The following is a 72,089-nucleotide window of genomic DNA, read 5'->3' as shown; positions in this document are numbered from 1 at the left end:
AGCAATGATTCCATTTTGACTGTACTTTTTTGCCTCTTTGAGATATATTCCCAGGAGTAGTTTTGCTGGGTCAAATGGGAGCTCAATTTCTAATTTTTTGAGAATCATCCATACTGTTTTCCAAAAGGGCTGAACCAGGCAGCATTCCCATCAGCAGTGAAGGAGGGTCCCTTTCTTGCCACATCTGTGCCAACACTGGTTGCTTTTGTTCTTTTGGATGTGGGCCAGTCTCTGTGGTTTGAGATGGTATCTCATTGTTTTTTTGATATGCATCTCCCTGATGATTAGGGATGTAGAGCATTTTCTCATGTGCCTTTTAGCCATTCGGTGTATCCGTTTATTTTTCTGAAAAGTATTTCCATGTTGACAATGTTAACCCTTCCGATCCATGAGCATCGGGTATGTTTCCATTTTCTTGTGTTCTCCTTTTTTTCTTGAAGTAGTATTTTCTAGTTTTCTTTGTATAAGCCCTTCACCTCTTTAATTAAACTGATTTCAATATACTCATATTTCTGAAGCAATATGTGAATGGGATTCTTTTTCTAGTATCTTTGTCTTCCAGTATTTGCATATAGGAAAGCCATGGACTTGTGGGTATTGATTTTTGTAACCTGCCACTTGGTTATACAAATCTATTATTTCTTAGGAGCTTTTTGGCAAATTCTTTGGAATTTTCTAAATGTAAGGTCATGTCAACCGCAAAAAGTGAGAACTTGACTTTTTCCTTTCCTATGTAGCAGCACTTGATATCTTTCTCTTTTTTTATTAGTAAAACACCATGCAGTATAGTTGTAGACTTACAATTTTTTTGTGCTTGGGTTTCAGTTATACGGTGATTGAGTGCCCATCCTTCCACCAGTGCCCATTTCTTGCCTCCAATGCTTCTAGTATCCCTCCCTCCCCCATTTCACCCCTGTGGCAGGGTATTACCTTTTGCTTTCTCTCTCTTTTTGGGTGCTGTGGTTTGCAAAAGAGGCACTGAATAACAATCATGTTTGTTCTGTAGTCTAATTTCAGCATGTATCTCACATACTGGGAAGATCCTCAACACGCTTTATTTGGTGTTCCCTTTTCTATCTGAGCTGCTTTTCCCCCTAGCATGTGCGGCTGGCCTCCAAGCCATGGAGTGACTCTCCTAGTACTTACTTGATATCTTTCTTGGCTAACTACTGTGGCAGGTACTTCCTGTACAATATAGAATAGAAATGGTGAAAGTGGGCAACCTTGATCTTAGGGGCAAATCCTTTAATTTTACCCCCTTGAGATTAATGCTTGCTGTGGGCTTGTGGTAGCTGGTGGATGGCATTCACTTCTGATTTTGAGTGTTCACATCTGGATTCCTCTGAGGCCACTTGCAGCTCTGCGCTCAAGCATCCAACCTGACAGTGCTTAGGGAGCCAGGTGATATCAAGATTAGAGCCCAGGTCTCCTTCTTGCAAATATTAAGCTAATTAAGCTCTCTCTCAGCCTTAGAATATACATGCATCTTTAATTCTGTGGTTGCAGCAGGGCTGATTGACAAGAGTAACTGAAAATTTCTTACCTAAAGAAAATTATATAGTTTAGATGAAAACCATAAGGATTAACACAATTGTAAAAAGAATATGACCCAAACTCTGATAAATTTTCTTTTTTTAAGTCAGTTGACTGGGACAGGAGAGATAGCACAGGACTTATAGTGCTTGCCTGCATATGAACAGCCAAGGTTCACTCCCTGGCACCACAAATAATCCTGAGTACCACCTAGTTTCTAAGCACAGAGCTAGAAATAAGCTCTGAGCAAAGTTATGAATTCCTCTCCTAAGATTTTGCACGGGGGTGAGGAAGAGGTTGAGGGGACCAAGAGACATTGCTAGAAGGATACTCACAATGTTGATGGGTGGGCACTGGAATATTATATGTTTTAAACTCTATTATTATCAGCAATGTTAATTTTTTAAAAAGTAAACATAGCTTAGCCATTTTATAATTTTCTCTTTATATATTAAAATAAATTATAACAATGTTGAATTAACTTGATGCTTGATTTTCCAGAGCACCTAAAATAAAGACATTAGGAAGTTCAGGGCAGAACAAAATGTGCGTGGCAGTATCATTGTATCACTGTCATCCCATTGTTCATTGATTTGCTGGAGCAGACACCAGTAATGTCTCTATCTGACCCACCCCTGAGATTTTAGCAGCCTCTCCTTACTAGTCCTTCCCAATGGAGCCCTATTGGAGATTCTTTCAGGGTCAGGGGAATGAGACATGTTATTGTTACTCTCTTTGGCATATCGAATATGCCACAGAGAGCTGCTTGCCAGGCTCTGTTGTGCACAGTAGGATACTCTCAGTAGCTTGCTGGGCTCTCCGAGAGGGACCGAGAATGTATAATGTGTGTGGCAGTAAGGAGCTTGAAATCTAGAAAGCAACTTCAGGCAAGAATCGCTTCCACTTGTGTAGAGAGGATGGTGGGAAAAGACTAAGCTTAAGGGACTCATGCCATCTCAGGTGGAGAACAACTTGATCCATCAATAAATATGGCAAAAAAGAATCACTTCCGCCAGCAGAGGGCTCTGTGGTCCTACAAGAGTCTTATGTTCTGTGCTGGAACTAAAGCATAGGTGCTTAGCTGGTGCCCTCGCTTAGTTCTTCCAAGACCGATCAGCATCTTCCTCCCGAAGCCTCATGTGAGCCACATCAGAAGTTACAGAACCTTGGGCTGGAGCAAGAGCACAGAGGGTGGGGTGCTTACTTTGCACACAGCTGCCCTGGGTTTGATCCCGAGCATACCAAGAATGACCCCTGAGTAAAAAGGCAGGGGTAAACCTGAGCACTGACAGGTGTGTCCCACACATCCAAGCCCTCCCCCGAAGAAAGAAGTTCAGTACTTCTTGGGATATAAAACACAAGTATGATCAAGACAGAGAACATTTAGACTTTTACCACAGAGAAGCTAGGACTGACAGGCTAGTGTGAAATTTTTTGACTAAGGAGCTCCAGCTTCCATCAGTCAGGGTACCTGCTCTCCTAGGGCATAGAGACAGAGCTTTGGAGGAATCTGTATCACAATTTGACCCCTCTGTCCTCTCTAACTCTCCTTTCCTTCTGTATAGGCCACAGGATTCTGGGTCAGGGGAGAATCCCACAGGATACCTGGACATTCTTCTCTCTTAGCCTACATTGTGGGTGAAATCCTGGCTCAAATCTCTGTGACGGTGTGTCCTTCATTTAGGACACCAAAAGCACACTGTTTATTCCTCAGTGTCAGGGCCTCTAGTCCTAACAGTCACCATTTTCTGCTCTTGGAAAAGTAGCAACACTACACCTTATTTCAGACTAGGGTTCCAGATCTTAATGACGCTGTCCCCAGGTTCTGACTCTAGATATAGAGCAAGGGCTTATTTGAATGAAGTAATTCCTCCCCCATGGAGACTTGGGAGATATTAAGAGAATTTGGTCAGCTCTTCTCTACCCACAAGAAAACTCTAAGGTTCAGAGTCTGAGGTTCCATCATGACCTGGGCTCCTCTCTTCCTCACCTTCCTCACTTCCTGCACAGGTCAGTAACTGCTTTGCACTGGCATGGGTTGCCTGTGTTCAAGTTTCTTCCATTCTTCCACAGACTCTTGTCCACTCTCCTCATAGAACTGAGATCACGGTCTAACCCTCTTTTCTCACCTCCTGACAGTGTCTGTGGCCCAAGAAGGACTCACTCAAAACCCAACAGTCACTCATTCCCCTGGACAGAAAGCCACACTCACCTGCACTGGAAACAATAACAATGTTGGGTATGAAGGAGCAGTTTGGGTACAGCAACATTCATACAAGGCTCCCACCACGGTGATGTCCAGGACCAACAGCCGTCCCTCCGGAATCTCTGATAGATTCTCAGGTTCCAGGTCAGGCAGTGTGGCCACCCTAATCATCTCTAGTCTCAGACCTGAGGACGATGCTGATTATTACTGCGCAGCATGGGATGGAAGCCTTGGTGGTCACACTGTGATCCAGAGCAGTAGGGAAGTGAGACACAAACCCAACAGCTTCCCTGGTGTCAGCAGCTCATGGGGAACATGCAAAACAGACTCAACTGAGCAAAGGGTACTGATAAGGGCTTGTTTCGATTGAAATAATTACATATATGCTTCAAGGATATTAAAAGTAACATGAGTGAAAATGACTGACTGCTAACATATGTTATATAAGTATATTTTAACATCATTGTAAATATATAAAATTAAGTGGATATTCTAATGAATTATTTAATAAAAATTTAATTTTTAATTTCAAAAATAACTATGTTATTGGATATTTCTTTTCTGTTCTATTTGGGTTCACCAACTCATATGGTCCACCTTTTTTTTCACCAGACCTACCAGAAACCAGTTTCCCCCTTGTTCTTTCCTTCTCAGGGACCTCAACGTCTGATGGAGAGATATTTCTCCTCTGCCAGGAAAAGCACCTGACTCAAGTTTAGATTCAACTTTCACATCACAATTCTGGTCAGTTTCTTTTACTCCCACGACTGTGCCCACCCTGAGGAGCACAGCAGTTAGTGTCACCAGGGGTATGCATTGTTGTTCTCCTTCTTGTCCCCCTCACATGTCACATACATTGTCTGAAAAAGCAGTTGGGTTGGGGTTGGGGTTCTAGAGTCACAGTGGAGAGAGAACATTTGAAAAATATAAGTTCTATAGAAATGAAAGTTGCTAAAAAATCACTGATTCCAGGTGGTCCTGAAACAGTACTTTTTCTCCTCTTCATGCCAGAAACATGAGAATGTGTTGGGTGTGTGCTAAGGATATTGCAGAGTCTGAAAAATATGAGGTTCCGTAGTCAATAGAAGTGAATGTGGTATCCTCAAAGATATCAGTGGGACCTCCTAACTGGTAAATTACTCAGTCGGTTGAGAGCAGTGTGGCAAACTGTGTTCTCTGATATGTGAACTTTCACCACCTCTGAAACTCATTATCAATTTCTTCAACTAATCAGTACTATTTAGAAAGTGACTAATAAGTCACTCTGGTAATGCTTGGGGACCTTATGGAGTATCAGGAAGCAAACCATGAATGATTGTGTGCAAGTGCCCTACCTGCTGTCTTTTCTCTCTGGCCATGGAGTCCGTATCTTAAGCTGATTCCTATGTGGATGGAAGTTGTCCAGGTCTATGAATACCGGGGCTTTCACTCTTTCAAATCAATAATTACACACTTCACCTGCTAGAAAACCTTGTTTATGCATGGCATTGAATGGAATTTCAGTGAGAAATGGAATTTCAGACATCATTTTCATAAGAGAATCCTAGTGGAAAGAAGATGAAAATGTAAATAACATGCAGTGATACAGGAAAACTGAAGAGTAAAGGGAACTGCAGATAATTTGGAGAAGACTGTTTTTTGGTTTGCATTATTAGACAAAGTAAGTGCTGAATGTTGATTGTAAATGTTCACAGTGGCATAAAATAAAGTTTTGTACATTTCATTGAATCTAATGTTGATGTTTCCTGTCAACCATTGAGTTTGAAGGTGAGCTATGAAGGAGAAAGAGTGAGTTATGGGGAATCAGGCAGTTGTGAATATTCAGTTCCACCTGCCCAGCGTACTGATGAAGTGAATTGATGAAACACACGCGTATCCTCATTGGCCAGGGTTTGTGTTGTCTGTGGGCAATCCTGCCTTTAATCTCTATTTTGTGTCTCAGTCTCAGTGGCCTCTATTTTTCCCTTTTTTGCACTCCTTGTGCCACTTACAGTGATAGATTTTCCTATTCTTTAAAGATAAGACAAATATGAATTAAATGCATGCATATATTTTATCAAAGAGCTGTGATTTACAAAGATACCGATAGTTGCATTTTAGGCATACAATATCAACACCAATCACTGCAGCAGTGTCAAATTCCCTCCACTAGTATGCCCAGATTCTCTTGCCATTACCAACACCACTTTATTACTGATTGTCAAATTGATAAGTACGTTACAAAATTTGGGGGTTTACTGCTTAGATACCATGTTTTTATTACTGTTGAAAGTGTATTTTGGTTATATGGCTCTACCCCTCACTCACATCATTGTTAAACTGAAGCTCTGCTGTCCGTTAACCCATACTTTTTATTCACCTCTTTACTGCTTGATTTCTTTCATTCTCTCTCTGCATCCTTTCAAAACACCAGGGTCAAGGATGATCTTAGTATCACTATTTTACTCCAATATATTTCCTCATTCAGTATTCTGCGTGCATTTTCCCAAATGTGACTCATGTAACCATTTCTTTAGTTCCTTGCTTGGGCTTTTCTGAGCCATCCCTTCATGGTTGTTGGTGTGTCAAAGGAAACATCATCTGTACCTAGAGATGCTGCAACAAAGAAATATGGTGCGGACTTATAACACAGTGAGACATGGTCCATGAGGGGTAGAAATATTGGGGGGACACAAGCAGAACATGTCGGAGGGAAGCTGACACTCTGGTATATTGAATATTGAATATTCAATAACCCTATCTGGTGTTGAATATTTTTAGCCTGACACCTTACCATAAGCAGTGTTATAAACCAGAGTGTCTAAAATAACTTATAAAATGCTAACTATGCCAAAGGAGGGGGAAAAAAAGCAGAATCAGCTGGTCCTCAATGTGAAGCAGACATCTCCAATTTGGGCAAAAATTTGCATGAACAGCCCCTCCTTCTTGAGAGTCCTCCTGAGATAAGAGATGCCTGTGTCAGTCCAGCCTCAGCTCTTGGTCTTTGAGGGTCTGTGTGCAGGATGGCCTGGATACCTGTACTCCTTGTGCTCCCATATCATTGCACAGGTAGGGATAGTTCCCAGAGACTCAGAGTAAGCTCACAGTCTCTGGCTCTGAGTCTCAAGCAGATGACACTGGTCTCTGTTCACACCCACATATGTCTGTGTTTGCAGGTTCCCTATCCCAACCTCTGCTGACTCTGCTGCCCTCCCTCTCTGCATCTCCTGGGACAACTGTCAGACTATCATGTACCCTGAGAAGTGGCATCAGTGTTGGGGACCGAAAGATCATCTGGTACCAGCAGAAGCCAAGAAACCCTCCCCGAGATCTCCTGAACTATCACACAGACTCAGACAAGGGCCAAGGCCTGTTACTGTTACTGTTACCTGTTACTGTGGTACGTATGGCAGCGCTTACCCTCACAGTGATCCAGCTCATGGAGAAGTGAAACAAAAACCTGCCCATTACTCTGCTCTGCACGCAGAGGACGTCTGGGGAGTATCTCCCCTCCTCCAGCACTGGTTTAAACCTACACATTTGCTCAGCTTGAGTCTCTCAAACTTTCTCAGTCCTGGTCTAGAAGCTTTAGGGTATAACTTTTCTATTCAGCAGAGATCTTTTCCCAAAACCCATCACCTAGAGACTACAGATCTGTGTTTCTATTCCATCTATTTTTTTGTAGGAGTACTGCTATTTATTCAGCCACTGATTAGCTGATTGAATTGTGCATGAACTCCACCTTACTTTTTTTCCCATTTTTTATAATTTTATTTATTGAATCACCGTGAGAGCAGTTACAAAGCTTTTGGGTCTAAGTCTCAGTCATACAATGAAACACCTGTACTTTCACCACTGCCCATTCTCCACCACCAAAAATCCCAGTATACCCCAATCCCACACCCTCCCCCTGCCTGTGGGGCAGATGATTTCTACATTACTCTCTCTCTACTTTGATCACATTCACTATTTCAACACTAGACCCACCATTATTTGAGATTTTACCCCAACACTCAGATCTGCTGAAAAGGCAACAATAGACAATTTGTGTTCTATTGCTGGTTATGAATAACATATGATGTTGTGTGGCTGCAGTAGGGCCATGTGGTTTTGAAATTCCGAAATTTTAACACTTAAATCTGGAGGGATTTCTGCCAAAAGCCACTGGGTTTAGAGATCTGCTCCTGAGTCTCTGGGATCATGGCTGTTGAGCAGCTTGATGAGGAGCCAAAGAGGCCGTTCGTGGGCGATGACTTGGGGTCTCATTGGGGTGGGGAGGACAGGCCCAGCTCCACCCCCCCATCCCGTGAGACCCAACAAGTTTCGTCACTGCGGGCCCAAGCCTGACTGTCCAATGGCCTCTGGAGGATGAGAGCCACCAAGTTGCCAAGAGGGAGCAGGCGGAGGGACAACACCCTTTCCTCCCTGGGGTGGAAAGTAACATGGGATCATGGCCATTAAGCAGCTTGATCAGGAGCCAGAGAGGCCATTCGTGGGCGTTGACTTGGGGTCTCGTTGGGGTGGGGAGGACAATCCTGGCTCCACCCTTATCCCATGAGGCCCTGTGTGTCTCGTCACTGGGGGCCCAAATGTGACTATCCAGTGGCCTCAGACGGATGGCGGTCACTGGGCTGCCAGGGGGAACAGGCCAAGGCACGAAAACTATTCCCACCTGGGTTGGCCCAGCACAGGTAACCTACTGCAGAGACCAGACGCATTTCTACCTAAAGCCACTGGGTTCTGAGATTCGTTTCTGAGTCTCTGGGATCATGTCCATTAAGCAGTTCAATCAGGAACCAAAGAGGCCCTTGCCTCCAATTATATAGCTGAGCTGGAGGTGGTTTGTGGGTGTGTTTCCCACATACCTAACTTTTGGCCATTTACTTTCTTGGTAAACTTTGCCCCAAGTTTTTTGGGTCTGGCCAAAGGCACAGCAGCAATTTTGGGGTATCTGGAAGTCTGAAGGCGCCATGAGGCTGCTCATGCACTCACCTCACAGGTACAGATTGACCTGCTAGCAGCACCATACCCCCATTCTATTCCATCTTTGAGTCTTTACCTGTGAACAGGAGGTCAGATATTGTCAAATATATATCAGAAATATGGAATGAAGTCATATGAACTCACTACAAAAGGTGGCTTGGGCCACTGTCACCCCTTAGCTGCTTTAGACATTCTGGGAACTTGCTCTTGGAATCCCAGTTTCCCAGCTGTGAGAAGGCCTCTTACTCTGTAGATGTAAATATTCAGTGTAATATTTCCCCATTAGACAACATTGTCTCCTGTGAGTCACCATAACACCCCCATTTCTAATATTCTAGCCTAGAATCTAAACAACTCAGAATTTCTATTCTAATATGAGGATACCCAGCCCCTACAATCATACTGAACTGATAGCCAAATCAATAGCTAAATATTTACCTAGTTTCCTTTTGCAAATCCACCATAAATGACAATAAAATGTATACGCTATATATCTCTAGGTGTTCATAATGTTCCTTGGTACAATGTAGATCATAAGTACTGTGCACACACTCTTTGTTTCTGCTAGTGTGGGAAGCTTTTCTCTGCCCAAGCCTACCTTGGAGTTAAATTCAGTGCAGATTCACTGCTGCACTGTTCACAATAGCCAAAATTTGGAAGAAACCCGAGTGCCCAAGAACAGATGACTGGTTAAAGAAACTTTGATACTTCTACAAAGTGGAATACTATGCAGCTGTTAGAAATGATGAAGTCATGAAATTTACATACTAGTGGTTCTACATGGAAAGTATTATTGTAAGTGTAATGAGCCAGAAAGAGAGGGACAGACATAGAATGACTGCACTCATTTGGGGAATATAAAATAACAGAATGGGAGTTGAACACCCGAGAATAGTTGAGATAAGTACAAAGAGGCCTGCTCTATGCTTGGAAGCTGGCAGCACATGTTGAGGTAAAAGGTAGCTTAGATAGAGTAGGGAAAACCAACTAAAGGGTGTTTGGAAAACTCGCTCGGTATGTGAGGTGCTTGCTGAAAGTAGACCAAAGACGATGGCCTTTCAATACCTCTATTGCAAGCTACTACTGTCTAGAGGAAAGAGAGAGCAAAAGGGAATGCCCTACCATAGAGAACGGGTGGTGTGGGAGGGATGGGGTTGGGGTTGGGAGGGTTACTGGTGTCATTGATGGTAAAGAATGGGCACTGGTAGAGGGATGGATGCTTGATCATTATATAAATGAAACCCAAGCAGGAAAGTTTGTAAGTCTAAAACTGTACCTCATGGTGTTTCACTAATAAAAAAAAATGAATGAATGAATAAATAAATAAATAAATTCAGTGCAGAAATGACTCCCATTCCTTCTACTGTAGCTCATTCACTTTATGATAATCCAGAGAATAAGTCAACATTGTTCTGCCCCATCAGTACAGTTAGGAAGTATGAAATGCAAAATGAGGTTAAAATGCAATGTAGGAAGTCTTGGGCATGATCTGTAATTCTGAGGATGAGGTTTGGCTATAGGAGGGACACATCTCTTGTGTCCACTAGGGGGCGGTGCTGTGTCAGCTTGGCTCTCGGGTTGCTCATCTGTGAGTTCTCCCCTTGCCCAGCAGATGTCACTCTTGCACTGTTTGGAGAAATCCTCCTCCCTGATCTAGTCTCTCTTTACTCAAGATGAGTCTTGACCAATTTTAAGGAGGGGCTTGTCTGGCTTCCTAAGAGGGGCAGATTTGCATGAAAACCTCCCACCCTGTGAATTAGGTGGCCCTATAAAGTCCTTGAGGACACAGGGTGGCTGCCAAGCCCTGGGCGCAAAGTGTGGGGGTGTCTCAGCATGGCCCAGACTCTGCTGCTCCTCACCTTCCTGGCCTATTGTACAGGTAGTGCCTGCTGGGAATTTTTCTGTTCAGGCGGGGAGTGGGTACTAGTGATGACCTCTCTCTCCTTCCTGGGTCAGGTCCTTCTGGGTCACTAATCTCTGTGTTCTTTTCTTTCAGGTACTTGGGCCCAGTTTGTGCTGAATCAGATTCCCTCCGTGTCTGGGTCTCCAGGGGAGAAGGTCACCATTTCTTGTACCCGCAGTAGCGGAAACATTGGATCTAGCTATGTGCACTGGTACCAGCAGCGCCCTGGGAGTGCCCCTACAAACGTGATCTATGAAGACAATCAAAGGCCCTCTGGAGTTCCCGATAGGTTTTCTGGGTTCATCGAGAGTTCCTCCAATGCTGCCTACCTGACCATCTCTGGGGTGCAGCCTGAGAATGAGGCTGACTATTTTTGTCAGTCATATTATGGTAGCAATTAATACCCAGTGCTTCAGACCCATGGGGAAATGAAACAAAAACTCCCAAGAACCCTCTGGTCCGTCAACTCAGATCTGTCAGTAACAGCTGCTCTCCACAATGTTTACTGAGAACTCTCCATAAGGTTTTGCACAGGGGTTTCCAAACCACCTTCCCATCAGCTGTGGTTAACAGCTCTCAGTTTTTCTCACGTCCCCACAAACACAAATTGTTCCAACTGTATTTGATATGTACAATTCTCACTAGTGTGAGATGATATCTCATTATCATTTTGATTTGAATTTCTCTGACTTATGACCACTTATCCATGTGCTTACTGTCTCTCTACCTTTCTTGCTTTGAGAAGTGTCTATTCATTTCCTGACACCATTTATTGATAGGGTTTTTGAAATTCTTTCTGTTGATATTTGTGTTTTATAGATCCTGTATATCAAACCACTATCTGATGTTTTGGGAGAATGCTTCAGGTCCCAAACAGAGCCGATATCACTGGGAGATCCCAGATGGGGTAGATGCTACATCCCGTCTTCTCCAGATGGAACCCTGGTGACCATAAGCCTGCAAGTGGATACCAAGACATTTTTTCCAAACTGCAGTGGAGCCGTCCCGGCTCCCAGGCAACCTCTGATTCTGGAAGTCACGCCCACAACCCGCCCCCTAGCGCCATCTTACAGCACAAAGCAACAAAGAAGAAAGCCGGCTGGAGGGCCCCACAGCTCCCAGAGAATGCTCCAGGTCCCAAACACAGCCGATATCACTGGGAGGTCCCAGATGGGGTAGGTGCTGAACTCCAGTGACCATAAGCCTGCAAGCGGGTACCAGGACATTTTTTCCAAACCGCATGGCCACATAAGCAGCCGCACAACAACTCCTTATATACAAAGTGATCAATGGAAAGTAAATCATCCAAAGTTTCCCCCTGAAAATCATACTTTTGCAAACCACAACACTTAAAAGGAGAGAGAGAACAGAGGGGAATGCCCTGCCATAGAGGCAGGGTAGGATGGGCGGATGGGGGATGGGAGGGATACTGGGATCCATGGTGGTGGGAAATGGGCACTGGTGAAGGGATGGGTATTCGAAATAAATAAATAAATAAATAAATAAAACCCTCTTTCTGATCTTTTGATTGTAAATATTTTTCCAGTTCCGTAGCTGTCTTTTAGTTTTACCCTTGTTGGTTCTGACATGCAGTTCTTTAACATTTTGTCATCCCATTTGTGAATTTTTTATTTTATTGCCTTTGCTAGTTTATCAGCTCTTTGAAGCCACCTTTCAGGCCCTAATCTTGCAGTGTTCTGTCTATATTTTCCTCAAGTCCTTCATAGTTTCTGTTCTATCTCAAAGTCTTTGATCCACTTTGAACTGACTTTTGTGTGAGGTGTACAACATTGATCCAGCTTTTGTTTCCTACATGCAGTTACCAATTTTCTCTGCACTGTTTATTAAAGAGGCTATCTTCACTTCATTTTATGGCCTCAGCACTTTTATAAAAATTAACTAACCACATATGGAGTTTTGTCATAGTATATTCGAAATTGACCCCTTGACCAGAGTGTCTGTCTTATTCCAGTACGAGTCAGGTTTGATCTGTATAGGTGTATGACGCAGTTCCAAATTTGATCATGAATTACCTCCCAAGTTTTTGCTTTTTAGTATTCTTTTGGCTAATTCGCACTCCTTTCTGATCTGATATAAACTTATTGACTTTTTGAAATCCTGTCTAAATTTGGATGGGGATTGCATTGAATCGTTATAATAGCTTAGGTGGGATAATCATTTTAATATTATTTATTGAGATAATACAATCCATGAGAATGGTATATTTTTCACTTCCTGCAGTCTCCCTCTATTTCTTTTTTATGTGACCTAAGATATCATTGTATAGATCTCCCACATCTTTTGTTACGCTGACTCCGAGAGCCTGGTTGGTTCTGGATACCATTTTAAATGGGATAAACTCCTTGATTGCTTTCTACTCTGCTTCATTCTTTGTGGAATAGAATGTGACTGATTTTGGTGTATTGATTTTGCACCCTTCCACTTTGCTTTATTGTTTCTTATTTCTAACAGTTGTTTTGTGGACTATTTATAGTTCTCTTTGTTTATAATCATGTGGTCTGCAAATAATGATAGTTTGAGTTCTCCCTTTTTTATTAGGATGTGTTTGATTTTTATTTTCTTGCCTGATTGTCATAGTCAGACTTTAATACTATGTTAACTGGAAGTGGAGAGAGTGAACATACTTGCATTGTACCCAATCTTTGAGAGAATTCTTTCAGTCTGTCACCCTTAAGTATGATACTGACTGTAGGATTGTTCTACATGGCCATTATTATCTGGAAGAAGGTTCCTTAATATGGTGTATTGCCTGAATCGATTTGTTTTTGTTGGATCATCCTTGCATGCCTGGGTGTATCCCACTTAATCAGGGTGTGTGAGTTTTCTGTTTTTGGATATGAATAACTAAGATTTTATTATGGATATTTGCATTGATATTGAACAGGGAGTTTAGTCTGAAAGTTTCTTTTCTGTGAGAATCTCTGTCTGATTTACGTGTTAGTTTAATGTTAGCTTCACGAAAGTATTAGGAGGAATTCCTGTATCTTTGTTATTTTGGAAGCGCTTAAGGAGTACATGCAGTAAATCTTTGAATTCACTGAATTCTTTGAATCACTATAGAATTCACAGGCGAACCCATCTGGACCAGGACTTTTGTTCTTGGGGAGACTGTTCGTTGGTATTTCAATACCTTACTTGTGACTGTCCTCCTTAGGGTTTCTATTTTTACCTCATTCATCTTGGGTTGATTACAAGAGTCTACGAATCTGTCCATTGGTTCTTTACTGGGGATATACTGAAGCTCTTACCCAAATACTCTCTTCTGAGACTAGTGTAAAAATTTGAAAAATTCGTTAAAAATAATTGTTATTACTCATAAAGATATTGATATGAATTGAACAGTTTTGGTCTGTTCAAATTCAATAGCAAACCACACTTTCAGGACTCATTGATCCCACACTAATGATTTCATCTGTCAATACCGATTCTGCCAATTGTAAGAGAAAATGGTCCTGTCATCGCCACCAGCTTAATGTGGGGTTAATTTTCTCACTGGTCTTTACTGCATAGAGAGTCTTCTTCTAAGGCGGCACCTTCTCTTTCCTGAAGTGAATGTTCCATACTTTGGAGCCATTGAATCACTCAATATCATCTTTAATTGTCTCACCACTCAATTGTTATTATTATTTTATCACATAGAAATCTAAAGCTCAGTATTTGCATTATCAGCCATTATAGACACTATAGACATTAGAGACTAGTTTGATCCATGTACTATATTTTCCGATGTGAGGCTACATTTTTTCTTTCATTCTTTTTTTTTTTTTAATTTTTTTTCCTTTTTGTGTCACACCTGGCGATGCACAGGAGTTACTCTTAGTTCATGCACTCAGGAATTACTCCTGGTGGTGCTCGGGGGACCTTATGGGATGCTGGGAATCGAACCTAGGTCGGCTGCGTGCAAGACAAATGCCCTACCAGCTGTGCTATATCTCCAGCCCTTTTCTTTCATTCTTATGAATCCAGTCTTCTTTTGCGTAAATCTGGGGTCTCATCCGCCGCAGCACAGTCATGTGATGAGAATTAAATATGCCCGGTAAATAAGCTGATTTTACTCCAAATAGTTGTGTGTGTGTGTTTATGATTTAAACATTAGAATCTTAACTCTGGGGAACGATGTCTTCACCGATATTTTAGAATTTCGTTAGTAAACTATTCAGAGAGAGAGAGAGAGAGAGAGACGATAGCCCTTTTGAAGCACAAAAATAATTGGTTAATCATCAAAGTTGTTAAGAGAATTCACACTTGGCTTAAGGGTGGTTTAGTGGGCATAGGATGAACACAGCACTTCAGTGACTATAAGTGATCTAAAGGAAGGATGAAGATATCAAAACAATTATGTTAGCACAGCAGTAGGGCGACTGCCTTGCACTCAGCCAGCCCGGTAGAGCCGGGTTCGATTCTTCTCGGAGAGCCTGGCAAGCTACTGAGAGTATTCAATATGCCATACACAGTAACAAGAAGTCTCACAATGGAGAGGTGACTGGGCCCGCTTGAGAAAATCGATGAACAATGGGAGGACAGTGTTATGTTTCACAAAGGAGTCTTTAATGGCCTGATTCCACTGGGAAAAACAAGCAAGTGTGACTGTATGAAGTTGAAAGGGTCTTGCTTGGCAAAAGAAGCTAGACAAATATACAAAGAAACCCAGCTGACTGGTAGAATATATTCACACATAATGCTACCGATAACACTCAAAATATATAAAGCACTCACAGATTTAAGTAATTAACAGAAAACCAACAACCACATCAAAAAGGGGAGACAAGGTGAATGAACACATCCATGAAGGAGACATAAGAGTGGCCAGTAAGCATGTGAAAAGATAGTGGTCATTTCCTTATGGAAATAAAAATCACAATGTCAATAATATACCACGTTTAGATATCTATCTATCTATCTATCTATCTTTCCATCTATCATACATCTATATATCTCAAAAAACAATTGTGAGAGGGATAAGGTGGGGTAAAACAGGATCCCTCCTTCACATTTTATGAAAGTATCACCAGGTCACCAGCTCTCACTTGACTCAGCTATCCTACTTGCGGCTATATGAATGCCCAATACAAAAAGTATTGTCTATCCTCAGGATATAAAGTGTATTATTGGAAAGGATATATACTCACCATTGTACATTGCAGCACTCCATACAATAGCTAGGAACTGGAATCCAACTAGGTATCCAATAGCAGATTAGTTAATGATAAACATTTTCTAAAGATGCACAATGGTATACTTTGAGGTTCCAAGGAATGATGGAGTCAAAAAAATCACAGAAACTTGGATGGAGCTGGAGAATATCAAGATAATGCAGTAGGTGAGAAGAAGGAGATCAAATACTTGAATCATCTCACTTCTCTTTGGTATATAACATAACATGGAAGGGATGCAAGTTACCCATGTGGGTCAAACCCTTGTCCCTACATGAATGCAGACCACTGTTGCACTGTAGCACTGTCCTCCTGTTGTTCATCTATTTGCTCGAGCGGGCCCAGTAACGCCTCCATTGTGAGACTTGTTGTTACTGTGTATGGTGTATTGAATATACCATGGGGAGCTTGCCAGGCATTGCCATGCGGGCGAGATACTCTCAGTAGCTTGCTAGGCTCTCTGAGAGAGGTGCAGGTATCTAAGCTGGGTTGCCTTGGTCTGCTGCGTGCAAGGCAAACGCCGTACCTGCTATGCTATCGCTGCAGTCCATGAATGCAGAGAAATAGGCAAAAAAGGAGAAAAACGGAGGCATGAGGTAGGGGTGCCTTTGGCACACTTGTGGTGTACAGATGTTGTCTATGTATATGTCAAAGTTTATGGAACAATATTGTAAACATGGAACCGAAACTACAATAATTAATCTTAAAAATATGCTGTTAAAGGAGGCAGGCTGGGTTAGAGAAAGAAATCTTGGGGACACTGATGGAGGGAAATCAACAGTCATTTGGGGATGGTGTTGGATCTTTGTATACCTAAATATCTAGTTTTGGCACAATTGTAAATCATAATGCTTAAATTCTCCAGTGTCGAAAACGGCATGGTGAGATTCGTGCCTTCTTGTCTCGGTCAGACCAATGATGTCGTACTTGATCATTCGCGCTTGTACCATCAGGTCCTCGATGGATGCATCTGATGCTAGCGTACGTGCATTGAAAGTACAGACGATCATTTTTGTCTTCCTTCGTTGTGGCAGCCTAGGTCGGCCTTGAGATTTTGTCGGCCTCTCCTTTCTCATCCTTCTCAGTGCTGCCATGTCGGTGAAGCCTTCAGGGTCAGGTGAATGAGACCAGTTGTAGTTACTGGTTTTGGCATACCAAATACGCAACGGATAGCTTGCCAGGCTCTTCCGTGCAGGCGGAATACTCTCGGTAGCTTGCCAGTCTTTCCGAGAGGTATAGAGGCTTTTGGGGTGACCTCTAATCCCCCTTGTAGGTGTTACCATATTTGAACCCTATCAAATATGGTACGACAATTCCAGAAGACAGGTATTTAGTGTCTTATGATGTGTCCGGAAAGCGTCCTGGAGTGTGGCGACGGCTGGGTAGTGGAAGTAGTGTCGAGAGTGGAAGTCTGCCAGTGGGGTATTTATCTGGGTAGGGTGGGTCTCCTGTGCACAATTCGATCCCTGGGTGGTTGATGGAAGCAGACAGGGCAGGGTAGGGTGGGGCTCCTGATTAGAATCCCTTTGTCACCTGTGGTGGTGGGAGCAAGCAGAGAAGCTCTGTCCCTGGGTCCGGCGAGCCTGGAGTCCAAGGTCTCAGAGAGTTCCGCTTACCTTGTTCTGTGGGTCTTCGGTTGTGCGTGGGTCTAGGCCGGAGCTGCCGCGCGGGTCCGGAAAGCGTCCTGGAGTGTGGCGACGGCTGGGTAGTGGAAGTAGTGTCACTTTTCGACACTGGAGAAGAATTGTTCCTCGGAACATGCGATAAAAGAGGTGTTGGAGGCGTTGGTGTCCTTGTCAACACAAACTTGGCCAAGAGCATTGATTCATTCGAATGCCTAAAAACCCGAATCGGACGTTTACATTTGAATAGATGTGGCTCACTGCCTGCAGTTTCTATCTTCGTTGTCTACGCACCAACATCTCATTATGATGAAAGAGAAATCGAGAAGTTCTACATGGAGCTAGAGAAGTCCTATAAAGAAGACCACACCTTCTACAAGATCATTGTGTGTGATTTTAATGCCAAGATAGGACCGAGAAGATCAGCTGAAGAACTTCACATCAGAACCCATGGCCTAGAATGGAACGAACAGGGTGAGAGACTGTCTGAGTTCATCATGTCGACCAAGACCATTCATGGTAACTCACAGTTCCAGAAGGCAGAATCTAAACGATGGACATGGGAGTCTCCCGGTGGACGATTCCACAACGAAATAGACCACATCATATTCAATCGACGGTTTTGCCTGACTGATGTCGCTGTTGTCCCAAAATTTCGAACGGGATCGGACCACCGTCTCCTTCGTGCAAAATTCTACTTCACAGAGCGGGGAGAAAGGGCTGCAAAGTTCAAAAAGAGAACTCCCAGAACGACCACCAACTGGGAACTCTTTGGTACTATTGCGGCAACATGGGAAGATGCCATTGTTGACAACATTGACGAGGAATACGATCGACTGGTTCAGCACCTCCATGAATGTGCGAGGAACGCCAAGAGAGAGATAGCCACAAAAAGTCGCCTATCTTCAAAAACTCTTGAGCTAATTCGCCAGCGTGGTTTGGCGCATGCCTCAGGCAACCGCAAGCTAACGTCCGAGCTTGCAAAGCAGTGCAGAGATGCGATCAAGGAAGACCTCAAAGAGAGAAGAGCAGAAGTACTGGTAGATGCGGCAGAAGCCGGGAAAAGTATTCGTAACGCCCGCCTGTCCTTCGCCAACTATAAGACCAAGATGACTGCCCTCCGACGTCCTGATGGATCCATCACATCCTCCAGAATGGCAATGGAGAAGATTATCCATGACTTCTACTCAAATCTCTTCGATAGCCATGTCCACTTGCCGACATACCAAATTCCACAGGATGGGTATGTCGTTCCCAACGTTCTCCCTTCCGAAATCCGACACGCCATTTCGTCAGTAAAGAAGCAAACAGCACCCGGCCCAGACAAGGTCAGACCTAAACACCTGAAGAACCTGCGGTCAGTACTCATCAATACACTGGCTCGGCTCTTCACTCGCTACCTGTCTGAATGCAAGTTTCCATCTCAATGGAAAACCAGCAGGACCGTACTACTGTTCAAGAAGGGAGACATCCATGGCATTGGCAACTATCGCCCGATCTGCCTATTGTCTGTCATCTACAAGTTGTTCACTCGAGTCATCCTGAATAGGATTGGCAGAACACTAGATGAAGGACAACCATGTGAGCAAGCAGGGTTCCGCAAAGGATTCAGCACCATCGACCATATCCACACGATAACCAAGCTCATTGAGGTTTCTCGGGAGTTCAAGATGCCACTCTGCTTAACGTTCATTGATTTAAAGAAGGCCTTTGATTCTGTTGAGACGGAAGCGGTCATTGAAGCCCTAGCCAATCAGGGCATTCAAGCCCAATACATCAGGATCCTCCGTGAGCTGTATTGCGGATTCACTACCAGGATCTCACCATTCTACAAAGAAGTGATCGTTGATGTCAAGAGAGGGGTGCGGCAGGGTGATACCATTTCACCGAAACTCTTCAGAAATGGTATTGCTGGGTCATATGAAAGCTCAATTTTTATTTTTTTAAGAAATGAAAATATTTTTTCCAAAATGTCTGGAATAGTTGGCATCCCACCAACTGTGAATTAAAATCCCTTTCTCCCCACATCCATTCCATCACAAGATGTTCTTGTTTATTGTGATGTGTGCCAGTCTTTGAGGTGTGAGATGATAGCACATTGTTGTTTTGATTTGTGTCTCCATGATGATTGATGATGTAGAGAATTTTTTCATGTGCCTTTTGGTCATTTGGATTCCTTCTTTGAGGAAGCTTTTATTCATGTCTTTCTTTTTTTTGCTTTCTGTTTCACACCCAGTAATGCACAGGGGTTACTCCTGGCTCTGCACTCAAGAATTACTCCTGGCGGTGCTTGGGGAACAATATGGGATGCTGGGAATCAAACCAGGGTCGACCATGTGTAAGGCAAATGCCCTACGCTCTGTGCTATTGCTCCAGCCCCTCTATTCATTTCTTGTTTCCATTATTGATGGTGTTGAATTTTTTTTGGTAAAGTTCTATAAGTGCCCTATATATCTTTGATATTAACCCCTTCGACATTGGTACTTGGAAAATAATTTTTCCAATTCACTCCCAACTCACTCCCAAACAGTACTTTGTTCACTGTTTTTTTTAATTGATATCATTCAGGGATATCAGGGTTAACATTCAGTTGGAGAACAGATGCTTTATGGGGTAAGGCCATGTGTTTTAACCCTGGAAAATATAAAACAAAAGGCAAACAGAAACAAAGCAAAACAGAAGAACTACATACTTCTACCTTGTTGTCTTACTTAATGTCTCTTATCCTTTCCAGCAACCACTGTAGCATCATCTAAGCAACTAAGACAACATATACTAGGCTTAAGGATGGTTCAGTGGGAACAAGAAATAGGAAGCACTTCAGCTAAGTGTAGGTAATATGAAGGAAAGATGCAGATATCAAGGGATTTGTGTTTCTTTAAGAAGTCTCCAATGGCCTGATTCCACTGTAAAACTTTAAGCATGTGTAACTCTAGGAATTTGCATGGCAAATTTAAATTTAAATTTAAAAAGCTTTTGCATGGCAAAGTTAAAATAAAATGACACACAACCGACACAACTGAATGTGAGAACATAGTCATACATAATACTTCAGATAAAGTACTAACACTCAAAATCCTTAAAGCACTCACTAAACTAGTGAACAAAACCCATTCAATGGGGAGAAGAGATAGACAAATCCACAAAGAAGATGTAAAGATGACCAAAAAACACATGAAAAAGTGCCTCTTTCCCTTAGGTAAGGAAACAGAAACAAAAATGACAATGCTGTATTAACTCAGAGCTGTAAAGTATATATGTATGTATATATACAGACATAAATGTATATATGTCTGGAAATAACAGCTATTGGTGTGATGTGCTAAAGAAGAATCCTCATTTACTGTTTCTTGGAGTGTCAGCTGGGTACAGTTTTTATGGAAAACAAAAGGGATTTTCTCTTACAATTTTGAAATTTATCAAACAAATAAGATTACCTCCCATTTGAGTCAATTTCTTGTTAGTATCTACCCCCCAAATATTAATTCTCCATCTCTAAGACATGGAAATATCCATTTGAAAGGAGATGTGAACACTATTGTTCACTGCAGCACTTATTACAAGAGCTAGGATATGGAATTAACCCAGATGTTCAATGCCAAATGAGTAAATAATAAAAGTGTGGTATACATACACAATGGCATGCTTTGTGAGCTGTATTATGGATTTACTACCAGGATCTCACCATTTTACAAAGAAGTAATCATCGATGTCAAGAGAGGGGTTAGAAGGAAGAGAGTGGATTGGAACGCCTTCAAGGGCGTCGAAGAAATAGCTAAGAGGACGAAGAACCTCCGGTTCTGGGCACATCTCTTTGATTCTACCATTCTTCCTGCATTAAAATACGCCTCAGATACCTGGGCCCTAAGCAAACAGGATGCGAACGCTATTTGGGTCTCCCAAAGAGGATTCAAAAGAGCTATGCTATGAGTATCACTTTTCATTAAAATGAGAGAAAGAATCCAGAGTTCCGACCTGCATCGACGATCAAGAATCAGGGATCCTGTCTCATTTGCCAAGGCGTCAAAAATCAGAAGGGCTGGACACATAATGAGATTTGGAGATGATCGCTGGACTAGAGCTGTTACCAACTAGATTCCACAGGACATCAAAAGACTGCGTGGCCGCCCACCTACAAGATGGTCAGACTTCTTCATCAAGATCCTGAACAATCGGTTTGAGGCTCTTCGTGTTCCTAGAATGAAGAGAGGCCATTGGGCTACACTAGCACACAACAGAGACGCATGGAGACATTACTGGCACCCACTGGAGCAAATCTGCAATGAACAGGAAGTCAAGTGATCAAGTGGCATGCTTTGCAGTTGCAAGGAATGATGAAGTCATGCAATTACCTGAAGCATAGATGGGGGTGAAGGATAGTATGTTAAGTGAATTAAATTAGAAGGAGGAGGCTTAACCTAATGATCTCACTTATCTTTGGTATATAGAAGAACGTGATACAGAGAGCAAGTTATGAAAATGTAGTTAATCCTTAGCCCTAGATTATCAGTAATGAAAATGTCAAGCAAGGAAAGAAATGGAAAGGTTGAAAAATAGGGAAAATGGGTGGAAGGGAACAGAGTCAGGGGCAGTTTCCTTGGACGCATTGGTTATATACAGGTATTGCATGTGTATACATCTAAGGCGCAGGGAACTGTGTTGTAAGCATGGGGCCCAATGCACAATAACAAGTCTTGAAAATGTGCTTGTGAAAGAAGCAGGCTGGGGTGGGTGAAGGGAAACTGGGGACATTAGTGGAGGGAAGTTGACACAGGTGTTGGGATTGATGTTGGTACATTGTATACCTGGGGACCTTATAAAATTTCTAACCAAAGTACAAATGAAAATACCACATAATCAAGCAGGCTGCTAAACTGAAAGGACAGTTGCACTCTCATGTAGACAGCCCCCTCTTCGCAATAGCTATGGCATAGAATCAGCGGAAATATATGCCTATTGATGGAACGCTAGACTCAGGGACTGAAGACAGTATAGACACAGGAGAAGGTTTCTTGGCACTGCCAGAAATAATTTCTTTTTAAAAAATTTTTATTGAATCACCATGAGATAGCTACATGCTTTCATGTTTGGGTTACAATCACACAATGATCAAACACCCATCCCTCCACCAGTGCACATTCCCCACCACCAATATTCCCAGTATACCCCCCCCCCTTTCCCACCCTCCCCCTGCCTCCATGGCAGACATCATTCCCCATACTCTCTCTCTACTTTTGGGCATTATGGTTTGCAATACATACCCTGAGATGTTATCGTGTTTGGTCCTTTATCTACTTTCTGCACATATCTCCCATCCTGACCGATTCCTCCAGCCATCTTTTTCTTAGTGATCCCTTCTCTATTCCAGCTGCCTTTTCCCATTTGCTCATGAGGCAGGCTTCCAGCTGTGAAGCAATCTACCTGTCGCATGTATCTACTATCCTTAGGTGTCAGCCTCATGCTATGTTGTTTTATACTCCACAAAGGAGTGCATTTCTTCTATGTCTGTCCCCCTCTTTCTGACTCATTTCGCTTAGCATGATAGTCTTCATGTCTATCCATTTATAAGCAAAGTTCATGACTTCAACTCTCCTGACAGCTGCATCATATTCCATTGTGTAGATGTACCAAAGTTTCTTTAACCAGTCATCTGTTCTAGGCCGCTTGGGTTGTTTCCAGATTTTGGCTATTGTGAACAGTGCTGCAATGAACATATAGGTGCAGGTGTCATTTCTGTTGTACTTTTTTGGATCCTTGGGATATATTCCCAGAAGTGGTATTGCAGGGTCATATGGAAGTTCACTTTGTAGTTTTTGAAGGACTGTCCATATAGTTTTCCAGAAAGGCTGGAGTAGTTGGCATTCCCACCAATAGCGAAAGTGTCCAGAAATAATTTCTGATCACAAAGCCAAGAATATAAGCTTTGACCACAACAAGGTGTGGCATAAACACCCTTCTTCTTCACAAATCATATACTTATAAGATACGCCATATATATATATAGAGAGAGAGAGAGAGACATATATATAGAGAGATAGACATATATATATATATAGAGAGAGAGACAGAGGGAGAGAGCACTGAGCACTGCACTGTCCTCCTGTTGTTCACGGATTTGCTCCAGTGGGCCCAGTAATGTCTCCATTGTGAGACTTGTTGTTACTGTGTTTGGCATATCGAATACGTCACAGGTAGCTTGCCAGGCTTTGCCCTATGGGCACGATACTCTCGGTACCTTGCCAGGCTCTCCAAAAGGGGCGGAGGAATAGAACCCGGGTTGACGAAGTCAGCTGCGTGCAAGGCAAATGCCTTACTGTTGTGTTATCTCTCCACTCTATAGTCAACAAATATACATGCTTATATATACATATATGGAACACTTACTAAAGCTGATGTAATTTTGCTTTTGGGATAACTTGCATTGATTATGCTAAAAAAGATGAAGAAGTGTAAAGTAATTACTATACGATTTCTTTGGTATGTGGAACCTGAATTACTGAACCAAATAACTTTGCAAGATCACGATGACGACCATCCTGTTGTTTGTCGATTGCCTAGAGCAGGCCCCAGTAACATCTCCTTCGTCCTAGCCCTGGGATTTTTAAAAATTGCCATATTTAAAGTTTTTTCAGGGTTAGAAGAATGAACCCATCATTGTTACTGGTATTTGTCATATTGGGTACGCCACGGGGAGTTTGCCAGACTCTGCGGTGTGGGCAGGTTACATGCAGTAGCCTGCCAATTTGTCCAAAGTAAGAATGAGATAATAAGATATCACACAGCCAAGAATGCCTACGGGAATATGGAGGATCTGGATGGAGGATGCTCAGCACTGATCCGAGCAGGCTTGGAGATCTCAGCCCTGGAACAAAGATGCCTTTGTTCCTCTGCCGGTAACTTCATGAGTCTGAAGAGTGGTCTCAGCATGGTTGTGGCTAGTAGTAGGCAGGGGTCACACCCACCAACTGGCCCCCTGGTGCCATGTAATCCCATCAACAGCCAAGATCTAGAGACTATAAAACGCAGCTCCCAAAAGAGCACAGCGCAGAGTCTCCTGCCCCCACGCCTGGATGTCCTCGCCGGGGACCCTTGAAGGAGAGCGGGTTGAGTTTCCCTCCCTGCCCCGACCAGGGCTCCGGCAGCTGAAGACCTCCAGAACCAGTCACCACCAACTTTGCAAAACAACTGGCAAAATATAACAAAATTAAATCATAGGTGCAGAGAAAACTATGTTGGTTAGCAGAAAGAAAGAAAATGGAAAATTCAAAGAGCTTTTTGTGTCTGGGAGTGATGAGAATTATATTTATAAAGAGGAGACTTAGATGCATCACGAGAGTGTAAAACCAATGACAAATAAAAAATATTTCTAATTTGAAGAAATTTGGATTTCCAAATCCAAAAGAAGCCACTTCTTGAAGCTGGGCTCCATACTTACAGAGGAGATGCATCAGCTGTGACCTCTCAGGCCTGACAGACTTCCCTGAGCAGAGCCAGTGTGTGCTCTCAGCAGGTGCTTCCTCCCTGGGCTTTCCCTAAGAGTGAAGCAAATCTCTGTCCTCCACATCTGGGTGTGAGCTGGGCTCTAGTACCAGGGCTCAATGAGGATGTGAGAAGTCACTGGGTGGAAATTCTTTTGCCTGGTGAGCTTGTGGTTGGCAAGAGAGTAGGGAAGGAAGGAAGGCTGGGTCTGACCAGTCCTACTGTGGGATCAGGGCCTCTGTGTATGATGGCCTGGATGCCTGTTTAGTCTTCTCTCTCACTGCATAGATGGATCAGGTGTTGAGGTGATATATGAGACCCTTCAGCCTGATTTAACCTATAAGTCTGATCCAAGAAATAATGCTGGACTCTATCCCATGATCTGCCTCTTTGCACGTTTCCTCTTCCAGCCTCTGCTGGCGTAGCCATCTACACTCTGTCTCTCTCAATACCTTTAGGGGCATCAGCCTATTCTTCACCCTGAGCAGTGGCTTCTATATTGGTGGTAACTGCATGTATTGGTACCAACAGAAACCAGAGACCCTTCTCTGTGGACCAATGTGGGGCTTCTGCTCATCTCTGGCTGCAGCCTAAGTACAAGGCTAAGTACAAGGTAGACACAACTGATATAATTGGGTCTATCATAGGGACACAGAAAGATGAGGAATGATAGGAATACCTTGTCACACTCAGGGATGTTGCCTAGAAACTTAATGTTTAATCCAACTGCTATGTTTATATCTAAATTTCTGGAAATAGCCATTGTTGGAAGAGTTGTGGTGATGAAAGAATTGTCAAACTCTCCTGGTAGGACTGTCCTCTGGTTCAGTCTCTGTGGAAACTAATATGTAGATCTATCAAAAATAAGCACAGAACTCTCATCTAATCTTTGATAAAGGTGCAAGTAATGTGAAGTGGAGTAAGGAAAGCCTCTTTAATAAATTGTGTTGGCATCACTGGACGGCGACATGCAAAAAAATAGGCTCAGAACTCTGCCTAACACCATGTACAAAAGTAAGATCAAAATGGATTAAAGACCTCAACATCAGACCAGAAACCATAAAGTACATTGAAGATAAAGTTGGCAAAACCCTCCATGACATTGAAGCTAATGGTATCTTCAAAGATGCCACGCCACTGGCCGAGCAAGTGAAAACAGAGATAGATAAATGGGACTATCTTAAACTAAGAAGCTTCTGCACCTCCAAAGAAACAGTGACCAAAATACAAAGACAGTCTACAGAATGGGAAAGGATATTCACCGAATACACATCTGACAAGGGGTTGATATCCAGGATATACAAAATACTGGTTAAACTCCACAAGAAGAAAACATCCAACCCCATCCAAAAATGGGGCAATGAAATGGACAGAAACTTTCTCAAAGAAGAAATCCGAATGGCAAAAAGGCACATGAGAAAATGCTCTACATCATTAATCATCAGGGAGATGCAGATCAAAACCACAATGAGATACCATCTCACACCTCAGAGACTGGCCCACATTCAAAAGAACAAAAGCAACCGATGCTGGCGTGGATGTGGCGAGAAAGGGACACTCCTTCACTGTTGGTGGGAATGTCCACTGGTTCAGCCCTTCTGGAAAACAGTATGGACGATTCTCAAAAAATTAGAAATTGAGCTCCCATTTGAACCAGCAATACCACTCCTGGGAATATATCCCAGAGAGGCAAAAATGTATAGTCGAAGTGACATCTGCACTTGTTTGTTCATTGCAGCACTCTTTACAATAGCCAGAAACTGGAAGAAACCTGAATGCCCAAGAACAGATGACTGGTTAAAGAAACTTTGGTACATCTACACAATGGAGTACTATGTAGCTGTTAGAAAAGATGAAGTCATGAAATTTACTTACAAGTGGTACAATATGGAAAGTATCATGCTAAGCGAAATGAGTCAGAAAGAGAGGGATAGACATAGAAAGATTGCATTCATCTGGGGGATATAAAGTAACAAAGTATGAGATTAATACCCAAGAATAGCTGAGATCAGCACCAGGAGGATTACTCCATAACTTAGAGGCCAGCCGGGTATCCTAGAGGAAAGGGCAGCTCAGATAGAGAAGGGAGCACCAAATGAAGGGTGTTTGGAGGATCCTCCCAGGAGGGGAGATGCATGTCGAAAGTAGACTATGGACTGAACATGTTTGCCACTCAATGCCTCTTTTGCAGACCACAACACCCAAAAGGAGAGAGAGAACACAGGGGATTGCCCTGCCACAGAGACAGGGGGGACAGGGGGATGGGGGTGGGAGGGATATTATCCATGGTGGTGGGAAATGGGCACTGGTGGAGGGATGGGGATCTGATCATTGTATAATTGAAACCAAAGCACAAAAAATTGTAAATCTACAACTGTAAAAAAAATAAAATAAAATAAAGGGGAAAAAAAAAGAAAGCCCGGGTGCACGGAGCCACCCAATCCACCCCCTCCACAATCTCACGAATCAATCCGAACCCTTAGCTCCAAAAAAGAAAAAATAAGCATAGAACTACTCTATGATATACTGATATAATATACTCTATGATACACTCTATGATATACTTCTTGGCATCAATCTTTGAAACACAGAAACATTAATCCCAAAGGAAATATGCACACCAGAGTTTATTGTCACTCTTAATGCAATAGCCAAGGTGAGAAAACAACCCAAATTCCCAACTTTGTGTGAAAGGATTAATAAATTGTGGTATATATACAAAATGGACTAGTATGCATTTCAAACAAAGGTCAAAATCATGTAATTTTCAGCCTCCAAAACTTATATAAAATAGATGAAACTAGAGGATATCATGCTGAGTGAAGTCAAATAGAAGGAGGAAGACACAGAATGCTCTCTGTCTCATATATCAAACTTAAAGATGCTCAACAAAAATAGAAGCAATGTTCAAAGGCAATATAATGGAAGAACAATTGAGTTGGTGGCAATGGCATGGGGCTGAAGGGGATGGATGATATTGTTCCTGGTGTAGAGAGAGGGTGATGTTAGTAATGAGTGTGGTATTAGAATTATGCACACGTGAAACTATTATTAACATCATTGTAAAACAGAGAATCTCAGTAAAAATAAATACATTCAACTAATTCTAAATGCTGCAAAGATATAGTTTTCATTCTACGTGATAATTGACATACCCAAAGGCTAGTATCATAACAAAGAATGGGACTCCCAGTTACTGCCAAAAGGACAACCATCATACAAGGGAATGGAAGTGGAAAAACAAGTTTACAAGGTAAATACATTGTGGCTCTTGGCGATTCTAAATCATCCTGAGATGTCAGGTACCAAGACAGGGATCCGGTCTTAGCCACATGTGTTTTCTGGACAGCTTCTGACTTGTGTCAAGTGTCCCTGCTTGACCTCAAAGCCCAGTAAATTGTGAGAAAGGGTTCATATCATCAGTGGACTCCACGCCAGGAGAAAAACCTTAAATCTATTCTATGGACTAGCCACCCCCAATGCTTATCAGGTTCAGGGGATGGTTGAGAATGCACCAATGAAGCTGAGAACCTTCAACAAGCTTAATAACATTTTCTAGAACGCTTTAGGCATGACACTTCACATGGCACTAAGAGGTTGATATAGATCGTGCCCTATGAGCATAATAACCTACTGAATACAGATGTTTAGAAACTTCAGAATCTGCTCCTTAGATTCAGCTTTGGGAACTGTTGTGGTCAGCTGTCTGTGGACAGCTGACACTTGGGTTAGTGCTGGCACATTGTATGATCTCTGTGGTGATATTCTTCTGACTCAGCAGGTGGCGCTATGGGCTTGTTCCTGAGCCTGCTGGGGGAACTCGGTCTCTAACTGTCAACTGGGGCTCTGCATGCCCTGGGGATTATAAACTGTGACCTCTAGCACCCTAGAGGCTGCCCCAGCTCCAACTCCAACTCAGCTTTCACCAAATGTAGTACCAGGGGCAGATAGGGGACGGGGATGATTTGCATAAAGGGTTCCTTTCTGGCTCTCCCAACAGGGGAAGATAAGAGGGACTTTGGGCAGTTGTCTCCCTTGTGAGCTCCAAATCCGAGTCCAGGGTGCCTCTGCAATGGCCTGTCCTCCTCTCTTCCTACTCTTCCTGCTAGCTCAGTATCCAGATGACTGAGAGTGGAACTTGGGGAAGTGATAATAGTGGAGACCATGATCAGGGTGGTGGGGCTGTGGTGATGGGAAAATGCTTTGTTTTGAGAACAGGCTGTGTGTCTCCATTGCTCCATTCCAGGCTCCTGGGCGCAGACTGAACTGACGCAGGAAGAGTCAGTGTCAGTGTCTGTGGGACAGACAGTCACCCTCTCCTGCACTGGAAACAGCAACAATATTGGTACCTATGGTACAGGCTGGTACCAACAGATTCCTGGTGCTGCCCCCAGAATTGTGATGCTTGGAAGTAATCGACCTACAGGGATTCCAGATCGGTTCACTGGTTCGAAATCTGGAATCAAGGCGACTCTGACCATCTCAGGCGTGCAGCCTGAGGATGAGGCTGATTATTACTGTTCTTCATGGGACAAAAATATCAACAGTGTCACAGTGCTTCAGACTCAAGGAGAAGTGAAACAAAAACCCAGCACTGGTCCATGTCAGCCTGTGCCAAACAGGATACAGAGCTGTGGAGTTTGTACTTTCTGAGTGTGTCTGAGCACAAAGCCACTGAACAGGGACAATGATGGCTCCTCCTTCTCAGACTGGGTGTGCTTAATAGCTATGTTGAGATGTTACCTTTATTAATCATATTTAAACACTCTTACAGTGTCCAGTTCAATCGTGCTTCATGAATTGAGAGACTTGCATAATCAACATCAAAATCTAATTTTTCAATATTTCCATCATTCTAGAAGGAATTTCCAAATCCATTAGTGATTCTTCTCACCCTACCTCACCCTACTCACTCCAAGGAAATCACTAAACCTTGTTCAAAACTCATGAATTTTACTGTTCTGGATATTTCACATTGATAGATTCTGAAAAAAAAGGTACTTTGCAACTCCTTTACTTTATTTACATTTTTATTATACAATATTTCTAGGCCCATGCATGATGTGACATGTGACAATAGTTTATTCTGCTACCAAGTTCACACCAGTTTACAACCTTCAAATATTTCAGTGGTGTGGCTTCACTCCTCCTTTCAGTATACACTGTCTATATCTGCCACCTCACATCTAGTTTCCATCTATCTACACCTAGTCAGCTACTTCAATCCTGTTCCATGCCCCTACCATTCCTCTCAGCTAACCCCAAACTATCTTAAAATTTAAACATTTACTCTCATATTGGTTTGTTCCCTATTTGGGGTTCTATTTCACTTTTGGGCAAATTGATATAGTATTTGTCTTTTCCAACTGGTAAGTTGGACTAAGCATAGTAAATATCCAAGAATCTTTGCTGAATTATATTCTAGTATATGAACATACCACATTTTGTAGATTTGTTCAGCTGAAGATGCTCATTTCTGCTATTTGATAATCTGTTTACTCTCATGCAAAGGGTTGCAGGAGCATTGGTTTACTAGTTTTTATTTATTTCAATGTTAGTTTTCATCTAAAGGGGTAGAATGGTCAAGCCAAATTGTAAATTCTAGATGATCAGAGCAGTTGTGAGGCTGAAAAGCAACTCACAGGTGCCATGACAGGCCGTACTTCAGCAAAACAAGCAGTAGACCTACATTTCTGTTTCCCCTTCCCTCTCCTCCTAAAGAATTCCCTGAGACTGTCCTTGCAGAGGCTGGAAATCCCCTAGAAGCCTCTAGCCAGTTCTGTGATAAGTAGGATATCTCTGGGCACAGCAGGTGGGCATAACCAATTAACTCACAGTGTTGTGATTGCTTCACCTCAATTCTTGGGGATACTGCCAAACATTTCTCATTTAACAAAATGCTATATAATGTTTCCTGCAACTTGGGTCAGGGTCTTTGTCGAGGCTCCACGGCATTGGATGAGACTTGAACCCTAGCTCAAGCTAGCAATAAAGGGGCCTTGCATTTGTATCCTCACGTCTGGTCTGGTCAATGTGTCAATGTGGGAGCGAAACTCCCTTCCCGGGACATAACGCAGTCAGATGTATATTTCCAGAAGTTGCACTAGCTTACTTGTCTATCTTCAATGTGTGAGGTTTCCAATTTTTCTGACTTTTACCAAGAGTTGCTGATATCTCTGACTATTGTTTCACTGTCTTCCCATCTCCCCCACACCCAGTTTGGGAGAGCTGTCACCCACGCAGCAATAGCCTGCATGATAAGAAAGAAACTTTGCTTCTATTTATGTGATTGGATCCAGGGCATCTAGTGGAGAACAGTCTCGCACTGTTGTCTGCCACTCTGGGATCAGCACCATTTTCCAGCAGAACAGTTGCACAGGCCTCTTGCAGGCATTGCGGCTTGTGTCAGTGTCAACCCAGAAAGAATGATTCCAGAGCCTAACTTTCTCACTCAAACATTTGGCATTTTATGGATTGATTAATTATTTATTCATTGGTTTGCTTTGGGGTCACACCCAGAGATGCTTACTCCTGGTTTTGCATTCAGGAGTTGCTCCTGGCAGCGTTCGGGGGACCTATGGAATGTTCGTGTCAACTGGGTGCAAGGCAAGTGCCCTACCCACTATGCTATCATTCTGGCACCCAAAAAATATCTGGCATTTTAGAGAGACTTTCAACATATTACAACTAGAATTGACATCACTTAAACCTATCTATCATTGGTATTTTTTTAAAAAATATCAAAACTATCCTTAGAACCACATTTTATATAAAATAGTGCAAAACAACAAGTCTTCAGTTCTAGTAATATAGTTACTATTAAACATATTAGAGTCTCCTCCCCTTTGCCCTTTTTTTAATTTGTTTTCTGGCCATACCCTGTGGTGCTCTGGACTTACTGCTCTGTTTCTGACATGGGATCTCTGTTGGTGGATGCTCAAAGTGACCATAAAGTGCAGCGATTGAACCCGGGTCTGCTGCAAGCAAGGCAAGTGTCTATCCACAGTACAATTGCTCTGGCCCTCCTATAATATCTATTAAAACCAGTACACTTTCTATTTTGTTCAGAAAAAATTTGCCTGTGTTTTCACAAGGTCAATTTGGGATTCAGGAATATTGGAAAAATGTGGCTCTCAAGCTCGTTAGTGAGCTATGGCAGGTTTGCTCAATAATTTGAAGGAAACTTTCAAAAAGAAATACAGGTTTTGCAATAGTATGGACCATTTTAATACCTCCTAAATTTTATGATATCTTTATATATTTTATATTTACCTTTTTCTCAACACCACTAAAGTGAGTGATTAAAATATATTAGATTACATATGCTACAAAATGCACTGTAGCACTGTAGCACTGTCCTCCCATTGTTCATCGATTTGCTTGTGTGGGCCCAGTAATGTCTCCATTGTCAGACTTGTTTTTACCTTTTTTGGCTATCAGAGATGTCACAGGTAGCTTGCCAGGTTTTGCCGTGCAGATGAGATACTTTTGGTAGCTTTCCGGGCTCTCTGAGAATGGTGGTGGAATCGAATTCGGGTCAGCCGGGTCAGCTGCACGCAAGGCAAATGCCCTACCCACTGTGCTAGCGCTCCATTCCTTTAAATGAAGAAATATAAAATAAAGCTTGCTCATAATTAGATACATAATGAATTCTATGAGCACACCCAAAAGGCCTGGCCTTTCCAGTCATCAAAAACTTTCTCAAAAACCTGTCACTGATGGCTCCAGATCTGCACTAACAGAAAAATTGCACCTGTGTAAGGAGGTCATGATATTGTCTAATTTGTACGGTGTGGGTAAATCAAATGTATTCATGATATGAAAACCAGGTGGCCTGTGTCATTATCACCGCTCAGCCTGTCTTAGACATGCTGAACTCCTGCATTTGACTCCCAGATGCTCAGCTCTGAACTTGCTCCTTACCAGGCAGATGTAAATACCCAGTGTAATGTCTCCCCATTAATCATCCCTGGCACTGTTACACCTGCAGTTAGCCAAACTGGAGATTTAGCTTAGAGAACTCAGAGATAGAACTCAGGAACTCCCAGTTACTAGTGCAGTTATGGGAAAGTCAGCCCCTAGATTCATGTTGAACTGATACCCAAACCAACGGTTAGATCTGTACCTAGTTTTCTTCTAAAAATCTATAATAAATGATGGCCAGCGTAATTCAACATATATTAGAAATGTTGCATGCTCCATTTGATTCAATGTTCATAATGTTTCTTGGTGCATCGTAGATCATACATTCTGTGCACATAATCTTTGTTTCTGCTAGTGTGGAAAGGTCTTTGCCCCAGCATACCATGGAGTTAAATTCAGTGCAGATACCACTCCCTTTCCTTGAATTAGCTCATTCACCTTATGATGCGATAGCACAGCGGGTAGGGCGTTCGCCTTACAAGCGGCCAACATGGCCGACCCGAGTTCGATTCCTCTGCCTCTCTCGGAGAGCCCGGCAAGCTACCGAGAGTATTCGATATGCCAGACACAGTAACAACAAAATCTCCAATGGAGACGTTACAGGGCCCGCTCGAGCAAATCGACGATCAACGGGAGGGCCTTTACCTTTACCTTATGATATTCCACAGAATAACTCACATTGTCATGGTCAATTTGCACAGTCAGAAAGCATAAAATGCAAAGTGAGATTAAGTGCAGTGCAGAGAATCTTGGTTATGATCTGGAAAACTCAGGGATGTGAATTGGAGAACGTGGATGTCTGGACTGCAGGGGCCCAGGTGTGAAATTTCTCCTGTATCCACCAGGGGGCAGTGTTCTGTAGTCTTGAATCTCATGCCCAGCAACTGTCACCCTGCCCTGTTGGGGAGAAATTCTTCCCCCTGTTCTAATCTCTCTTTACTCAGCTTGTGTCTAGGCCAATTATAAGGAGGGGCTTGCAAGGCTTCCTGAAAGGGGAAGGTTTGCATGAAAACGTCCCACCTTGTGGAATAGGAGGTCCTATAAAGGGCTCCTGGACAGAGTGTGACTGCCAAGTCCTGGTGACAAAGCTTGGGGGTGTCTTCAGCATGGCCTGGACTCTGTTGCTCCTCACCTCTCTGGCCTCCTGCACAGGTAGTGCTTTCAGGGAATTTTGCAGGGGTGACAATGGGATGATGACCTCTCCCTCCTCTGCGGGAACTGTATCTTTCTGTCTCATTGATCTTTCTCTTCTTTCCTTTCAGGGAGTTGGGCCCAGTTTGTGCTGAGTCAGACCCCATCTGTGTCCCGGTCTCCAGGGGAAAAGGTCACCATCTCTTGTACTCGCAGCAGTGGAAACATAGGGGATTACTATGTGTCCTGGTACCAGCAGCGCTCTGGGAGTTCCCTCACAAACGTGATCTATGCAGACAATAAAAGACCCTCTGGAGTTCCCGATAGGTTTTCTGGGTCCATTGAGAGTTCCTCCAACGCTGCACACCTGACCATCACTGGGGTGCAGCCTGAGGACGAGGCAGACTATTACTGTCTGTCCTATGATGATAGCAGCAATTGTCACCCAGTGCTCCAGACCCACAGGGAAGTGAGACAAAAACTCCCCTTCTCATCAACTCAGCTCTATTTCATGGCTGCTCTCCCCTCTTCTGCTTGTATTCTCAATTTTCCATCATCTCTCTATTGTTCTCTCTGTTTTATTTTCAAAATACCAAACTCTAGTTTGGGTTATCAGTCAGTTTTACAACACATGCATTCCATGGTAAAGTCCTGCGTTTTATCCCAAGGGGGGGAAATAAAACAAACAGGCAAACAGAAACAAAACAAAACAGCAGAATCACACACTTCTATCTCTTTATCTTAATTGATGTAGAGACACCTTTCCAGCAACCACTGTAGCATCATCTAAGCAATTGCTTGGCTTAAAAATGATTCAGAGGGCACAAGGAAAAGGACACACATCAGCTAAGTGTAGAAAATTTAAAGAAAAGATGTAAATATCAAAGGATTCATTTCTCTCTGAGAGGTCTCCATTGGTCTGATTCCACTGTACAAAATTAAGAATGTGCAACTAACTGAATTTAAAAAACTTTTGCATGGCATAGTTAAAATAAAATGACACACAACTGAATGTGAGAATATATTTATACATAATACTTCACATAAAGGACGAACAGTCAAAATCTTTAAAGCACTCAACAAACTAGTGAATAAAACCCAGTCAGTAACTAAATCATAAAATGATAAAATAGGGAGATAGACACAGACACATCCACAAAGAAGATGTAGAGATGATCAATAAGCATCTGAAAAAAAGTGCCTCTTTTCCCTTAGTTAGAAAAACACACACACAAAAATGATGTTGATGTATTATCTGACAACTGTGAGAATATATATATATATATATACATATGTATGTTTACAGACATATATGAATATATGTCTGGAAATAACAGCTATTGGTATGATGTGGTTTAAAATAAAAGGAATCCTTGGTGTATATGCTGCCTAGCCCATGTGCTGCTTGCGCCCACATGGCCGAGCACTGTGGTGCCTGAGCACATGTGTCACCCGCATCTCCCATCATGCTTTCGTGTCTAATGCTAGGATGTGTGTAGGGGCTCTCTCTGCTCTTGGAGAAGCCCGCGTTCTCTCTTGTGTTCCTCTCTCTTTCTCTCTCTCTCTCTCTCTCTCTCTCTCTCTCTCTCTCTCTCTCTCTCCCTCCAAACCTTAAAAACCCTCCAAATAAAATCTATTTAAAAAAAGGAATCCTCAGCTGGGTCCAGTTTCTATGGAAAACATATTGAATTTTTTCTTATAATTCTGAAATTTATCAAAGTAAGATAAGCTGCCATTTGAGTCAACTTGTTGTTAGTATCTATGCCTTACCCCCCAAAATGTTCATTTTCTATCTCCAAGTCAAAACACATTCATTTGAAAGGACATATGATCTCTATTGTTCACTGCAGCACTTGAATAAATAAAAAAGTTATGGTATACATACACAATGGCATGCTTTGCAGTTGCAAGCAATGATGAAGTCATGTAATTCCCTGAAACACAGATGGAAGTGGAGGATAGCATGTCAATTGAATTAATCAGATGGAGGAGGCCCTATACCAAATGATCTCACTTATCTTTTTTTTATTAATTAATTTATGTTTTTTAATAGTGAGACATCATGAGGTACAGTTGCAGACTTACACATTTTTGTGCTTGGGTTTCAATTACACAATGATCAAACACCCATCCCTCCACCAGTGCGCATTTCCCACCACCATGGATCCCAGTATTCCTCCCGCCCCCCAGTCCCCATCCCACCCTGCCTCTGTGGCAGGGCATTTCCCTCTCTCTCCTTTTGAGTGCCATGGTCTGCAAAAGAGGCATTGAGTGGCAATCATGTTGGTCGACAGTCTACCCTCAGCATGATCTCCCATCGTGGGCGGATCCTCCCAACACCCTTTATTTGGTGTTCCCTTCTCTTTCTGAGCTCCCCCTTCCCCTAACATGTGTGGTTGTCCTCCGGGTCATTGAGTAAAATTCCTGGTACTAATCTCTGCCATACTTGGGTGTTAGTTTCCTATTTTGTTACTTTATGTTCCCCAGATGAATGCAATCTTTCTATGTCTATCCCTTTCTTTCTGAGTCATTTCGCTTAACATGATACTTTCCATGTAGTACCACTTGTATGTAAACTTCATGACTTCATCTTTTCTAACAGCTACATAGTACTCCATTGTGTAAATGTGCCAGAGTTTCTTCAACCAGTCGTCTGTTCTCGGGCACTCAGTTTTTTTCCAGATTCTGGCTATTGTAAAGAGTGCTGCAATAAACAGACAATTGCAGATGTCACTTCGGCTATACTTTTTTGCCTCTCTGGGATGTATTCCCATGAGTGGTATTGCGGGGTCAAATGGGAGCTCAATTTCTAGTTTTTTGAGAATCATCCATACTGTTTTCCAGAAGGGCTGAACCAGTCGGCATTCCCACCAACAGTGAAGGAGTGTCCCTTTCTCACCATATCCGCACCAGCACCGGTTGCTTTTGTTCTTGTGGATATGAGCCAGTCTCTGTGGTGTGAGGTGATACCTCATTGTGGTTTTGATCTGCATCTCCCTGATGATTAATGATGTGGAACATTTTCTCATGTGTCTTTTAGCCATTCGGATTTCTTCTTTGTCAAAGTTTCTATTCATTTCATCTCCCCATTTTTTGATGGGGTTGAATGTTTTCTTTTTGTGGAGTTGAACCAGTATTTTGTATATCCTTGAAATTAACCCCTTATCAGATGTGTAGTTGGCGAATATCCTTTCCCATTCAGTTGACTGTCTTTGTATTTTGGTCACTGTTTCTTTTGAGGTGCAGAAGCTTCTTAGTTTAAGATAGTCCCATTTATCTATCTCTGTTTTCACTTGCTTGGCCAGCGGTGTGACATCTTTGAAGACACTATTAGCTTCTATGTCATGAAGGGTTTTGCCAACATTTTCCTCAATGTATCTTATGGATACAATCTGATACAATCTCTTCAGATTCCGGTCTGATGTTGAGGTCTTTAATCCACTTAGATCTTACTTTTGTACATGGAGTTAGGCAGAGATCTGAGCCCATTTTTTTGCATATAGCCGTCCAGTTTTGTCAGCATAATTTGTTAAAGAGGCTTTCCCTGCTCCACTTCACTTTTCTTGCCCCCTTATCGGAGATTTAGATGCTCGTATGCTTGGGGGGGGGGGGGGGAGTCAGTATATTCAACCCTGTTCCATTGGTCTACAGCTCTGCCTTTGTTCCAGTACCATGCTGTTTTAATTATTACTGCCTTGTAGTAGAGTTTGAGGTTAGGGAGGTTGATTCCTCCCATTTTCTTTTTCCCAAGAATTGCTTTAGCTATTCGTGGGGGCTTATTGTTCCATATGAATTTCAGGAATGTTTGCTCCAATTCTTTGAAGAATGTCATGGGTATCCTAATAGGGATTGCGTTGAATTTATACAGTGCTTTGGGAAGTATTGCCATTTTGACAATGTTAATTCTCCTGATCCATGAACAGGGGATATTTTTCCATTTCCTCGTATCCTCTTTTATTTCCTGAAGTAGAGTTTTGTAGTTTTCTTTGTACAGGTCCTTTACTTCCTTAGTTAAGCTGATTCCTAGGTACTTGATTTTCTGGGGCACAATTGTGAATGGGATTGTTTTCTTCATGTCTTTTTCTTCTCTTTCACTATTTGCATATAGGAAAGCCATGGACTTTTGGGCATTGATTTTATAACCTCCCACTTTACTATACAAGCCTATTGTTTCTAGAAGTTTCTTGATAGAGGTTTTAGGGTTTTCTAAGTATAGTATCATATCATCTGCGAATAGTGAGTGCTTGATTTCTTCCTTTCCTACCTGGATGCCCCTAATATCCTTTTCTTGCATAATCGCTATTGCAAGTACTTCCAATACTATATTGAACAGCAGTGGAGAGAGTGGGCATCCTTGTCTCGTCCCTGATCTTAGAAGGAAGGCTCTCAGTTTTTCGCCATTGAGGACGATGCTTGCTGTAGGCTTGTGGTAGATGGCTTTAACTATATTGAGAAAAGTCCCCTCTATCCCCATTTTGGCTAGGGTTTTCATCATAAATGGGTGCTGGATCTTGTCAAATGCTTTCTCTGCATCTATTTATATGATCATATGATTTTTATCTTTTCTTTTGTTGATGTGGTGGATTATGTTGATTGATTTCCTAGTGTTAAACCAGCCTTGCATCCCCAGGATGAATCCTACTTGGTCATGGTGTATGATCTTTTTGATGAGTAGTTGAATTCTATTTGCTAGTATTTTGTTGAGAATATTTGCATCCGTGTTCATCAGGGATATCGGCCTGTAGTTTTCTTTTCTTGAAGACTTCACATTTAAATAAACTGCTCCGTTTACATCTAAGTTTCCGGAAACAGCCAGTATTAGAAGAGTTATGGTAATAAAAATTTCCTTATCAGTTCAGTCTCTGTGGAATCTAATATGGAGATCTATCAAAGAATAGAAATAGAACTACCACATTATCCACTGGTGCCATTTCCTGGCATCTATTTTCAAAACACAGAAACATTCATCTCAAAGCATATATGCACACCAGTGTTTATTGTCACTCTTAGTGCAATAGCCAACGTGTAAAAACAACCTAAATTCCCAACATTGAATAAATAGATCAAGAAATTGTGGGAATTATATAAAATGGACTACAGTGCACATCTGACAAAGACCAAAATCACACAATTTGCAGTTCGCAAGACATAGATGAAGTAGAAGATATCATGCTGAGTGAAGTCAAATGGAAGGTGGCTGACACAGACTGTTCTCTCTCTCTCTCTCTCTCTCTCTCTCTCTCTTTCCTATTTCAAACTTATAGATACTCAGCAAAGTAGCAGGAAACACATAAAGGCAACATAATGGGAGAACAACTCAGTTGGTGCAATGGCATGGAGTTGAAGGGGATGGCTGATATTGTTCCTGGTGTAGGAAAAGGGTGATGTTGGTGATGAGCATTGTGTTGGAATTATGCACATGTGAAATTAACAGCATCACAAAACAGATAATCTCAGTGAAAATAAATACAGTTAACTAATACTAAATGTTCCGGTCAAAGACATAATTTTCATTCTACATGAAAATCGACACTTAAAGGCTAGTATCATAACAACGAATGACCCTCCAAGTTAATGCCAAAAGAAGAAATACAATAAAAGGGAAGGGAAGGGAAGGGGAAAAGTGTAAACACATTGTGGTTTCTCAGTGAGTCTAACTTGTCCTGATGTCAGGTACCAAGACAAGCATCAGGGCTTGGCCACACGTGTTCCCTGGACAGCGGCTGACTCTTTTGTGTCAAGTGTCCCTGCTTGACCTCAAAGCCCAGTAAATTGTGAGATGGAGTTCAATTCAGGAGAGGGTACCCCTCCAGGAAAACAATCTTACATCTATTGTTTGCACCAGCCATCCCAGTGCTGATCAGGTTCAGGAGAGGGTTGAGGTGCTGCCAGTGAAGCGAAGTACCTTCGTCAATTTCCTTCAGAAAGTTTTGGGTATGACACTTCAGATGGCATTCAGAGGTTGATGTTTATAGATTATGCTCTCAGCGGACAATAACCCAACCGAACACGGACATTTGAGAGCTTGAGAATCTGCTCTTCAGTGGAGAAGGCAGCTGTAATAGAGAAGGGATCACTAAGAAAATGATGGCTTGAGGAACAGGTCGGGATGGGAGATGTGTGCTGAAAGTAGATAATGGACCAAACATGATAACCTCTCAGTATCTGCTTTGCAAACCATAATGCCAAAAGTAAAGAGAGAGTATGGGGAATATTGTCTGTCATAGAGGCGGGGTGTTGTGGGAAGGGAGGGATATATTGGGGATATTGAAGGTACGGAATGTGCACCGGTGGAGGGTTGGGTGTTTGATCATTGTGTGATTGTAACCCAAACGTCAAAGCTTGTAACTGTCTCAGGGTGATTTTATAAAATTAAAAAAAATGTCTGCTCTTAACTGTGGAGCTAACCTTCTGGTACTTCTCTCTACTATTCTTGGGTGTTAGTTTCCCATACATGCTGGGGAAGAGGGCAGCTTAGAAAGAGAAGGGAACACCAGGTAAACAGTGTTGTGAGGAACAGCTCGGGATGGAAGATATGTGCTGAAGGTAGACTATAGACCAAACAGGGTGGCCACTCGGTGTCCCTATTGCAGACCACAGAGCCCCAAAAGGAGAGAGAGAACAAAAGGGAAAACCCTGACACAGAGGCCGCGTTGGGCGTGGGGAGGGGTGGGAGTGGGGTGGATGGTGGGAGGAATGCTGGGATTATTTGTCATGAAGAATGGGCACTGTCGAGGGAAGGGTCATTGTGTGAACACAAGCACAAAAGAATGTAACTCTGAAACTTTAACTCACAGTGATCCACTAATAATTTAAAAAATTAAAAAAATAAGAATTAAGCAGAGAAAAATAAGAATCTATTCTTTAGATTCAATTTAGGAGCAGTTGTATCCGTCTGAGGACAGCTGAACTTGTGCTGGTGCTGGGGCATTGGATGGTCTCTGTGGTTGATCTTCATCTGATTTCAGCAGGTGGCGCTGTGGGGCGTGTTCCTGAGCCTGTTGGGGGAACTCAGCTCTCAAACTGTCTCCTGGGGCTCTGCACTCCCTGGGGATTAGAAACTGTGACCCCTAGCACCCTGGAAGCTGCCCCACCTCCACCTCCAACTCAGCTTTCATCAAACCTAGGCCCAGGGGCAGATGGGGAAGGGGATGATTTGCATAAAGGGCTTCTTTGTATTCTCCCATCAGGGGAAAATAAGAGGGGCTCTGTGCAGTTGTCTCCCTTGTTAGCTCCAGATAGGAGTCTAGCGTATCTCTGCAATGGCCTGTCCTCCTGCCCTCCTCCTCTTCCTGCTAGCTCAGTACCCAGGTGACTGACAATGGGAACCTGGGAAATTATTATGCAGGAGACCATGATCTGGGTTGAGGTACTGTGGTGGTGGGAAAATGCTTTGTTTTGAGAAAAGGCTTGGCTAGTAACTGTCTCACCTCTGTGTCTCCATTGCTCCATTCCAGGCTCCTGGGCACAGACTGGACTGACGCAGGAAGTCTCAGTGTCAGGGTCTGTGGGAAAGACAATCACCCTCTCTTGCACTGGAACCAGCACCAATGTCCATGCCTATAGTACAGGCTGGTACCAGCAGATTCCTGGTGCTACCCCCAAAACTGTGATGGTTGGAAGTGCTCAACCTACAGGGATCCCAGCTTGGTTCACTGGTTCTAAATCTGGAAACAAGGCGACACTATCTCAGACGTGCAGCCTGAGGATGAGGCTCATTATTACTGTTCTACGGGCGTTCGCCTTACAAGCGGCCAACATGGCCGACCTGAGTTCGATTTCTCCGCCCCTCTCGGAGAGCCCGGCAAGCTACCGAGAGTATTTGATATGCCAGACACAGTAACAACAAAGTCTCCAATGGAGATGTTACTGGGCCCGCTCGAGCAAATCGACGATCAACGAGAGGGCCTTTACCTTTACCTTTACATGGGATACAGTATCAACAGTGTCACAATGCTTCAGACTCAAGGGAAAATGAGACAAAAACTCAGCCCTGGTCTAAGTGATTCCCCCCATGACAACCGGTCAAACAGGAAATAGAGCTGTCAAGACTGTTCTGTCTGAATGTGACTCTGAACATAGTCCCACTGAACAGGGTCAATGATTGCTCCTGCTTCTCAGACTGGGTGTGTTTAATAGCCATGCCTAGATGTAACCTATTATTAATCATGCATAAACTCATTTACAGTGCTCAGTTCAATTGTGCTTCGTGAATTGACAGATGTACATATTCAACACCAAAATCTAATTTTCCAAAATTTCCATCATCTTGGAAAAAAATTTCAGACCCATTAGTGATTCTTCTCATCCTACGCCACCCTACACATTCCAAGGAAATCATTAATCCATGTTCAAACTTTATGCTTTTTTCTATTCTGTATATTTCTCATGGATAGGATCGAAAATCTTGTGGTACTTTGCACCAATTTTATTTTATTTTCATTTTTATGGCCAAATATTTCTAATCCCAGGCATGATGCAGCATGATACAATACTTTATTCTGCTACTGAGTTCCCACTGGTTGACAACCTGCAAACGTTTCAGATGTGTGGCTTCACACCTGCTTTCAGTATAGACTGTCTATCACTGCCATCTCCCATCCAGTTTCCATCCATCTCCATCAGCTACTTCCCCCATGTAACCCCATGCCACTTCCACCCCATTCCATGCCCCTACCCCTTTCCCTCAGCTAGTCCCAAACTGTTTCAAAATCTGAAGATTTACTCTCCTGTTGGTTTGTTCTCTATTCGGGATTCTATTTCATCTTTGGGCAAATTGAAGTAGTGTTTGTCTTTTCCAGCTAATAAATTGGACTAAGCAGAGTAACAATCCAGGTCCCTTTGCAAAATTGTATTCCACTATATGAAAATACCATGTTTTGGTTATTGGCTCAGCTGAACATGCTCATTTGGGCCATTTGAAAACAGCCCTTTGCTGTTTGCTCTTATGTAAAGGGCTGCAGAAGCATTGGTGTACTAGTTTTCATTAGTTTAAATGTAAGTTTTCACCCCAAGAGGTAGAATGGTCAAGCCATTTGATAATATTCTAGATGATCATGGGTGGTCACATGTGTATTTCCAGAAGTCACACTGGTTTACTTGTGTACCTAGAATGTATTACAACATACAATCTATGAGGCTTCCAAATTCTCTGCACTTTCACTAACAGTTGCTGATATCTCTGACTGTTGTTTGATTCCCTTACCGACTCCCCCCACCCACAGTTTGAGAGAGTTGTCTCCCATGCAGTAGTAGCATGCACTATAAGAAAGAAAGTAAATCAGATAGGAAAGACATCACACAAATGCTTCTCTTTAAGGTATTGGATCCAGGGCAGCCTAGTGGAGAACAGTCTAGCACCGTTCCAGCAGAATAGTTGCAGGCATTTTGGCTTTTGTCAGTATCAACCCAGAAAGAATGATTCCAGAGGCTAACTTTATCATTCAAACATCTGACATTTTATTGACTGGTTGCTTATTTATTCATTGGTTTGTTTTTGGGTCATACCCACCGATCCTTAGGGTTACTCCTGGTTCTGCATTCGGGAATTGCTCTTGGCAGTCCTTGGAGCACCTATGGAATGTTCGGCTCACTGGTTGCAAGTTAAATGCCCTGCCCACTATGCTATCGCTCTGGCCCCCAACAAATATCTGGCATTTTATAGAGAATTACAACGACTTACAAGTAGAATTGACATCATTGAAACCGATATATCATTGGTATTTAAAAGTATTATTCACCAAACTCCATAAAACCACATTCTATGTAAGATAGAGAAAACAACAAGGCTTCAGTTCTAGTAACATAGTTACTATTAAACAAATTAGAGACTCCTTCTCTTTTATTTGGTTTGTTTTGTGGCCATGCCCAGTGGTGCTTGGGACTTAGTGCTTTATTTCTGCCATGGGGTCACTCTTGGAAGGGCTCAGAGTAACCATATTAGGTGCCAGCCATTGAAACCCTGTCAAGTTTCAATTGCAAGGTAAGTGCCCAATCCACTATACTATTGCTCTGGCCCTCATACAGTGTCTTTTAAAGCCAATATGCCTTCTAATTTTTCAGGCAAAATTTGCCTGTTTTGTCACAACATCAATTTGGGATCCAGGAATATTGGAACAATGTGGCCAATCAAGCATGTAAGAGAGCTATGGCAAGCTTGTTCAATACCTTTTAAGGAAACTTTCAAAAAGTAATGCAGGTTTTTCAGTATTATTAAGCATTTAAGTAGTTCCTAAATTTTGTGATATCCTTATATATTTTATATTTCTTTTTCACAACACAACTAAAGTGAGTGATTAAAATATATTGGTTTACATATGCTATAAAATGAAATAATATAAAATAGGGCAGAGCCTGGAAAGCTTTCCGTGGCATATTTGTTATGCTGAAAACTGTAATAATAATGGGTTTCATTCCCCTGACCCTGAATGAGTATCCAATACAGCACCGTTGGGAAGGACAAGTAAGGAGAGGCTGCTAAAATCTCAGGGCTGGGACCAATGCAGACCTTACTGTTGCCCGCTCAAGCAAATCGATGAACAATGAGAGGACAGTTATACAGTGATACAGAGAATATAAAATAAAGCACACACATAATTAGATGCATGATGGGTTTTATGTGCACACCCAAAAAAATCCCACTAAGAGAGGAAAAGGGTTAACATGATCCTTTAGAAAAAAATTTTAAAATAGAAACCAATAGTATTTTTACACAGGTAAGATTTCTATTTCTGCACTTCCCCAGGATTATTTTCTGAATAATAGTAATAATAATAGTAATAATAATACAATTGCAAACTCAAGGTTTATACACGCTCATTGCAGACATCACAAATATTCAGAATGGCAAAAAAAAAACCTCATAAGGAAATTTATAGATTTTATTTGCCTTTTTGTGGCAGTAGAGGCCTCCTAAGAGACTAGGGTTTAATTCGGGAATTCTCAACCCACTTTATTTCCCCCAATTCCTTATACTCCCCAAGGGCCTTGCACTCACTCTCCACAAACGAACTCTGTTGCTACCATGTAAACTCTTCCACAGGCCTTGCTCCAGAGACCAAGAAATTCATCTCAAAGAGGTCAGAAAACTGTAGTAAACCTCAGACCCATGCATGGCTGAATAATATATGGCCCATCGGAGGGGTCAGGTTAGCCCAGTGTCCACCCAAACAGAGCCCCTGACAGCCACTTGCACCCATAATCCAACCCTACTGCCGTGCCCCCAGCTGGACCGCACCATCTCGGGACAGACCTCACAGAGATAGCAATCTGCTGAAAATTCGGTATGCTGGTTTTGTGACTGAATTCTCTGGGCTTTTCTTGGAGTAGGGATGGGCTGCTTGCCCTCACCACCCTGCACTTCTAGAAGCCTCAGCAGTCATTACACACCCCAAAGCATCCACCCAGCGATAAAAGCTACTTCAGCTTTACCTTCCTGAGAAAAATACTGAATTGCCTGAACAAACACGATGATCTCTTAGTATCTGTATTGAAAACCATAATACACAAAGGGAGAGAGAGAGAAAGAAGGAAGTTTCCTGCAGTATAGGCAGACAGGGTGGGAGAAGTGACAGGAACAAAAGTGGGGACATTGGTGTGGGAAATGTACACTTGTCAAGGGTCTTGAGACATTACATAGCTGAAACACTATCATTAAAGACTTTGTAACTGGGTATCTCTGTGATTCAATTCAAAAAAAGGGAAATATTTTGAAATATAAATCAGCAAAAGAACAAAAAAAGAGCAAAAAAGAATCTGTCATGACCCAAGGCTAGAGCAAAAATAGAGGAAGATCTCACTCTTCTGTGCAAAAAAAGGAAACAAAAGAAGGTAGTCCCTGTCATATTGCATGGAAGTCATATTTTCTAATCTAAGATGCCTGTAAATCTGGGTGATATTATTGGGAAAAGCTGTTTATTGATAACCCATGAATTTTTGTGTTCTGACTGTGACAGGCTACTCTGACACCTATGTAATGAGAGTTAAATTGGACAATGGGCAGGAGAGGGCGCTGTGGATCTTCAGTAGGGTTTGCAGAGAGAGGACCTCTGTGTGAAAAATCCTCCTAGCCACACTCAACACCCTGGGCTCAGTTTGGTGCTTGTGTGGCTGGTGGGGAACTCAGCAGCAGTGCTGCCTCTGGCTGGGCAGAATCTCCTGCTCAGGTCACTGTTAAAATCTGGCAGTTGTTTCCCCCTTAGTGTCACAGGTATATTTGAGACTCATCATCAGACCCTCTGACCAGGTACATCTGGTACCTCCCTTGAGAGGAACATATATGTAGTCATCCCTGCTATGTAGTATATAACATATATCATGTACATAACGTAGATAGCATTATAAGGAAACAACAAAAACTAAGTCAACAGAAACTGAGAACTGTTCTTTATCAGGAAGCATATCACTGTTGAGATGGGGTGATAGGACAGGTATTGGGGAGAGACACTGGGGCATGATGGAAGGAAGCTCGCAATCTGTTGGAGGTGCAGTGTTGGAATGTGCCTTTGCCTGGTACCCTCCTGTTGTCAATATTTTCAGCCAAAGTGCCGAAAATAATTTAAGAAATTTAAAATATATTCAAAAAGGGAAAGAAAGGAAGAAAGAAAGAGAAGAAAGAAAGAGAAAGAAAGAAAGAAAGAAAGAAAGAAAGAAAGAAAGAAAGAAAGAAAGAAAGAAAGGGAGGAAGAAAGGAAGGAAGGAAAATAGAAGAAAGAAATACAAATACAGATCTCAGATGGTACTAAGGGTGATGCAGAGACCTCAAATATGGGCAATAAATTTGCATGAACAGCCCCTCCTCCTTGATGGCTCTGATGGAGATATGAGATGCCTGTGCCAGCCTAGCCTCAGCTCAGGGTCTCAGAGGGTCTGTGTGCAGGATGGCCTGGATTCCTGTCCTCCTTGTACTCTTCTGTCACTGTACAGGTAGGGATGTGCCACAGAGATCCAGATAAACTCATATTAAGTGTGCAGATCTCTGGCTCTGAGTGTTAAGGTTCTCAACCTGGTCTCTGTCTAGCACTGTTATGTGTCTGTGTTTGCAGGTTCCCTCTCTCAGCCTGTACTGACTCAGCTGCCCTCCCTCTCGGCATCTCCTGGAACAACTGCCAGAGTCACCTGCACTTTGAGCAGTGGATTCAGTGTTGGTGATTTCAGGATCAGGTGGTACCAGCAGAAGGAAAGCAGCCCTCCCCGGTATCTCCTACACTACTCCTCAGAATCAGACAATGGCCATGGTCCTGGGGTTTCCAACCGCTTCTCTGGATCCAAAGATTCCTCTGCCAATACAGGGATTCTGCTCATCTCTGGGCTGCAAATTGAGGATGAGGCTGACTACTACTGTGCTATATACCATGGTAACTCAAAATCTTTCACAGTGGTCCATACTCATAGGGAAGTGAGATATAAACCTGCCCACAGTTCTGCTCTGTACATAAGTTGTGTCCAGGATCTTTCTCCCTTCCCCAACACTAGTGTGGGTTCACATAGCTGCCAGGCTGAGCTCCCCAGACTACCTCGGTCCAGGATCAGATTTCAGGACACAACCATAACCAGTCAGCAATGATGCTGACCCCACAGACCCTGATGACGCAGGTCCCTGCTCCCATATTGAGTCCATTTTCGGTTCCTCTCATGTGAACTGGAGGTCAGGACATTATCTGATCTGTGGACCTGGAAAGAAGAAATGAAGTCATTGTATGACTCATGAAGGCAGATGTCTGGTCATTCTTAGTTTACACTCAACTTGTTTTAGGCATGCTTTGTCTCTGTTTCCCCCCACCCCCAACCCCACCCTGACATTTGCTTCTCCTCTCCCTTCATTGATATAATTTACCCTCCAATGCAATAACCATAAGACAAACTTCGTTTTCCATATGAGGTGATCTGTATTGAAATCCTGGAACTTTGAAAACATTAACCCTGCACCATGCCGTGAGCTTTGAGTTTCTCTGAGTTTTAGTGATATTATCTGTAGTGTGATATATTGTACTCCCCCCATAAACCTGGTGGGTGTAGTACATGAAACAAAAGGCACAGGACACTGGTTGAGAACATGGATGCAGGATTGTGAAAAGACTAAGCAGTTCTGTCCCCACTCATGCCGCTAAATCCGCAAACTTTTTCTTTGTCTACTTTGTCATTAGGGCTGGAGCAGTGGCACAGCAGTTAGGGTGTTTTCCTTGCATGTGGTCCAAAAGGCCGACTTGAGTTCGATTCCTCTACCCCTCTCAGATAGCCTGGCAAGCTACCTAGAGTATCTTGCCTGCACGCCAAAGCCTGATAAGCTACCCATGATGTAGTTGATATGCCAAACACAGTAACAACAAGTCTCATGATGAAGACATTACTGGGCAAGCTCGAGCAAACCGATGAACAACAGGAGGACAATGCTACAATGCTACTTTGTCATTCAGCCTGTTATGCAGAGAACTCAAGGAAGAGCCTCAAAATCAGACATCTCACCTTTTTCGATAGAGAACACACCCATGAATGTTGCAGGAAGCATTGAGAGGTCATTTCTACAATGCTGAGAGCAGTGGCACAGGACCACATTGCTCCTCCGAATTCTGCAGTGCTGCATGATCTACACTTTTGGAGGACAGGAGAAAGAACAGTTGCTTAATCCTCAAAGTAAATAGGAGAATTCACACAGGAGGCACAGAGTAAAGAAAGCACTTCAGTGAGTGTAGGTGATATAGAGGCAGGATGTAGACATCAAAGCAATGATGACCAATGACTTGATTCCATTGGCAATAGGTAAGCAAGTCTAATTATGAATTTGAAATGTTTTTACTGGGCCAAGGAAAAAAAGACAAAAATTAATGAACACCCCACCGAGTGGAAGATATTGACATATAATGCTTTGGATAACAGACTAACACTCAAAATACATAAGAACTTACTAAGTTAAGATACAACAGTAACAAGTAAAAGTCACCCCATCACAAATAGGGAGATGAGCTAAATAAGCATATCCTTGAAGAAGAACATGGGTGGCCAATAAACGTGTGCAGAAACAGTGCTCACTTTCCCTTAATGTCAGGAAAATACAATAACAATGAGATATCGCCTCACACCAGTGATAATGTTACACACACAAATGTCTGAAAACAAATCTGGAGAGGTGCCGTGAAATAGGAACCCTCATTCACAGTTTGTGGAAGTATCATCTTGCCCAGTCTCCTTGATGTTCTTCCTGGGGAATCGCCCTCACCATCCTGGCTGTTGGGCTTTTGCAAAGAGCCCAAGTCCCAGTCTTGTGGAGGGTGAGCTGTTGTCAAGGGAACTGGCATTCCCTGACAATAAGTATGGCTCAAAGGAGCTGCAATGGTCTGTGGCTAGGTTTGGGCTTCGGAGGGCCAACCGAAAAATGTAGTGCCTGTAAAGCTTATTGTTCCACCACTGCAATAGCTGTAGGACTTATAATGTGTTTTCAGGTATTGTAAAGTCTTTTAAGATGGCAATACTTGGGGTGGGGGGGTGTGGGAATAGATGGAGCTAGATCCCAACTCAATAGCTGAGACTCAGAAACGGTGCCTGGTCTATGTTACATCAGGAAACTTTCTCCTTGGGGACTGCAGAGCAGAATATTTCTAGTTCACAGAATCTCAGTCCCATATACGGTGGGACATTGAGTTGAGGCACATTTGCATGAATTACTGGTCTCTGTGAGCCAGTGACAGGTATAAGAGAGGCCTGTGGTAGTGCATCTCCACTGCAGCGGTCAGAGGACACTGTGCACAGTGGCCTGGATTCTCCTTCTTGTGCTCCTCTCCCACTGCACGGGTAGGGACAGACCTCAGTGCTCTGGGGCAGGGGTCCAGTCAGTCTGTCTGGCTCCAACCCTTGTGGGATCACCGTGGTCCCTGTCCGTCACCGTAAGTGTTTGTACTTCCAGGTTCATTCTCTCAGCCTGTACTGACTCAGCCTCCCACTGTCTCTGCACCTCTTGGAAGCACCACCAGACTCACCTGTACCCTGGTCAGTGGCTTCAGTGTTGGGGACTACCACGTATTCTGGGACCAGCAGATGACAGGAAGATCCCCCCAGTATCTCCAGAGGTTTAAATCAGACTCAGACAAGTACCAGGCCTCCAGGGTCCCCAGCTGCTTCTCTGGGTCCAATGATGCCCTGGCCAATGCAAGGATCCTGCTCATCTCTGGGCTGCAGCCTGAGGACATATGACTGTCATACCTTACATGGCGAAGCTTCTCACTGTGACACACATTGATGGGGAAGTGGGACAACATCCCTCGTACCACTGAGCTGGTCGTGTAGAAGTTGAAAAATTACATATTTTTACAAATTCCACTCAGAAATTCTCTCCAGGTTCTTTCTTGTTCTTCCCCAAGAAAGACTCATAAAGCAAGGTGTAAAACCATCAATGCTACATTGAAGGTAGAATCTGCTGGGCGTTGCTGCTGCTCTCCCATGTGTGGAGTGAAACTCAGGAACATGGGGGTGTGTAGAGAGAGAGTGAGAGTGAGAGAGAGACAGAGACAGAGAGACAGAGACAGAGACAGAGAAAGAGAGATATGTGGAAGCCCACGAGGGACAAGCCAAGCTGTGGTCTTTCTCCCTTTCGGTGCACTTTTGGTCCCAGACACCACTAGGAGTCCCATGCAAGGTTTTCTGCCCCAGCCTAGACCCTCAACAGTGACTGAACCAGTAACAGCCTTGGTTTTGCAGTTCTGGGAAGTAAAACCCTAGGGATTGAAATTCACTTTTGAGGAGCCGGAGTGTTAGTACAGTGGGAAGGGTATTTGCCTTGCACGTGACTGACCCAGATTCGATCCTTGGCATCCCACATGATTCCCTGAGCAGCCCTAGAAGTAATTCCTGAGTCTCAATCCAGGAATGACCCCAGAGCAGTGTCAGATATGATAAAAAAAAGCCCCCCAAACTCCCAAACAAACAAAACAAAATTCACTGTGAGAATGGGCATCCCCCCACTCTCTCCACTGCTGTTCAATATAGTACTGGAAGTACTTGCCATATCGATTAGGCAAGAAAAAGATATTAAGGGCATCCAGGTAGGAAAGGAAGAAATCAAGCTCTCACTATTCGCAGATGATATGACACTATACTTAGAGAACCCTAAAACCTCTACCAAGAAACTCCTAGAAACAATAGGCTTGTATAGTAAAGTGGTAGGCTATAAAATCAATACCCAAAAATCCATGGCTTTCCTCTATGCAAATAGTGAAAGAGAAGAAAGTGACATGAAGAAAACAATTCCATTCACAATTGTGCCCCAGAAAATCAAATACCTAGGAATCGCCTTAACAAAGGAAGTAAAGGATCTGTACAAAGAAAACTACAAAACGGTACTTCAGGAAATAAAAGAGGACATGAGGAAATGGAAAAATATCCCCTGTTCATGGATGGGGAGAATCAACATTGTCAAAATGGCAATACTTCCCAAGGCACCATACAAATTCAATGCAATCCCTATAAGGATACCCATGACATTCTTCAAAGAAATGGAGCAAACACTCCTGAAATTTACATGGAAGAATAAGCCCCCACGAATAGCTAAAGCAATTCTCGGGAAAAAGAAAATGGGAGGAATCAACCTACCTAACTTCAAGCTCTACTACAAAGCAGTAATAATCAAAACAGCATGGTACTGGAACAAAGGCAGAGTTGCAGACCAATGGAACAGAGTTGAATATACTGACACCTCCTCCCAAACATATAATCATCTAATCTTCGATAAGGGGGCAAGAAAAGTGAAATGGAGCAGAGAAAGCCTCTTTAATAAATTGTGCTGGCAAAACTGGTCTGCTACATGCAAAAAAGTGGGCTCAGATCTCTCCCTAACGCCATGCACAAAAGTAAGATCGAAATGGATTTATGACCTCAACATCAGACCGGAATCCATAACGTTTATTGAAGACAAAGTTGGCAAAACTCTCCATGATATTGAAGTTAATGGTATCTTCAAAGATGTCACGCCACTGGCCGAGCAAGTGAAAACAGAGATAGACAAATGGGACTCTCTTAAACTAAGAAGCTTCTGCACCTCAAAAGAAACAGTGACCAAAATACAAAGACAGCCTACAGAATGGGAAAGAATATTCACCAAATACACAACCGACAAGGGGTTGATATCAAGGATATACAAGGTACTGGTTAAAATACACAAGAAGAAATCACCCAACCCCATCAAAAAATGGGGCGAGGAAATGAACAGAAACTTTCGCAAAGAAGAAATACGAATGGCAAAAAGGCACATGAGAAAATGCTCTACATCACTAATCATCAGAGAGATGCAGATCAAAACAACAATGAGATATCATTTCACACCACAGAGACAGGCCCACATCCACAAAAGCAACAGGTGCTGGCGCAGATGTGTCGAGAAAGGGACCCTCCTTCACTGCTGGTGGGAATGCAGGCTGATCCAACCCTTTTGGAAAACAGTATGGACGATTCTCAAAAAATTAGAATTTGATCTCCCATTTGACCCAGCTATAGCACTCCTGGGAATATATCCCAAAGAGGCAAAAAGGTATAGTCGAAGTGACATCTGCAATTGTTTGTTCATTGCAGCACTCTTTACAATAGCCAGAATCTGGAAAAAATCTGAGTGCCCGAGGACAGATGACTGGTTAAAGAAACTTTGGTACATTTACAAAATGGAGTACTATGTAGCCGTTAGAAAAGATGAAGTTATGAAATTTACATACAAGTGGTACTACATGGAAAGTATCATGTTAAGCGAAATGAGTCAGAAAGAATGGGATAGACACAGAAAGATTGCATTCATCTGGGGAACAGGAATGGCTGAGATCAGTACCAGGAATTTTGCTCCATGACTTGAAGGCCAGCCACATGTGCTAGGTGAAAAGGAAGCTCAGATAGAGAAGAGAGCACCAAATAAAGGGTGCTGAGACATGCTGAAAGTGGTCTGTGGACCAAACATGATTGCCACTCAATGCCTCTCTTGCAGAGCACAATACGCAAAAGAAGAGAGAGAGAACAGGAGGGAATGACCTGTTACAGCGGCAGGGTGGGATGGGGGGGATGGGGGGTGGGAGGGATGCTGCGACCCGTGGTGGGGCAGGATGGGCACTGGTGGAGGGATGGGTACTTGATCATTGTATAACTGAAACCCAAGCACAAAAATTTATAAGTCTATAACTGTACCTCATGGTGTTTCACTAATAAAAAAATGAATAAAAAAAAGAGAGAATGGACATCCCAGGCTGAAGAAACTGTAGCTTTGGAGTTGGGGCATCAGATTCTGATAACCACTAGTTTCCTAAACCTAGGACTGTCCAGGAATCTGAGATTTTTTTCTTTCTCCTTGGTTTTCAGATCATTTCTGGCTCTGTGTTAAGGGATCACTCTGACAGTGTTTGGGAAAGTTATGGGGTGTCAGGAAACAAAATAGAAATGTTGTGTGCAAGTGCCCTACATGCTGTCTTTTCTCTCTGGCCAAGGAGTTAATATCTTAAGGTGATTCCTATGTGGATGGAAGATGCCCAGATCTATGACTACCTGGGCTTTCACTCTATCAAATCCACAATTATGCACTTCACCTGCTCGAAAACCTTGTTCATGCATGTCATTGAATGGAATTTTGGTGAGAATTCGAATTTCAGACATCATTTTAATAAGAGAGTCCTAGTGGAAAGTAGATGAAAATATAAATAACATGCAATGATACAGGAAAACTGAAGAGTAAAGGGAATTTCAGATAATTTAGAGAAGACTGTTTTTTGGTTTGCATTATTAGACAAAGTAAGTGCTGAATATTGATTGTAAATGTTCACAGTGGCAAAAAATAAAGTTTTGTACATTTAATTGAATCTAATATTGATTTTTCCTGTCCACCATTGAGTTTGAAGGTGAACTGTAAAGGAGAAAGAGTAAGGTGTGTAGAAGTCTTTCCACCAAGACAGTTGTGAGTTTTCAGTTCCACCTGCCCAGTGTACTGATGAAGTGAATTGATGAAACACACACATATCCTCGTTGGCCAGGGTTGGTGTTGTCTGTGGGCAATCCTGCTTTTAATCTCGATTTTGTGCCTCAGTCACAGCGGCCTCTGTTTTTTCCTCTTTTGCACTCCTTGTGCCACTTACAGTGATAGATTTTCCTTTTCTTAAAAGAGAATACATATATGAATTGAATGCATATATATTTTTTATTTAAGAGCTGTGATTTACAAAATTAGTGATGGTTGCGTTTTAGGCATACAATAATTCAACACCAATCACTCCAGCGTGTCAAATTCCTTCCACGAGTATGCCCAGATTCTCTTGCCTTCCCCAACACCACTTTATTACTGCCTGTCAAATTGATAGGTATGTTACAGAATTTCGGGGTTTACTGCTTAGATACCATGTTTTTATTACTCTTGAAAATGTATTTTGGTTGCAATGAACAAACAATTGCAGATGTCACTTCGAGTATACCTTTTTGCCTCTCTGGGATATATTCCCAGGAGTGCTATAGTTGGGTCAAATGGGAGATCGAATTCTAATTTTTTGAGAATCGTCCATACTGTTTTCCAAAAGGGTTGGACCAGCCTGCATTCCCACCAGCAGTGAAGGAGGGTCCCTTTCTCGCCACATCCACGCCAGCACCTGTTGCTTTTGTTCTTGTGGATGTGGGCCAGTCTCTGTGGTGTGAAATGATATCTCATTGTTGTTTTGATCTGCATCTATCTGATGATTAGTGATGTAGAGCATTTTCTCATGTGCCTTTTTGCCATTCGGATTTCTTCTTTGCGAAAGTTTCTGTTCATTTCCTCGCCCCATTTTTTTATGGGGTTGGGTGATTTCTTGTGTAGTTTAACCAGTACCTTGTATATCTTTGAAATCAACCCCTTGTCGGATGTGTATTTGGTGAATATTCTTTCCCATTCTGTAGGCTGTCTTTGTATTTTGGTCACTGTTTCTTTTGAGGTGCAGAAGCTTCTTAGTTTAAGATAGTCCCATTTGTCTATCTCTGTTTTCACTTGCTCAGCCAGTGGCGTGACGTCTTTGAAGATACCACTAACTTCAATATCGTGGAGAGTTTTGCCAACTTTGTCTTCAATAAACATTATAGAATCCGGTCTGATGTTGAGGTCATAAATCCATTTCGATCTTACTTTTGTGCATGACGTTAGGGAGAGATCTGAGCCCACTTTTTTGCATGTAGCCGTCCAGTTTTGCCACAGCGGCAGGGTGGGACGGGGTGGGGGGATGGGAGGTGGGAGGGATGCTAGGACCCGTGGTGGGGGAGGATGGGCACTGGTGGAGGGATGGGTACTTGATCATTGTATAACTGAAACCCAAGCACAAAAATTTATAAGTCTATAAGTGTACCTCATGGTGTTTCACTAATAAAAAAATGATAAAAAAAAAATACTGAAGTATACATACAAGTGGAGAGACCATTAGAGAGAACACATGCTAGTATATATTAACAGTTTTCCACAGCATCTATATTTTCTGTTTCTGTAAAAATACTGTCTCTGATTTACTTGTTTTCAATGGATATCATGTAAAATTCACTATTAAAAGAAAGAAAGAAAAAAATGTATTTTGGTTATATGGCTCTACCCCTCACTCACATTAATGTTAAACTGAAGTCCTGCTGTCCATTAACCCATATTTCTTGTTCACCTCTTCCCTGCTTGATTTCTTTCATTTTCTGTCTGTATCGTTTCGAAACACCAGGGTCAAGGATAATCTTAGTATCACTCTTTTACTCCAATACATTTCCTCATTCAGTATTCTGCGTGCATTTTCCCAATTGTGACTCGTGCAACCATTTCTTTAGTTCCTTGCTTGGGCTTTTATGAGTCATTCCTTCATGGTTGTTGGTGTGTCAAAGGAAACATCATTTGTACCTAGAGATTCTGCAACAAAGAAATATGGTGCGGACTTATAACACAGTGAGATATGGTCCATGAGGTGTATAAATATTGGGGGGACACAAGCGGGACATGTTGGAGGGAAGCTGACACTCTGGTGTAGGGTTAGTTTGAATATTTTTAGCCTGACACCCTAACATTATCAGTACTATAAACCAAAGTGCCGAAAATAACTTTTAAAATGTTAAGTATGCCAAAGGAGGGAAAAAAGGAAGAGCAGACCTCAGCTGGTCCTCAGGGTGAAGTAGAGATCTCCAATATGGGTAAAAAATTTGCATGAAGATCTCCTTCTCCTTGAGGTCCTCCGGGAGATAAGAGATGCCTGTGTCAGCCCAGCCTCAGTTCTGGGTCTCTGAGGGTCTGTGTGCAGGATGGCCCGGATACCTGTGCTCCTTCTGCTCCTCTATCATGGCACAGGTAGGGATGGTTCCCAGAGACTTAGAGTAAGCTCAGAGTCAGTGTTCAAGTCTCTGGCTCTGAGTCTCAAGCAGATGACACTGGTCTCTGTCTCACACCCACATATGTCTGTGTTTGCAGGTGCCCGCTCCCAAATTCTGCTGACTCAGCTGCCCTCTCTCTCTCTCTGCATCTCCTGGGACAACTGTCAGACTGTCATATACCCTGAGAAGTGGCATCAGTGTTGGGGACCGAAGGATCATCTGGTACCAGCAGAAGCCAGGAAACCCTCCCTGAGATCTCCTGAACTATCACACAGACTCAGACAAGGGCCAAGGCTCCGGGATCCCAAGCCGCTTCTCTGTATCCAAAGATACTTCAGCCAATGCAGGGATTCTGCTCATCTCTGGGCTGCAGCCTGAGAATGAGGCTACCTATTACTGTGGTACATATGGCAGCGCTTACCCTCACAGTGATCCAGACTCATGGGGAAGTGAGACAAAAACCTGCCCACTACTCTGCTCTGCACGCAGAGGATGTCTGGGGAGTATCTCCCCTCCCCCAGCACTGGTTTAAGCTGACACACTTGCTCAGGTTGAGTCTCCCAAACTTTCTCAGTCCTGCTGTAGAAAGTTTAGGGTATGACTTTTCCATTCAGCAGAGATTTGTCCCAAAATCCATCACCTAGAGACTCCAGATCTTTGCTTATATTCCATCTTTGAGTCTTCACCTGCGAATAGGAGGTCAAGATATTGACAAATATGTATCATACATATCGAACGAAGTCATATGAACTCACTACAAAAGGTGGCTTGGGTCACTGTCACCCCTTAGCTGCTCTAGACATTCTGGGCACCTGCTCTTAGAATTCCAGTTTCTCAGCTCTGAGACGGCTCCTTACTCTGTAAATGTAAGTATTCAGTATAATATTTCCCCATTAGACATTACTGTCTCCTGTGAGTAACCATAACACCTCCATTTCACTAACCTGATAGCCTAGAAGTTAAACAATTCACTCTGAATTTCTAGTTTAATATGAGGAAACCCAGCCCCTAGAATCATACTGCACTGATAGCCAAATCAATAGTTATATCTGTACCTAGTTTCCTTTTGCAAATCCACCATAAATGACTTTGTTTCTGCTAGTGTGGGAAGCTCTTCTCTTCCCAAGCCTACCTTGGAGTTAAATTCAGTGCAGATTCATTGCTGCACTGTTCACAATAGCCAAAATTTGGAAGAAACCCGAGTGCCCAAGAGCAGATGACTGGTTAAAGAAACTTTGGTACTTCTACACAATGGAATACTATGCAGCTGTTAGAAATGATGAAGTCATGAAATTTACATACTAGTGGTTCTACATGGACAGTATCATGTTAAGTGAAATGAGCCAGAAACAGAGGGACAGACATAGAATGACTGCACTCATCTGGGGAATATAAAGTAACAGAATGGAAGTTGAACACCCAAGAATAGTTGAGATAAATACCAGGAGGTCTGTTCCATGGATTGGAAGCCGGCAGCACATGATGAGGGGAAAGGTAGCTCAGATAGAGTAGGGAACACAAAATAAAGGGTGTTTGGAAAACTCGCTCGACATATGAGATGCGTGCTGAAAGTAGACCAAAGACGATGACCTCTCAATACCTCTATTGCAAACTACAACACTCTAGAGGAAAGAGAGAGCAAAAGGGGAGCCACAGAGAAGGGGTGGTGTGGGAGGGATGGGGTTGGGGGTGGGAGGGCTACTGGGATCATTGGTGGTAAGGAATGGGCACTAGTAGAGGGATGGATGCTCGATCATTATATAAATGAAACCCAAGCAAGAAAGTTTGTAAGTCTACAACTGTACCTCATGGTGTTTAACTAATAAAAAAATGAATAAATAAATAAATAGATAAATTCAGTGCAGAAATGACTCCCATTCCTTCTACTGTAGCTCATTCACTTTATGATATTCCAGAGAACTCAACTTTGTTCTGCCCCATCAGTACAGTTAAGAAGTATAAAATGCAAAGTGAGATTAAAATGCAATGTAGGGAATCTTGGTTATGATCTGGAATTCTGAGGATGTGGCTTGGGTAGAGGAGGGACACACCTCTTGTGTCCACTAGGGGGCGGTGCTGTGTCAGCTTGGCTCTCGGGTTGCTCATCTGTGGTTCTCCCCTTGCCCATCAGATGTCACTCTTGCTCTGTTTGGAGAAATCCTCTCTGAACTAGACTCTTTACTCAGGATGAGTCTTGGCCAATTTTAAGGAGGGGCTTGTCTGGCTTCCTAAGAGGGGCAGATTTGCATAAAAACCTCCCACCCTGTGGATTAGGAGGCCCTATAAAGTCCTTGAGGACACAGGGTGGCTGTCAAGCCCTGGGCACAAAGTGTGGGGGTGTCTCAGCATGGCCAGGACTCTGCTGCTCCTCACCTTTCTGGCCTATTGTACAGGTAGTGCCTGCTGGGAATTTTTCAGTTTCGGCAGGGGGTGGCTACTAGTGATGACCTCTCTCTCCCTCCTGGAATCAGGTCCTTCTGGGTCACTAATCTCTGTGTTCTTTTCTTTCAGGTACTTGGGCCCAGTTTGTGCTGAATCAGATTCCCTCTGTGTCTGGGTCTCCAGGGGAGAAGGTCACCATTTCTTGTACCCGCAGCAGTGGAAACATTGGGTCTAACTATGTGCACTGGTACCAGCAGCGGCCTGGGAGTTCCCCCACAAAATTGATCTATGCAGATAATCAAAGACCCTCTGGAGTTCCCGATAGGTTTTCTGGGTCCATCGAGAGTTCCTCCAATGCTACCTACCTGACCATCTCTGGGGTGCAACCTGAGGATGAGGCTGACTATTTTTGTCAGTCTAATTATGGTAACAATTAATACCCAGTGCTTCAGACCCACGGGGAAATGAAACAAAAACTCCCCAGAACCCTCTGGTCCATCAACTCAGCTCTTCCTTTTTTTTTTTTATAAAAAATTTTTTAATTGTGAGACATCATGAGGTACAGTTGCAGACTTACACATTTTTGTGTTTGGGTTTCAATTATACATTGATAAAATACACATCCCTCCACCGGTGATGCTCTCCACTATGTTTACTGAGAACTCTTCATAAGGTTTTGCACAGGGGTTTCCAAACCACCTTCCCATCAGCCGTGGTTGACAGCTCTCAGTTTTTCTCACGTCCCCACAAACACAACTTGTTCCTACTGTATTTGATATGTACCATTCTCACTGGTGTGAGGTGATACCTCATTATTGTCTTGATTTGGATTTCTCTGACTGATGATCACGTTTCCATGTGCCTACTGGCTCTCCACCTTTCTTGCACTGAGAAGTGTCCATTCATTTCCTGACCCCATTTATTGATAGGATTTTTGAATTTCTTTGTGTTGATCTTTGTATTTTATGGATCCTGTATATCAAACCTCTATCTGATGTTTTGATTGTAAATATTTTTCCAGTTCCGTTGGTGTCTTTTAGTTTTACCCTTGTTGGTTTTGACATGCAGCTCTTTAACTTTTTGTCATCCCATTTGTGAATGTTTGATTTTGTTGCCTTTGCTAGTTTATCAGCTCTTTGAAGCCACCTTTCAGGCCCTAATCTTGCAGTGCTCTGTCTATATTTTCCTCAAGTACTTCATAGTTTCTGTTCTATCTCAAAGTCTTTGATCCACTTTGAACTGACTTTTGTGTGAGGTGTACAATATTGATCCAGCTCTTGTTTCTTACATGCAGTTATCCAATTTTCCCTGCAACGTGTGTTAAAGAGGCTATCTTTATTTCATTTTATGGTCTCAGCACTTTTATGAAAATTAACTAACTGCGTCTATGGAGTTTTGTCATAGTATATTCGAAATTTACCCCTTGACCAGAGTGTCTGTCTTATTCCAGTACCATTAAGTTTTGATCAGTATAGGTGTATGATGCAGTTCCAAATTTGGTCATGAATTACCTCTCAATTTTTTGCTTTTTAGTGTTTTTTTGGCTAATTCGCAGTCCTTTCTGATCTGATATAAACTTATTGACATTTTGAAATCCTGTCTAAATTTGGATGGGGATTGCATTGAATCGTTGTAATAGCTTAGGTAGGTTAATCATTTTAATATTATTGGTTGAGATAATACAATCCATGAGAATGGTATATTTTTCACTTCCTGCGGTATCACTCTATTTCTTTTTTATGTGACTTAAGATATCATTGTATAGATCTCCCACATCTTTTGTTAAGCTGACTCCGAGTGTCTTGTTGGTTCTGGATACCGTTTTCGATGGAATAGACTCCTTGATTGCTTTCTCCTCTGCTTCATTCTTTGTAGAATAGAATGTGACTGATTTTTGTCTATTGATTTTGTACCCGTCCACTTTGCTTTATTATTTCTTGTTTTTGTGGGCTATTTATAGTCCTCTATGTTTGTTATCATGTCGTCTGCATTTAATGATAGTTAGAGTTCTCCTTTTTCAATTAGCATCCGTTTAATTTTTATTTTCATGCCTGATTGCCATAATCAGACTTTAATAATAATTTAACTGGAAGTGAAGAGAGTGAACATGCTTGCATTGTACCCCAACTTTGAGAAAATTCTTTCAATCTGTCAATATTAAGTATGATACTGACTGTAGACTTGTTCTACATGGCCATTATTATCTGGAGGAAGGTTCCTTAATATAGTGTATAACCTGAACTGATTTGTTTTTGTTGAATCATCCTTGCATGACTGTGTGAATCCCAATTGATCAGGGTGTATGAGTTTTCTGTTTTGGATGTTTTGGATATGAATAACTAAGACTTTATTATGCATATTTACATTATATTGAACAGGGAGTTTAGTCTGAAAGTTTCTTCTCTGGGAGTATCACTTTCTGCTTTTGGTGTTAGTCTATTGTTAGCTTCATGAAAGTATCAGGAAGAATTCCTGTATCTTCGATATTTTTGAAGAGCTTAAGGAGTGCAGTCAGTAAAGCGACTTTGAAGGTTTAATAGAATTCACTGGGGAACCCATCTGGACCAGGACTTTTGTTCTTGGGGAGACTGTTCGTTAGTGTTTCAATACCTTACTTGTGATTGGCCTTTTTAGGGTTACTGTTTTGACCTCATTCATCTTGGATTGATTACAAGAGTCTAAGAATCTGTTCCTTTATTCTGGGTTCTTTACTGGGGATATACTGAAGCTCTTACTCAAATACTGTCTTCTGAGACTAGCGCAAAAATTTGATAAAGTCGTTGAAAATAATTGTTAGTACTCATATAGATATTGATATGAATTAAAGAGTTTGGGCTGTTCAAAATTCAATAGCAAACCACCCTTTCAGGACTCATTGATCCCACACTAATGAGTTCATCTGTCAATAGCCATTCTGCCAATTGTAAGGGAAAATGGTCCTGTCATCCTCACCAGCTTTCTGTGGGATTAATTTTCTCACTGGCCTTTACTGCATAGAGAGTCTGCTTGTAAGGCGGCACCTTCTCTTTTCTGGAGTGAATGTTCCATATTTTGGAGTCACTGAATCAATCAATATCATCTTTAATCGTCTCACCATTTGTTATTATTATTATTATTTTTTAAATTTTTATTAGCGAAACACCATGAGGTAAAGTTGTAGACTTACAATTTTCTGTGCTTGGATTTCAGTTATACAATTGTTGTTATTATTTTTATCACATAGAAATCTAAAGCTCAGTATTTACATATTAGCCATTAGAGACATTAGAGACTAGTTTGACATGTACTATCATTCCTGATATGAGGCTACATTTTTTTCCTTCATTATGAATCCAGTCTCCTTTTGCATAAATCTGGGGTCTCATCCACCACAGCACAGTCATGTGATGAGAATTAAATGACCCCAGGGAATAAGCTGATTTTATTCCAAATAGGTGAGTGTGTGCGTGTGTGTGTGTGTGTGTGTGTGTTTAAGATTTAAATATTAGAATCTTAACTCTAGGGAATGATGTCTTCACTGATATTTTACAATTTTGTTAGTAAATTATTCAGAGAGAGAGAGAGAGAGAGAGAGACCACAGCCCCTTTGAAGCACAAATGAATTGGTTAATTATCAAAGTAATTAAGAGAATTCACACTTGGCTTAAGGGTGATTCAGTGGGCATGGATGAAGAAAGCACTTCAGTGACTAAAAGTGGTCTAAAGGAAGGATGAAGATATCAAAACAATTATATTTCGCAAAGGAGTCTTTAAAGGCCTGATTCCACTGGCAAAAATAAGCAAGTGTGACTGTATGAAGTTGAAAGGGTCTAGCTTAGCAAAAGAAACTAGGCAAAAATACAAAGACACCCAACTGACTGGGAGAAGATATTCACACATAATGCTTCAGATAACACTCAAAATATGTAGAGCACTCACAGAGTTAAACAGCAATAACAAATAGCCAACAACCCCATCAAAAAGGGGAGAAGAGATGAATTAACACATCCATGAAGAAGACATGTGAGTGGCCAGTAGGCATGTGAAAAAGTAGTGGTCATTTCCTTATGGAAACAGAAATTACAATGTCAATAACATGCCACATTTTGCTATCTATCTATCTATCTATCTATCTATCTATCTATCTATCATCTACATATATCTATGTATCTTTAAACACAAGTGTGGGAGGGGTGGGAAAAATAGGATCCCTTCTTCACAATTTATGAAAGTATCACCAGGTCACCAGCTCTCACTTGACTCAGCTATCCTACTTGTGGCCATATGAATGCCCAATCCAAAAAATATTCTCTATCCTCAAGATATGAAGCGTTTTATTAGAAAGGACATATGCCCACCATTGTACATTGCAACACACAATAAAATAGCTAGGCACTGGATTCCATCTAGGTGTCCAACATCAGATTAGTTAATGGTAAACATTTTCAATAGATGCACAATGACATACCTTGTGGTTCCAAGGAATGATGGAGTCAAAAAATCACAGAAACTTGGATGGAGCTGGAGAAAATCAAGATAATGCAATAGGTCAGAAGAAGAAGACCAAATACTGAATTACCTCACTTATCTTTGTTATATAAAATAACACGGAAGGGATGCAAGTTACCAATGTGGGGCAAACCCTCACCCCTAGATGAATGAAGAACACTGTAGCACTGTAACACTGTCCTCCGATCGTTCATCGATTTGCTCGAGTGGGCCCAGTAACGTCTCCATTGTGAGACTTGTTTTTACTGTGTTTGGCATATCAAGTACATCACGGTTAGCTTGCTAGGCTTTGCTCTGCGGGTGAGCTTGCTGGTAGATTGTTGGGCTCTCCGAGAGGGTCAGGGGAGGAGGAATCAAACTTGGGTCACCCTCGTTGGCCTCGTGCAAGGCAAACGCCCTACCTAACCGCAGTGCTACTGCTCCAGCCCATGAATGCAGAGAAATGGCGAAAAAGGAGAAAAACAGAGGCATGAGGTAGGGGTGGCTTTGCACACTCGTGGTGTACAGATTTTGTATATGTATATGTCAAAGCACATGGAACAATATTGTAAACATAGGACCCAAACTCCAATAATTAATCTTAAAAATGTGCTTTTAAAGGAGGCAGGCTGGGTTAGAGGAAGAAAACTTGGGGACACTGATGGAGGGAAATCAACAGTCATTTGGGGATGGTGTTGGATCATTGTATACCTATATATCTAGTCTTGGCACAATTGTAAATCATAATGCTTAAATTAAAATTTCTACTTAAATAGAAATTAATTCAAATATATATGACATCTATTCATATATATATATATATATATAATTGTTGCCTAAGTACAATAGCCAGCATATGGAAATATTCAAAATGTCCAACTACAGAAGAATGGATGAAGAAATTTTGGTATTTGGACTAGAGCAAGCATATGGTGGTTAGGGCACATGACTTGCATGCCGTAGAGCTGTGTTCAATCCCTGGTACCCCACACGGTCCCCTTAACTCCATCGTGAATCATCCCTGAGTTCACAGCCAGTAATAAGCCTTGTGAACTCCCAGATGTGGCATAAAAACAATAGGACAAAATAAAAAAACAAAAAGAATCAGTCATAATCCAGAGGCAAGAGGACCAATAGAGAATGTTCTCACTCCTCTGAGGTATAGAGAGAAAGAAATCAATGTAGTTTTTGTCCCATTGTGTCACAGTCATGTTTTCTTATCTATTATGCTTAAAATTAGGCAGATCATTTGGAAAAGTCTGTTTATTGATATCAGTTATCGAAGAGCACTAGGGCATATAACCCATGGACTCTTGTATTCTGATTGTGACAGACTGTCAGGTCACTGGCTCTGATACTTTTTCCTTCATTTGAAAAATTGAATCGCTGTGACATACACAGTTACTCAGTTGTTGATGATTGGGTTTCAGTCATACAATATTCCAACACCAGTCTCTCTTCACCAGTGCACATTTCCCACCACTAATGTTCCCACTTTCCCTCCTGCATCTCCTCCCCCCGCCTCTATGGCAGGTACTTTTCATCTCTCTCTCTCTCTCTCTCTCTCTCTCTCTCTCTCTCTCTCTCTCTCTCTCTCATGTCCTCTCTCTCTTTCCTTTGGACATTATCATTTGCAATACATATCCTAAAGGTATATGTATATTCATGTATATTCCTTTAACTATTTTCAACACTGAGATCTTGCCCAGAGTGATTATTTCTAACTCTTATTGCCATACTTGTCGCTTCTCCATCCTAACTGCCCTTTTCCCTGCAAACATTTTTGGCAAGTGTACAAACATTAACAAATCTTCCTGGCCCCTTTTATCTTGGCCTTGGATATTAGTCTCGTACCATTTTTTAACATCCCACAAATGAGTGCAGTCATCCTATATCTGTCTCTCTCCTTTCACTCATTTCACTCAGCATGATATTCTTCATGTCCATCCATTTATAGAAAAATTTCATGACTTCATTTCCCCTAATACAGCTTGTTAGTATTCCATTGTGTAGGTCTACCAAATGTCTTTATCCAGTCATCTGTTATTGGGTATTGGGGTTGGTTCCAGATTCTCACTATTCTGAACATTGCTGCAATCAACATAGAATCACAAAATTGCAGAAGGCATTTCTGCTGCATTGTTTGGACCTTCAGGGCATATTCCCAGAAATGGTATTGCTGAGTCATATGAAAGTTCAATTTCTAGTTTTTTAAGAATTGAAAATATTTTTTCCAAAGTGTCTGGAATAGTTGGCATCCCACCAACTGTGAATTAAAGTCCCTTTCTCCCCAAATCCATTCCATCACAAGATGTTCTTGTTTATTGTGATGTGTGCCAGTCTTTGAGGTGTGAGATTTTTGTTGTTTTGTTTTGTTGTTTTGTTGTTTTGATTTGTATCTCCATGATGATTGATGATGTAGAGAATTTTTTTATGTGCCTTTTGGACATTTGGATTCCTTCTTTGAGGAAGCTTTTATTGATGTCTTTCTTTTTTTCTTTTTTTTCTTTTTTTGCTTTCTGTGTCACACCCAGTAATACACAGGGGTTACTCCTGGCTCTGCACTCAGGAATTACTCATGGCGGTGCTTGGGGAATAATATGGGATGCTGGGAATCAAACCTGGGTTGGTCATGTGTAAGGCACACTCCCTATGTACTGTGCTATTGCTCCAGCCCCTTTATTCATTTCTATTCTTCATTATTGATGGCGTCGAATTTTTTTTGGTAAAGTTCTATAAGTACCCTATATATCTTTGATATTAATCACTTTGATATTGGTACCTGGAAAATAATTTTTACAGTTCACTGCGCTGTTTCTAATTTGTTCATTGTTTTGTATTGAGGTGCAGAAGCTTCTTACTTTAATTAGTCACATTTGTTTTTCTTTGCTTCCACTTGCTTGGTCATTGGTATTTCATGCTCCAAGAAGCCTTTAGCTTCAATGTCATGAAAGGTTGGTTTTCCTATGCTTTCTTCCATGATCCTTACAGATTCAGGTATCTGATACATTTCTAATGAGACTAAAATTTGACCATGGGTAGTTGGGGGAGCTGTGGATCTTCAATAGGGTTTTCAGAGAAGCCCCCTGTTAAAGAACATTCATCCTAGCTCCACCCAGCAGCCTGGGCTTGTCTGGTGCCTTTTTTGTTGATAGGGAGCTCAGCAGCTGTGTTTCTCTGGCTGGGCAGAGTATCTCTTACCCAGGCCATTGTTCAGTTTCAGCAACTTTTTCCTTTCTCAGTGAGTCCCATGGAAAAATCTGAGAATCATCATAAGCCCCCTCTGTTCAAGAGTGCCTGGAACTTCCCTGAGAGAGACAAAACATAATGATGACTCACATGAGGTATATAAGGTATATCAGTTAAATCAATTATAACGTAGTAAAGAAAAACAAATATTAAATGCAAGGGAAACTGAAAAAATGGTCTTTAAAAATAAGCATATCGCCACTGGAGAATGGAGTTATACTTTAGGCATTGGGGAGAGACACCGAGATGTGATGGAGGGAACGGAAACCCTCTGGAGGTGCAGTGTTGGAATGTGCTTTTATCTGACACCTTCCCATTGTCAATATTGTAAATTAAAATGACAAAAATAATTTTATAAATGTTAAACATGCCCAAAAATAGGAAGACAAGAAAGAAAGAAAAACAGTGGGGAAAAAAAAGCCCAAGGGGAGATCTCTGCTGGTCCTCAGTGAAGCAGAGATCTTCAATAGGGATTCAAATTTGCATAAATAGCCCCTCCTTCTTGATGTTCCTGATGAGATGAGAGATGCCTGTGTCATCCCAATCTCAGCTCAGGGTCTCCGAGGGTCTGTGTGCAGGATGGCCTGGATTTCTGTCTTCCTGGTGATCCTCAGTCACTATACAGGTAGGGATGGTTCACAGAGACCCGGAGAAAGCTCATAGTCAGCGTCCAACTTACTGGTTCTGAGTCTCAAGAATCACAGCCCTGGTCTCTGTCTAGCACCCTCATGTGTCTGTGCTATCAGGTTGCCTCTCCAACTGCTGCTTACTCAGCTGCCCTCCTCTTTATATTTCCTGGGATAACTGCCAGTGTCACATGTATACCCTGTCTAGTGGTTTCAGTGTTGTTGACTTCTGGATCATCTGATACCTGTAGAAGCAGGACGCCCTCATTGGTATCTTTTGAACGACTACTCACCTCAGACAAGAGTCAGGGCTCTAGAGTCCCCAGCAGGCTCTCAAGATCCAAAGATGCCATGGGCAATGCAAGGATTCTACTAATCTCTGGGCTGCAGCCGAGGATGAGGCTGACTATTTATTTATAAAATAATTATTTAAATAATAATTGTATAAATGTTAAATTACTTGATCACTTGACTTCCCGTTAATCGTCGATTTGCTCGAGCGGGCACCAGTAATGTCTCCATTTGTCCCTGTTGTGGGCTAGTTTAGCCCAATGGCGTCAGTTTGTTCTAGGAACACGAAGAGCTTCAACTTGATCTTGATGAAGAAGTCTGACCATCTGGTAGGTGGGCGGCCTTGCATTCTTTTGACATCCCATGGAATCCAGTCAGTAATGGCTCTAGTCCAGCGGTCGTCTCTCAATCTCATTACGTGACCAGCCCATCTGATTTTTGACGCCTTGGCAAACCAGACTGCACTGGCTTGGGTGTGAAATTTCTCCTGTATCCAACAGGGGGCAGTGCTGCATGGTCTTGAATCTCATCCAGCAAATATCACCCTGCCATGCTGAGGAGAAATCCTTCCTTTTGATCTAGTGTCTCTTTACCTAGCTTGAATCTTGGCCGATTCTAAGGAGGGACTTCCATGTCTTTCTGAGAGGAGAAGGTTTACATGAAAACCTCCCACCATGAAATGGGCACTGGTGGAGGGATGGGTATTTGATCATTGTATAATCGAAACCCACGCACAAAACCTTGTAAGTCTACAACTGTACCTCATGGTGTCTCACTAATAAAAATTATTAAATAAAAAAGAAAGAAAACCTCCCACCCCGAGGATTAGGAGGCCCTACAAAGGCCTTGAGGACACAGTGTGGCTGTCAAGCCCTGAGCACAAAGTGTGAGGCTGTCTTCAAGCATGACCCAAGTCTACTGCTCCTCACTTTCCTGGCCTATTGTACAGGTAGTGCCCGCTGGGAATTTTGCAGGACAGAGGTGGAAGTGGTAACTAATGATGACCTCTCCCTCTTTTTGGAAACAGGGTCCTTCTGTCACACTGATCTCTGTGTTCTTTTCTTTCAGGGACTTGGGCCCAGTTTGTACTGAGTCAGATTCTCTCTGTGTCGTATCTCCAGGGGAGAAGGTGATCATCTCTTGTACCTGAAGCAGTGGAGATATCAGTTCCTACTATGTGAAATGGTACCAGCAGCATCCTGGGAGTCCCCCCACAAACATGATCTATGAGTTCAATAGAGGACCCTCTCAGATTTTCCGGCAGGTTTTCTGGGTCCATTGAGAGTCCCTCCAATGCCTCCCACCTGACCATTTTGGGATTCATTCTGAGGATTAGGCAGAATATTATTCTCACTCGTATGACAGTAACCATAGTCACCCAGTGCTCCTAACCCATGGGGGGAAATGACACCAAAACTCCCCAGAATTGCCCTCCCCATCGACTCAGCTGTGTTAGGTGGCTGTTCTGCCCTGTCTTCTGCTTGGACTCTCAAGTTTCAATCGTCTGTTCACAGTTGTCTCTGTTTTATTTTCAAACTACCAACTTCTTGATAGGAATATTATTCAGTTGGAGAACAGATTCCTTTTGAAGTAAGGCCATGTGTTTTAACCCTGGAAAATATAAAACAAAGAGGCAAACAGAAACAAAACAAAACAGACGAATTACATACTTCTACCTTGCAATCTTAATTAATGTCTCTTATCCTTTCGAACAACCACTGTAGCATCATCAAAGCAACTAAGAGAACGTATACTAGGCTTAAGGATGTTTCACTGAGAACCAGAAAAAAAAAAGCACTACAGGTAAGTGTAGGTAATATGAAGGAAAGATATAGATATCAAAGGATTTATGTTTCTCTAAGAAGTCTCCAATGGCCTGATTCCACTGTAAAACTTTAAGCATGTGTAACTCTAGGAATTTGAAAGCTTTTGCATGGCAAAGTTAAAACAAAATGACACATAACTGACACAACTAAGTATGAGAACATATTCATATATAATACTTCAGATAAAGTACTAACACTCAAAACTTTAAAGCACTCACTAGTGAACAAACCCATTCAATGGGAGAAGAGTTAGACAAATCCACAAAGAAGACATAAACATGACCAAAAAACACATGAAAAAAGTGCCTCTTTCCCTTGGGTAGGGGAACAGAAATAAAAATGACAATGATGTATTAACTCAGAGCTGTAAAGTATATATATATATATATATATATATATATGTATATATACAGACAAATGTATATATCTTTGGAAATAACAGCTATTGATGTGATGTGGTAAAGAAGAATCCTCATTCATGGTTTCTCTGAGTGTCAGCTGGGTATCGTTTCTATGGAAAACATATGGTATTTTCTCTTACAAGTTTGAAATTTATCAAACAAGTACAATTAGCTCCCATTTGAGTCAATTTGTTGTTAGTATCTATCCCCCCAAATATTAATCCTCCATCTCCTAGACACGAAAATATCCATTTGAAAGGAGATGTGAACACTATTGTTTACTGCAGCACTTACTACAAGAGCTAGGACATGGAATTAACCCAAATGTTCAATGCCAAATTAATAAATAATAAAGGTGTAGTATACATACACAATGGCATGCCTTGCAGTTGTAAGGAATGATGAAGTTACGCAATTACCTGAAGCACAGATGGGAGTGGAGGATAGTAAGTTAAGTGAATTAAATTAGAAGGAGGAGGCCTGTACCTAATGATCTCACTTATCTTTGATATATTGAAGGACGTGATATGGAGAGCAAGTTATGAAAATGGAGTAAATCCTTGGTCCTAGATTATCAGTAATGAAAAAGTCAAGCAAGGAAAGAAATAGAAAGGTTGAAAAAAAGGGAAAATGGGTGGAAGGAAACAGGGGCAGGGGCAGTTTCCTTGGAAACATTGGTTATGTACAGGTATTGCATATGTATACATCTAATGTGCAGGGAACTGTGTTGTAAGCATGGGGCCCAATGCACAACAATGAATCTTGAAAATGTGCTTGTTAAAGAAGCAGGCTGGGGTGGGTAAAGGGAAACTGGGGACATTAGTGGAGGGAAGTTGACACAGGTGGTGGGATTGATGTTGATACATTGGATACAGAAGGACCTTACAAAGATTTCTAACAAAAATCCAAATGAAAATTCCACATAATCAAGCAGGCTGCTAAACTGAAAGGACAGTTGCACTCTCATGTACACAGCCCCCTCTTCGCAATAGCTATGGCATAGAATCAGCGGAAATATATGCCTATTGATGGAACACTAGACTCAGGGGCTGAAGACACAGTATAGACACAGGAGAAGGTTTCTTGACACTGCCAGAAATAATTTCTTTTTTAAAAATTTTATTGAATCATCTTGAGAGAGTTACAAGCTTTCATGTTTGGATTACAATCACACAATGATCAAACACCCATCCTTCCACCAGTGCACATTCCCCACCACCAATATTCCTGGTATACCTCCCCTTTCCCACTGTCCCCCTGCCTCCATGGCAGACATCATTCCCCATACTCTCTCTCTCCTTTTGGGCATTATGGTTTGCAATACATACCCTGAGAGGTTATCATGTTTCATCCTTTATCTGCTTTCTGCACACATCTCCCATCTTGATTGATTCCTCTAGCCATCTTTTTCTTAGTGATCCATTCTCTGTTCCAGCTGCCTTCTCCCCTTTGCTCATGAGGCAGGCTTCCAGCTGTGGAGCAATCTACCTGTCACATGTATCTACTATTCTTAGGTGTCAGCCTCATGCTATGTTGTTTTATACTCCACAAATGAGTGCAATCCTTCTATGTCTGCCCCTCTCTTTCTGACTCATTTTACTTAGCATGATACTCTCCATCTCTATCCATTTATAAGCAAAGTTCATGACTTCATCTCTGCGGACAGCTGCATAGTATTACATAGTGTAAATGTACCAAAGTTTCTTTAACCAGTCATCTGTTCTAGGGCACTTGGGTTGTTTCCAGATTTTGGCTATTGTGAACAGTGCTGCAACGAACATAGAGGTACAGATGTCATTTCTGAAGTGCTTTTTTGCGCCCTCGGGATGTATTTCCAGAAGTGGTATTGTGGGGTCACATGGAAGTTCACTTTGTAGTTTATGAAGGGCTGTCCATATTGTTTTCCAGAAAGGCTGGAGTAGTGGGAATTCCCATGAACAGTGAAAGAGTGTCCAGAAATAATTTCTGATCACAAATCCAAGAATAAACTTTGACCACAACCAGGTGTGGCATAAACACCATTCTTCTTCACAAATCATATACTTATAAGCTACGCTTAAAAAGATGTAGCATATATATATATATATTGAGAGAGAGAGAGAGAGAGAGAGAGAGAGAGAGAGAGAGAGAGAGAGAGCACTGCACTGTGCTCTCGTTGTTCATGGATTTGCTTCAGCAGGCCCAATAATGTCTCCATTGTGAGACTTGTTTTTACAGAGTTTGGCATATGAAATATGTCACAGGTAGCTTGCCAGGCTTTGCCCTGTGGGCAAGATACTCTCGGTAGCTTGCTGGGCTCTCTGAGAAGGGCGGAGGAATAGAATCCAGCTTGAACGAGTCAGCTGCATGCAAGGCAAATGCCTTACCATTGTGCTATCTCTCCACTCTATATTCAACAAATATACATGCTTATATATACATAAATGAAACACTTATTAAAGCTGATGTAATTTTGCTTTTGGGATAACTTGCATTGATTATGCTAAAAAAGATGAAAAAGTACAAAGTAATTATTATACGGTTTCATTAGTATGAAACCTGAATTACTGAAGCAAATAACTTTGATATATAACTGGCAAAATGTAACAAAATTAAGTCATAGG

At 42.1% G+C, this 72,089-nt stretch overlaps 4 gene segments (V, D, J or C); all 4 read left to right on the top strand.

Annotated features, from left to right (window-relative positions):
• The first annotated feature begins 10,534 nt into the window (after positions 1-10,534).
• Positions 10,535-11,005, top strand: LOC130022917 (immunoglobulin lambda variable 6-57-like). The segment is given in 2 exon segments: positions 10,535-10,580; positions 10,698-11,005. Coding segments are annotated over 2 exon segments (354 nt in total).
• Positions 11,006-33,908: 22,903 nt separating this feature from the next.
• On the top strand, positions 33,909-45,908 carry LOC130022885 (immunoglobulin lambda variable 6-57-like). The segment is given in 3 exon segments: positions 33,909-33,954; positions 34,065-34,402; positions 45,888-45,908. Coding segments are annotated over 3 exon segments (405 nt in total).
• Positions 45,909-46,790: 882 nt separating this feature from the next.
• Positions 46,791-50,118, top strand: LOC130022884 (immunoglobulin lambda variable 5-37-like). The segment is given in 3 exon segments: positions 46,791-46,857; positions 46,977-47,329; positions 49,846-50,118. Coding segments are annotated over 3 exon segments (672 nt in total).
• Positions 50,119-58,591: 8,473 nt separating this feature from the next.
• Positions 58,592-59,063, top strand: LOC130022914 (immunoglobulin lambda variable 6-57-like). The segment is given in 2 exon segments: positions 58,592-58,637; positions 58,756-59,063. Coding segments are annotated over 2 exon segments (354 nt in total).
• The last annotated feature ends 13,026 nt before the right edge of the window (positions 59,064-72,089 follow it).

This window comes from Sorex fumeus, unplaced genomic scaffold (genome assembly GCF_029834395.1).
Source record: "Sorex fumeus unplaced genomic scaffold, SorFum_2.1 ptg000021l, whole genome shotgun sequence".
NCBI classification, from domain to species: Eukaryota; Metazoa; Chordata; class Mammalia; order Eulipotyphla; family Soricidae; genus Sorex; species Sorex fumeus.
Note: the sequence above shows the minus strand (reverse complement) of the source record. Positions and strands in the feature narration are given on the sequence as shown.